This window comes from Colius striatus, chromosome Z (assembly GCF_028858725.1).
Source record: "Colius striatus isolate bColStr4 chromosome Z, bColStr4.1.hap1, whole genome shotgun sequence".
In the NCBI taxonomy this organism is placed as follows: Eukaryota; Metazoa; Chordata; class Aves; order Coliiformes; family Coliidae; genus Colius; species Colius striatus.
In genome coordinates, this window is record NC_084790.1 from 73,726,983 (window position 1) to 73,799,071 (window position 72,089).

General features: G+C 40.1%; 2 protein-coding genes across 2 annotated transcripts in view; both read left to right on the plus strand.

Moving 5' to 3' along the window:
- Positions 1-6,063: 6,063 nt before the first annotated feature.
- RANBP3L (RAN binding protein 3 like) lies at positions 6,064-36,213 on the plus strand. The gene is given in 15 exon segments (XM_062018914.1): positions 6,064-6,319; positions 14,378-14,436; positions 14,710-14,746; positions 15,330-15,407; positions 16,340-16,414; positions 17,518-17,592; positions 18,232-18,356; positions 19,218-19,321; positions 23,875-23,995; positions 25,027-25,126; positions 26,245-26,369; positions 27,280-27,400; positions 28,000-28,142; positions 31,776-31,968; positions 36,131-36,213. Coding segments are annotated over 15 exon segments (1,695 nt in total).
- A 7,785-nt stretch (positions 36,214-43,998) lies between these two features.
- NADK2 (NAD kinase 2, mitochondrial) overlaps positions 43,999-72,089 on the plus strand; it is a 36,185-nt gene continuing 8,094 nt past the window's right edge. Inside the window, exons 1-8 of the mRNA XM_062019589.1 lie at positions 43,999-44,479; positions 62,127-62,215; positions 62,555-62,643; positions 64,094-64,175; positions 65,495-65,578; positions 68,451-68,587; positions 69,544-69,622; positions 71,948-72,089. The exon at positions 71,948-72,089 is cut by the window's right edge and continues 2 nt beyond it. Of these exons, the coding sequence (XP_061875573.1) occupies positions 44,114-44,479; positions 62,127-62,215; positions 62,555-62,643; positions 64,094-64,175; positions 65,495-65,578; positions 68,451-68,587; positions 69,544-69,622; positions 71,948-72,089 (1,068 nt within the window). The 5' untranslated portion in view covers positions 43,999-44,113. The remainder of the gene's footprint in view (positions 44,480-62,126; positions 62,216-62,554; positions 62,644-64,093; positions 64,176-65,494; positions 65,579-68,450; positions 68,588-69,543; positions 69,623-71,947) is intronic.

Below are 72,089 nucleotides of genomic sequence, written 5' to 3' on the forward strand. Positions count from 1 at the left end.
GACTGGAACATCTTTCATACGAGAAAAGGCTGTGGGAACTGGGGCTGTTTAGTCTGGAGAAGTGGAGACTGAGGGGAGATCTTATTAACATTTACAAATATCTAAATGGTGGGTGTCAGGAGGTTGGGACATCCCTTTTTTCTATAGTAGATAGTAATAGGACAAGGGGTAATGGGATGAAGCTGGAACACAAAACGTTCCACTTAAACATAAGAAAAAACTATTTCACTGTTCAGGTGATGGAGCCCTGGCACAGGCTGCCCAGAGGGGTTGTGGAGTCTCTTTCCTTGGAGGTCTTCAAGACCTGCCTGGACATGTTCCTATGTGACCTGATCTAGGTCAACCTGCTTCTGCAGGGGGGTTAGATGATCACTAAAGGTCTCTTCCAACCCCTACCATTCTATGATTCTATGATTCTATGTCAGCTGTTATCAAAACCTCATGTCTATTATGTTATGTGTGAAGAACAGAAATGTCATAGCTGCAGAGTGCCTTTATAAGCTGTGTTTGTTCTTGAGGATGGGGGAGTGAGGTGACAGACACTGTAATATAAATGACATTCCCTCCGGACTTTAATAAACTGAGAGTGGTCAGAATATGGGATAGGTGCATTTTGTCTGAGTCACTAGTGTATCTGAAATGAAAATGAATGTGTTGTTTGCTTTATTCATGGTAAATAAGGAATTTTCATGGGTTATCTTTGGATAAAAAGGAGTCATGTGAGCATGCTGACATTCACTAAATCTGTGCTGTCCTCGGAGCTTCTGTTTAATGAGAAGAACAGATCTGCAGGGGAAAATTCTAGGCCTGCCAACAACAGCAGGACACATGGAGGCGTTTTCAAGACTCTAACTGAACATGATTGTAAATACTTGGTTTTGTTTTTTATAATTGAGTGTTCACAAAACTGTTAAACTCATAATTAGATTGTAATGTCTTTGGTCTGCAGTTCCTAGTTACTTTGTCTATAAAAGAATCTCACACCATTTGGAGGCTTCAAGAAATAAGGAATTTATTTTGTGAACTAACTAAGACTACAGCATAGCTAACTCTTCTGTTAGCTCTTCTCTCTCTTAATCCAAAATGAACGAGGCAGCATTCTTTATATGTTTTTTTGAAAGGTGTCCCTAGATAGTAATAATTGCATGCATAAAAATGATCATATGTTCTTTGTGACTATTTGAACACATTGATTTTGGAGGGGGCCACTTGTACAAAAATTGGCCACAGGTTCCATCTTAAAATGCCCAACAGGCAGTGCCAGGAAAGGTGTAGCAGCGACTGCAGATTGTAGAGCACGACAGCAGTGTGTGCTATGCAAGCTTTGCTCAGCTTCCTTTCTCTACACCCATCATATCATTCATCAGGAAGAAAGACTCTGGCCTGTAGTTTTTTTTTCTGAGTATTCAATTTAACTGACAAAAGTAAGACCTCTAGAAAGAAAGCATTCTTCTACTACAGTGGATTGTGACATTCAGAACCACAGTGAAACATGGAGATAGATAAATGTAGGTGTTTAGAGGCATGGTCAAATCCAGAATTACTGAGTAAAGACAAAAAGCTACAGTATGAAGAAAAAAGAATGATTCTTCACATTGTGAAGATGTGAATTATGCATCAAATTATGCATCAAAGCATAATTCACGTGGAGATACCAAGTGCTTCGTTTTGGAGGAATTTGAATATTTCTTATCACATTTGCTCACAATTTTATGGCTGCATGTTAACAATTTCTGTGATTCTAAGGAAGAAATTCAGATTTGTTTGGCTTTTTTGGTTTTAATTACTAGACATAGTGTTATTTAATACTTTGAAATACCCTGGGGTTTTTTTGTATCACTAGTCGGAGATATATAAACCAATATACTGATAATAAAATGTAACAACACACAAATTTTGCTGCCTCTGCTCTTAAACAGCATTTTCAACTTATGTTCAACTAATGCATTCTAATATTTGTAATTATTTTGAACAAGAGTGGGTCAAAATTTAAGCTACATTGGAGTAATGTATAATTTCTAAATACAGTTGGTAAAACTGAAGTAGGAAAATGTCTGTAAGTCCAGCCATTAAATTGTTTAGATTTTTCAGATTTAAATACATTTAACGTGATCCAACATAGATTATATGTGAAGAAAACATTCTTTCATGTAGGAAGGGGTCTCATCTGAGACCGCTATCTGCCCCTGGGTCCAAATTTTCTGAACATTCTGGAATACTAGGGCTTTAGATTACAAATCAAGCTCAGGTTTGATATAAACAATCACATTTCATTTCAAAAATCTACAAATTTTATTTTAATTTTACTTAGCCAGTGTTCAAATACACCTTTTTACAGCATCTTAAATGGATTTTACAATACTAAGCTGCCATGGGGAACGCTGATTACACACTGTTGACAACAGAACCCAAAATAATATCCAACAAGAACAGAATGTTCAGAACCATTAGGACAATCTCAGTACATTTTAAGACTCCTGCAGGTTGTTGCTAACCTCTATGACTTTCACAGATTTTTAAGGTATCAGTTGCCTCATCTTAAGTGTAAAACCACTTTCTTGCACTAATTTCTTTTAAAAGACAGTAATTTTGATGTCAAATTACAATGTCCTAATTTTCAGATGCACTAAGCAACTGAAACTCAAGCTGAATTGTGAAGCAGCTTGTTCAAAAAGAGCAAGAAAGGTGCTGTTACAATCACTGCACTCAAATTAGTTTACTGTTGTTTAGAATTAACCTTCTAAAACTGGCCCATAGGATTTTCAAATCAAGTTAGCAATGCAATGTATAAATCCATTCATTTTAAGCTGTCTTAGACACATTGATCAGGAACAGAAAGCATTCAGCATTTTCCAACATGCAAACTGTAATTTGATTTATGTCTTTATTAACCATGTTATTGATTGTTCATTGAAAGCATAAGGGTCTTCATGCAGTAGCAGAATACACAGTAAGATTATATGGTAGAGAATGCATACGTGTAAGCACAATTAAAACCTCTAAGTACTTAAAAAATTTGAAGATGACTAAGAATGAAAACACAGAAGAAAATGTAACACAATTTTAGTAGTAGTCAATTTCTAGGAATTCATTTGTTAGAAATCTGTATATAGCAGGTTTTAAAACCCCAATAAAACAGTTATGCCAATTATTTAGAGAGATGTAAATTTAAAGTTAGCCCATTAAATATTCTTGGGATCAGATCAAGTATTTACATGACTCAAGAGCTACTTAAGAGATAGGGAAAGAAAGTAGAAAAAAGGCTTATTTTTACTGGGAAAAAATGAAAAAAATATTTCATATTAAGGCCTCCAGTGTAAATGAACTGGAGAAGACCTAACAATCCAGCAGCAGCATCTGCAAATCAGTTAAAGTCAGTCAGTTGAGAAAAGATGTTGAAGAAGTTAAGAAATCTTCCATCCTACTAAGTGAACAGTCACTAAAATGGCAAAGACTATGACTAAGGACTAAACACTAAAAACAAAATAACTGCCTTAATGAAAAAATCCTTTATAAATACATGTTATGGAATTCTCAAAAAATGGAATTTTAGCCCACACTGTGATAACAGCTCTGTTTTGCCTGCAATGTGACAGAAAAATGATGGAAATATTAGAAAACACACGGAAGAGAATAAAATATAATTCTAGAGAAAAAAGGCATAGTTTTATGCCTTTTTCTTTTCTGCAATGCTGACTATGGGCTTCTTCAATCTAAATAAGAGTGTTCTGGAATTCGGAGCTGGAAAGCTGTAACACAAGTGGGAGCAGTTTTGGGGGGAAATAATGAAAAGGTTTTACGTTTTTTTCCACTAAGATCAACAGAATGTATCTTTAAAGTATAAAACAATAAAATGTTGTGCATAAGCCAGAACAGGACCATTGCACACATCAGTAGTAAGGCAGTGTTCAAAAACTGAGAATTTGCAAATCAGAACAGTTCTTCACACAATGCCCCGGCGGTGGAACATAATGCAGCCACGAAGTCAAGGGTTTAGTGACATTTAGACAAAAGCCGCCTATTAATTGGAGTTCACAAAAATCCTTGGTATGAACAGCGAAGACTGAAAGTACTGTATTGCAAGCACCTGTGTTCAGTTTTGGGCCCCTCACTGCAAGAGGGACATTGAGGTGCTGAAGCATGTCCAGAAACGAGCAATGGAGCTCGTGAAGAGTCTGGAGCACAAGTCCTATGAGAAGTAGTTGAGCAAACTGAGGCTGTTTAGTCTAGAGAAGAGGAGGCTGAGGGGAGACATGATAACTCTCTACAACTACTTGAAAGGAGGTTGTAATGAGGTGGGGGTTGGTCCTTCTCCCAAGTACCATGCAATAGGACAAAATTAAATGGCCTCAAAAAGCACCAAGGGAGGTTTGGATTGGATATTAGGTACAATTTCTTCACTGAAAGTGTTGTCAAGCCTTGGAACAGGCTGCACAGGGAGTCACTGTCTCTAGAAGTATTTAAAAGATGTGTAGATGTGGCACTGACGGACACGGTTTAGTGGTGGGCTTGGCAGTACTTGGCAGTACTGATGATCTTAACAGACTTGATGATCTTAAAGGTCTTTCCCAACCTTAACAACACTCCGATTCTATGATTCTGCTGCAGTAGAGTTAAACTGGCACACTTGGGATTCATGTCAACACACACTAGAGCTCTACTGTGCTGAAAAACTAGGCTAGACTAGACGTACAGTTTCGATGAGCTTCTAACAAATTCCTACCTTTTTGTCTTGAGCTATTGGGATCAGAGACAGTTTAAAACTAGCCCTGCAATTTAATGACCTGAAATAATTCCCCTTTGAACTCAAGAATTTGGTACTGTTAACATGTAAATGGACAGGAGATACAGGTTAGGTTTTACAAAATGGCTGCATGGTGCATCTGGAAGGCACCACCTAACACTTTTTTTGCTGACACCGCATTTGGGTCATGTCAGCACGAGAAACCAAAACACTTGGCTGATTTGCATGATGCTCTGTCTTCATTGGAGAACCAACAAAAAACCTGAAATCAACAGCAAGCACAGTATCAAAGGAGACAGAGCAAAATCAATTATTCCATTAGAAAGGAAAATATAGGTCTATCAACATGAAGCCATCAATTAGGGTAGCCACACCAGTATTTTTACGGATGGATCTCACTTTTACCGGGAGCATTTTTTAGGGACGGGTCTCGGCTTTACCGGATGCACTTTTCAGTTCGCGGCGTCTGGGCCGAGCGGACAGCGGCTGAGGCGGCGCGCGCCCGAGGTGAGGGCCGTACTGGCGGGCAGTGCTGCCGCCAGGGGGCGCCGGGCACCGCTCCGCAGAGCCCCCTCACGCCGCCGTTCGCACCAAGGGTTCGAGCCCGCTGGCTGCCAGCCCCGCCACTCTGTTCCCGGCTGCGAGCGATGATGGACGGTTGCCTGCAGCTCTCGCAATCTGGTGAAAGCCTCGTAGGGTTCGTTCCCGACGGCGGCAGCAGCTCTCGGAACTAAGCCGGCCCCGGCACCACTTCGCCTCGGGCGCCACGGCTGCGCCGGCAGGCAGCTCAGCCCTGCCCGCTGCTTCAGCCGCCAACAGGCACCAACAACCGCAGCAGCTGTGGCCGCCGCCGGCTTGTCCCCGGGGGCCCCGCTCAATAGCGGCGGTCGCGGGCGGCCCCGGCCGACGCCGTGTGCCTACCCGTGACCGAGCCCCACCTTTCCCTCGGTAGTCTCTCAGCCGTTGTCGGTGAACACCGCCCACAACCACTCCAGCCGCTTCCCCACCCACCCTCTTATGTTAATCTGCGGTCTTTACATATCCCCTCCCAAGGGCCAGCCCCCGTTAAGAGCTCACCCCGATCTGTCAGCGTAGCGGCGCCGCGCCCTCACTCTTCCGCGGGCCGTTGCAGCGTCTGGTGCGTGCGGTCCGGAGGAGCGGTGCCCGAGCCTGGCTGTGCTGAAGGGGGACGTGGCCTAGGAGCAGCTAATGAGATAATCCAAAGTTCTAGACCCTACTATAGATTATATATATATAAAAAAATATACATATATGATTACATATATAGATATAGAAAGGTTCTTTCTGAGGGCTTCACGATGAGACAGCAGCCAGTACCTGCTTGCAAAGGAAATGTTTTGTATGCAGGTACATGGCATTCCAGTGGAGGTTCTGATATTTCAGTCAGACCTGGGCATGGTGCGAATGCTTGGACCGACCTCCCCAAAAGAAGACACGATCCCAGTGATGCCTGGGCCTCATATCAAGCTGCTTGCCCGCAAGAACAGACTGTCCACAGGCCCTGGCCCGGCTCGTATGGCAGCAAGTTAAATCCCAAGAAGGAATGCTGTACAGGTAGGTTTTGTTGGCAAGTTTCTTTTGCATGTCTCTAGAAGTTCCTAAGGAATGGGATAAACGCAAAGAATATGCCTGGTTGGTTACAGTGTTGTGGACGATCTTGCCTGGCTGTAGTTTCCTTGATGCAAGCTTTCGGTGGTAATCTGTCAGGAATCTCTAGTTTGTGTTTTAGTTGAAGAAAAGACACTACCAGATAGTGGATTTTTTAAATTTTTTTTTTTTTTTTTTTACTTACAGAGCACTTGTAAGTGATCTATGTATTTAGGTGTGTTGACTCCCCTATCATTTGAACTTTCTGCAGCCTTCTAAACTACTGTCCCTGACAGGGAGTGGGGACAGCATTTGTTTTTCTAGCTATGCCCTCAGAACAGCACTCACCGTCCCAGCCATTCCTGCCCTGCGTGCCTGAGAGCAAAACTGGGCCATTCTAGCTCTGCACAGAGATGCCTGGGTACAAAGAAAGACAGAAACAATCCTTTCTCATCTAGCTAGTGAGGAGGGCCAAGAACTGACAGTAATTTATATGAAACTGTAATATTTTCTAAGAGGATGCATAAAGAAACAAGTACTAATATTAAGGACATTTTGCAGGTGATAGCACTAATCATTTTTTTAGCACACAGGTTGATGAATGAACCCAAACCAACTAAAGGAAGCATGCACTTTCAAGGACTAATCCTGATACTATGACATATAGTTTAGATTGCCTGAGCTAATTTGTGAGTCAGACGGCCTTTCAGTTTGTGATTAGTGTTCAGCACATATAGTCCAATTTACTTCCTTGCCAAAATTTAAGGATGTGTGAGTATTGTTGTCAGGCTTATTTCTTTTATAGTTCAATTTCTGCCCCCCCCCCCCAAAAAAAAAAAAAAAACCAAAACAATCAAGTGTTACTTCTGTGTTACTTTGTGGGATTTATGAAATTTAATATTGGTTCAATCCATGCCTTGAAAATGGTAAGGCATTATATGCCTGTGAATTTTATTGCCCTTGCATGGTGTATTTATATTGAGGTTTTTATAATAGATTTTAAATGCTGAGCACTGGGATCCTGGAAGTTTTAGTGTTTATAAAACAGTATTTGATTAACATACTTTGTCACAGTCCTGCTGGTGTAGTGACATGGTTTCTTCTGTCATTGCATCACTTCTGGAATTGCATTGTAGTGAAGAGACTCAAAAAATAGCTTCTTCACTCTAGTGTTTGAAATAAAGCCACCTGTGTTTCATTTCTCTCAGAAATTGTGTTAAAGTATTGCTGGGATAGAGTGGGTTTTTAGTTTGTCTTAATGCCTATTTATATCTTGTACACATAAAGACAAGGACTGTGCTCTACAGAAATGAGTGGTTGTGACATATGCAGTATTTATAAACATTTTTGCAGGCTGTCAAATGGATTTCCATGGCTGAAAAGAAGTATGTTAATTTTTAAAACCCATATGGCATGCTACAAACCTACATTGGAAGCTCGGAGTAGTAGATGGAATTGTTTGGGTAAAAAGAACCCTTTCCGTGCTGATCAAGAAGACTGTGTTTATAACCTGTAGGACCAAGAAGAAAAAAGTTAAGGCCTGATTCTGCATAGCTATGCCTGGAGGAAGAATACTTGCTCTCCTGACTTGTCTCACTGATGATAGTGAAATTATTTCTGTGCTACAAACTCTTTGTGTAACAAAGAATGTGTACTGCTGGAGTCTTAACAGTACAATAAAGCTATCCTAGGACAAACTATTTCTGAAGTTTTATTTTGCAGTAGTCAGTTAGATTAACTTTTATTCTGAGTGCAATGATACAGAAACATAGTTATTTGATCCAAACAGGGATGTGTGAAGTTATTTACCAGTCCCCCTGTGATTTACAGGATGCTAGTTGAACCCGAGATAAGCAATTTACACATCATATTCCATACAGCATGCAGTGCTGTGTTCAGCATTCTCTTCATGGACAACGGACAGTAAGCACAGCCAGTGGCCCATTGTCCATCGTATATGTTGAAGTTCCCTACAAATTAATTCTCAGACATGTAGTTTTTTAAAAAATTCAAGGCTTCGTCCACAATTTCATCTCAATATATTTGAAGTACTTTAATAATGCTGAAACTATTTCTTCTCATAAAAACACTTTCAGCATGGTTTTGGAGCAGTTATTTACAACAATTTCTATTGAACATCCTAATCCTAATGTTAATCCTAATGTATTAACAATCAAATGAGAGTAAGATAATGAGAAATAAAACCCAAATCTTAAACATCTTGCCCTAACCCCTTCCATCTTAACTTAGGCTTAACTCCTACTTTCTCTACCTCCTCCCTTCCAGCATGATGGGGAATGGGGGCTTGATCAGTTCATTGCACGTTGTCTATGCTGCTCCTTCCCTTTCACAGGGAGGACTCCTCACACTCTCCCACTGCTCAAGCATGGAGTCTGACCCACAGCAGACAGTCCTCTATGAATGTCTCCAACATGGAGTCTCACCCATGGGCTTCAGTTCTTCACAAACTGTTCCAGTGTGAGTCCCTTCCACAGGCTGCAGTCCTTCAGGAAAAACATTGCTCAAGCATTGGCTTCTCTCTCCGCTGGACCACAGGTCTTGCCAGGAGCTACTCCATTGTGGGCTTCCCATGGGATCACAGCCTCCTTTGGGCATCCTCCTGCTCCAGTGGCTACAGGTCCTTCGCAGGCTGCAGGTGGATCTCTGCTCGCCTGTGGCCTCCACGGTTGCCGGAGCAGGACCTCACCATGGGATGTGGGGGAAATCTGCTCCAGTGCCTGGACCACCTCCTCCCCGTCCTTCTTCACTGCCCTTGGTGTCTGCAGGGCTGTTTCTCTCACACATTGTCACTCCTCTCTCTTGAGCTGCACTTTTACAGGTGTGTTTCAGCTTTCTTAAGTGTGTTACTCCAGAAGTGCAGCCATCATCACTGACAGGCTTGGCCTTGGCTAGCGGGCAGCCCATCTTGGAGCCAGCTGGCATTGGCTCTGTTGGACATGGGGGAAGCTTCTGGAAGCTTCTGACAGAGTCCATCTTTGTAGCCTCTCTGCTATCAAAACCTTGCCATGCAAACCTAATACAACTGTGTAAATTAAAAATTGTAGTTTCTGGTTCAGAATTAAAAGTTTTCCTGTGAGGTGCAAATGGGATTACTGCAAAACCCAAAAACCCAAAGAGGTACAGGTTGTTAATTTAAGGAATTATGAGAAAAATGTTATTTTTTACAAGTCATCTTTTGTTATCCATATTACATCTTTGTTGGCAGTTATTAAATACTGCGTGGGATTCTTTCAGGTTTTCTGTGAGTTCTGTGAGTTTTGTAGCTAAACAAATCTGAAATATCTGATTGCAGGATTGGTAGTTACTGTTAAAGTATGTACACATAATATACAAAGTTGTGGGAATAGCAGAGACCGGGCAAAGTCCTGTGGATTGACAGCAGGCCTTTAAAGAAATTTTCTCTATCAAACTGTTGAATCAAATGACAGAGATGTGAGAATCCTGCCACCTACCTGATCAGTGGCACTCTTTTGACAAATGGTGTAAAAACACCTGTTGGCAGCCTGTGGTGAAATAAAGTACAGTTTTTCATATGGCTATCAGTTAAGCCTAATCTCAAAGTTAGAATACAAAACAGAAAAGCAGAATCCCAAGTAAAGTGTCTAACATATTTTATAAGGTATTAGGTTAACTTACTGGAAAAATAGTTATCACTTTATTCAACAACGACTGGCTAGTCCCCAATAAAGGTAATTTCTAGTCACTGAGCAGGAATTAGAAAATCTATTGATGTTGCATGACACCGCAGAAAGCCTAATTCCTTAAATAGTCACTCAGTTTTGTAAGTTGCAAAAGGGGATCACTGAATTGTGAAATCTATTTGAATGGAACACAAATTTGATTATGAAAATAAGTTTCTGGACTTGAATAATATGCGCTGCTAAGACTGAGGAGAAAAATAAGATTCCTACATAAGAACTGTAATTGTTGTCAAACTTTGATGCTTGCATTTTAGAACTTCAGTGCATCTATAAAATCAGTCTGATTTTTTTAGGTCTGATGGACAAAATTTCACTGGAGTCAGCCAACCTTAGTAATATAAAACCTTCTACTGTTGTTTTCTTATAGATGCAAGTTCCTAACTTTAGGTACAAAAATGTGAAAGTATTTGGTATGAATAGGAATTAAAAGGTTTTCAGACTTCTAGCAGGTTGGGTGTGGTGAAAACGCAACATTTCTTTTGAATCTGAAAATGGAAAAAAAGACTTTTAAAGTCAGAAGTAAAAAACTTCTACTGACATCACAAATTCCTATCTTACTCTCTTAAAGGTTTGAGGAGGTTTTTTTACTTTAGGAAGGAATAAAGCCTTAGCATTTTCAGCCACTTTTGACATATGACTTCAGGCATATGGCTGCCTGAAAATTGGAGGGAGATTTGGGCTCATATTCTTTCCACTGTGTCCTTAGCCCACAAAGGTTAAGGACTATTTACCTGTTCTTTGGCCATGATGGAGCAATAATAATAACTCTAAAATTTTCAAAACCATTAGTGTCTTGCCTATTTTTTAAGGTACATATTTTGTAAAGTTTCTACAGCTTTAGCAGCAAACAGTAGCAATTAAAGTGAAGAGTGTAGTGTCACAGCAAAGGATGAAGACCCACACACCTCATGGGCAGTGCTGACTTTGAGAAACAAGCAAAGTTGGTGACAATTTTACATAATTTCTTGCTTGTCATTGCATCCAATGCTTCCTAGGCTTAAGCAGCAGACAGCAACTGGTTTTCCCAAAATGCAGTTCTGTATTTTATTTCAAATGAGACTCTGTAAGTGCAGTCTCCATCTGGGCACATGATCTCAGACCATAATTTGCTGGTTGCCTGCACAGACAATGCCAGGCAGAGCACTGAGCAGAGTGGTTCAGCCCATGCTGGATGAATGAGTAGGGCAGAGCAGACACGAGGCCTGAGACCCAGGTGCCATCCATGTTGGAGAGCTCAGGTCAAAGCATGTTTGATTGCTATGTGAAGGACAGGAGACTTGAACCAGGATACCATGGAGACAAGACTTCAAACAAGGAAACTAGACCTTTCTAAATGCATCTTCTGGGCAAGAGTCTATTTTGAACTCTGAATGCAGCAAACATTAGGCCAAGACCTTTCTATTCCAACAGCTTCAATGGAACTGTAGCGAGAAAAAGCCCAATCTGTGGTGATTATTCATGGGCAGACAGACAGGTCCTGCTGCTGGACTCTTGGCTGAGGCTGGTGGATTATTTCAGTCCCTGCAGCCAGAGGCAGTCCATTTGGCAGGTTTTTCTGGTGACTTTTCCAACAGCCTTTCATCCACGAGTACCAAGCTGCTGAGGACTGGAGCAGCCCAGTCTGAACCAGATACTAGTCAACCTCTGTCTGTCTGTGTCTTGATGGTGATGAAGAGAAGAGGTGGCTACAGCCCACCCCATTCTAGTTTCCCTGTTGTCTGCATGCATCCTGCCTTGGCTGCTGTAGTCTCTTCCCAGGGACAGTCAGACACTGCCTGGCTGGGTGCCCCCTGACACTGATGGGAGAGAAGGGTGCAGAAGGGCTTCTCATCCTAGCATGCAGCCATCCAGCCTGGCACTGTGAGGTAACTGGTTGATGGCCTTGTGTCACATTCACAAGTAATTCTGCATTGCTTTTCTTGCGGGAATCAACTCCAGATGTTTTGTGCTTGAATATCTGAGAAGTTTAAATGTAACTGGAAATTGATGCATAGGATACCCATATAGTTAACACAAATGTATTTTCAACACTCCATTACTAATGGCCTGGTTGAGGAGTGAAGATCTTGCTAATGAGCTATGTGGAATACTTTCCAGGAATTACAAAAGGTTTTCTTGATTGGGGTAGAAGCAATACAGATATGCAAAAATTATAGATAACCATGGCAACATCAGCAACCTCTGGCTAAATCTACTCATGGCAAGAAAGTTTGCTCTTTGACTCACATGCAGTTGATGGGATATATCTTTATGTTTACAGCAATATCAAAACATGCATATTTATCATGGCTTCACATGTTGCTGTTGGTAATGAGCCAGTTAGAAATTTTTCTACAGGAACTTCTGGGTTTTAAACTATTACTGGAATTTTGTTTAAATTGCAGTGAACATTCCTACTTCTTTCAAACTCCCTACAGCCTTTTAGTTTCAGCAAAAGATACCTCTTGATAGAAAGTCCATTCTTTCTTCACAGAAATTCACTCTTTCTAATTCCATGCTTTAGAATAGTAAATGTATCTTTAAAAATACTACTGGATTCTGAGCTTTGAGAGGTACTGTTGAAAATAAGATTTCTGAGGTAATAATTTTTTTTTTTGTATTTTTCCTTCCTTCAACAGGAATACTAGTCATTATTATGTTGGATAAATCATATTTCAGTGAAATGCTATTGTTTATGTGTGCCACTCCCATTTAGTGAATAGAAGGGGAATTGCTCCATCTCATGCCATGCCACGGACCTCCTGCTGCAGCTGGGTTATGGAAATTTTCCTCAACTTTCATTGACAGAGAATTATCTCTTTTAGAGTTGAACAATGTGAACTATTTTTCTACATTTTGTATTAAGGACAAACCAGGCCTTCATTGCAAAGCATGCCAAGTTTGCTAAATTCAGTCCTTTGCATACATGTAATGCCCAAATAAATACAAAATTAACTTTGACAACAGCAAAACTTTATTAGTTATTACTACTGTTTCTGTATATTGCTGGATTTAAGTAATAGTCTCATGCTTCTTGCTCCAGGTTACATCACACAGCATTTATTTTAATAATCATAGAATCATAGGATGGTAGGGGTTGGAAGGGACCTTTAGAGATCATCTAGTACAACCCCCCTGCAGAAGCAGGGTCACCTAATAATGCTTACTTTTTTCTTGAATGTTGAATATATATTTATTTAGAAATTTTAAAACCTCTGTGATAGATTGATATTTACTTTATTAAAGCATTAAGTATTTGGTACCAATGCTAGAATGGTTTGGTCACAGATAGGTGTGCAAGCCAAGACAAGAATACCAATCCATATATTTTCACATGGACATTTTTGTAGAACAGATAAATATTCTAATATAAAACAGAGGAAGCCAATGCTAGAAAAATGGTGTGTGTGTGATAAATATTCTGTTAAATGTTAATTAAAAAGATACAACTGTGGGATTATTTTGGCCAAAGGCCAGTGAAAGAACTCAGTAGTCACCCTAGTCTGTCCTTATCACTCATAGAGAGAAATACGTGCATTTCTTCTCCTAATGAACACAACTAAAATGTGCACCTACTCAGATTATTATTTCTATTCGCTGCATATTACAGACATCTCAAGGTAACATGAGGTGAATCCTGTATGTGGTGGTTTGAGTTTTTGATCTTTAATTGTGTCATTTATTGGCACAATAAATGTGTCATTGATTGATGATACTGGTGAAAACAACTTACGTTTTTACACTGACAACCAACATTAGTCAATTAGAGTTTCTCAGACTGTGAAGGTGCTGTGGTTTAACCCTAGCCAGCAACCAAGCACTACACAGCCACTCACTCACCCCCACCCCTCTCAGTGGGATGTGGAAGAGAATAAGAAGAAAAAAAGAGAAAAGCTCATTGGTTGAGAACAGTTAAAAGAAAAATTAATAAAATATAATAATAATAACAGCAATATTACATAATAGTGGTAATGAAAAGAAATACGGAGTAATAAACCCCAAGGAACACAAACAAATCATCATCAACAACAAAAAACGCAAATTAAAAAAAGTGATGCACAATGCAGTTGCTCACTGACTGATGCTTGAGCACTGATTGGCCTCTCCCCTCCTCCCCCAAGTTTATAGACTGGGCAGGACTTTTTATAATATGGAATAGCGTTTTGCCTAGCTTGGATCAGCTGTTCTAGCCACAACCCTCTATATTCTCTTCCTTTTTAACAGAAGAATAAAGTCTTGTTTCCTATTGCACAGCACTTTGAGAACTCTAGTTGAGAAGGGCTGTTAGAGAATTGTAGTAAAAATGGCCTCTTCTCTTTTCCAGAGAGATCAGTGCTTTCCCAGCCAACATTTATTTTTGAAAAGAAGGATCGTCCTTTGAAGGTAAAAAGCACTTTTTTTCCTTTTCATAAATGGTAAAAAATGCTGAGAAATCAGGGTTCCATAGACAATGATCTTAGCAGTGGCAAAAGATTTTACACTACATTAAGACTTGTAATCAATGGTTTCAATATAGAACAAGGAAAAGTAGAAACTAGAAGCAAGATTGCTTTTAATGCATAAATACTGGGTCGATATACTTTGTGTCTTGATCTAGAAAATGGTTGTTTTGTTCTCCTTCACCTTTCCACACTCATTCTTTTTTTTTTGTTCCAGCGGCCTGCTGAAGAACCGGTTTGCAAAGCTGAAAATGGTAATAACTACCTCTTTGAACCAGTATAATAATACACTGGGTTATTTGTAGATCTGACTGTTTTCTGTGAATATAGTGTTTGGAGCCTTACTTTGCTGGGACAAATCCTTGTTAGTAGACTAAGACTATGTGAGTTATAGAGCCACCTACTATGTCCTAATATCTATGTCCCAGTCTTACCTCAAGAATTCTTCCATCATACCTCTCATATTTATGAGAAAACCCTCAAAAATGGCGAAGTGTATTCATCAGTTGTGTGAGCTCCTAGCTGCCCATTTCTGTTATCTGGATTGTGATGTAGCTTCTCATTCTTAATGTCTTCTGAACCTATGATCTGTGAACTAGTTCTAAGTGTTTGACTTAGGTTCACTGAACATAGTAGAAATAAAGAAGACTCCCTAGGGCTTTGTGACAGGTGTTGACTGATTCCAAAGCCCTCAGTCTCTTGGGTACTGCCTTAAAGCTGTTTCTGTAACTCATTCCTAGAATTTATTCTGTTCAGTTTTTAATTACGTATCATAACACTGTGCTGAAATCTCCTACTAGTCTGTCCCTGGAAAGCATTATATTTACTCTTCTCCAGATTTCATTAGCTGTTCCAGAAAACATGCAAGATCATAATCTTTTACTTTCCAGACCTCTGACTCTCTGTCTAACACAGGTACGATGTTTAGTTCCAGTCATGTTTTCATTACTATAGTTTTGCATTCTCATTTGATAAAGAGAGGATTTTGCTGTCTAAGAACTGTTTCTGCACTGTAGAGATGCTGCAAGACATGAGAACTTAAATGATATAAACTTGCTGGTAATTTCTTATAAGTCCCTTTTAAAGAAAAATAGATATTATTTTTCCATACTTAAATAGTGTTACAAAAAGTAGTGAAAAAAAAGTGTAATTTCCTTGAATTGGTCACACAATCCAGGAGGACCAGGGCTGGAAAGGAATGAGATTCCCTGGTTTGTGGAAGAGATCAGTGTTCCCTGCGCAATCCCTGACAACATAAAGTCACTACCAGCAGGGCCTCTTTTTCCATCCAGCCAAGAGCTGACCTACAAGGACCTGTAAGGATTGTGTATTGCTTCCATAGGATATGCACATAAGTCATTAAGTCTACTGTGCAGAAGGACCAGCAAGTTGCTTCTGAAGTTAGGCATTAATATGTATATACAAGATTTTGTTTTAATACATAAAAAATCATAGATATGGTAGAAATTTTAGGGTATGCCTATACCAAATAATAAAGCGGGGTGCAGGAGAAAGCTTGAGTGACTGACCTCTTGGTTGTCCACACTGCATAACTGATAGCTTACTCCCTGTTTCTGTTTTGATCCTCTCCAACTGGTGATCTCCAAGGCAGAACTGTTACAGAGTGAGCTAGCCATTAGCAGCATGCCAAGTGGCCAGGCTGTGCCACTCGGTCGCAGAGAACTCTCCGGTTCAGCAGTATAGACATAACCTAACAGGCTACTTCAGAAAGCACGTAGTTAGCAGATAGTAAATTATTCTACTGCCAATGAAGGCACAACATCAAATTGGCTAACCTTAAAATTAATCTCCAAACAAATGTTAATTTCAGTCTCTTATGCTTTCAGATACAACCGTCACTCAGAAAAGAGGAAGATCATCTTCCTTTACCATCCCTCCTACCTTCCCTCCCTCCCGGACAGGTAACTAAAAACTAACCAACCAACCAAACAACAAACCCAATAAATATGTATGTGGAAAAGCAGGTATTAACTGAAGAGGTTCACAGAAATGCTTTTTATGCAGGACAGAGTGGGAGTGCATTGGACTAGGCTGATACTTAGACCAGAGAGAGGAATGTTTACAAGGGGGACTGACAGTTGAAGAGAAGAAAAGGTTTTTTGCTGTTGTTAGGGAATCCTGTAGTGCTAGGGAGGAATCTTTGAATCATTTGTAAATAGGCATTTACACAGTGTGATACAAATTATACTTGGGAAAAACAGAACAAAATAAATCCATGAATTACTTTGCTTGCAATGTAATGGTAATTGTTCCTAAAAGGATATAATTTTCTATCCTAGGACTCTGTCTTCCACCTTACCTGGGAGCATTCCCCCACTTAACGCTAATGGGAACTATGGAGAGGTCTCGAGTCCTACTCTAATGCCTCTTACTGGGTCCTTGGCAGATATTGGCATAAAGGATTTCTAAACAGTCTTAAGAGAACACAACACCATTATAGCAACAAACCACACTCTTCCTGCAATGGAAAAGTAGTGATTGTGTGTAGAGTATCAGTTGTATCATTTTGCAGGATGTGGTACATGGTTGTCATCACTTTCTAGTGTCTTTGTGAAAACCATGAAAGCATCAATAGTGCACAGCCATCATTACAGTAAGTTCTAAAAGCCTTTTTACCAGAACAAAGCAGGGTACATTTATTTATTCCTGCGTTCTTAGGCCTCATTAACTCGTTTTAAAGAGAGGAACAGATAGTATTTCCAATTCAATATCTTTTGCAAACCAACAGCACCTGATTTTCAAAGCAGACAAAGGATTTCATGAGTTTAAAACAGCCATTAATATCCTAAAGTCTTGTGTCTCTGACATATCCAGAGACCCCATGATGTTCTGTGCCTAAGTCTACCAGCCTGTAAAATGGGGAAAGTAAGAGTTATCTCAGAGATCTCATTTATATTGATAGGTTGGAATATTGCTCAGCACTACCAAAATAAGGAGGGGTAACAGAAACATTAATAGAGTTTCTTATTACTCATTATTAAAGTTTAAATTCCTTATTCTCTAGTAAAGAAGAATAACATATTAATGAGTTCAGTGCTGCTTCGAAGAAACCCAGACTTGATCAAAAGTACAAATGAAGGTATCTGTTATTGTAATATTTATTCCTTGGAGTTCCACAAAGACATTCCCAACAGATATAGAAGACATAAAAACTAAAACTCTTCTTTATGCTGAGTGATAGTCTAAGGATCTTTATGAGGTTCCTAAGTTATTAGTTTGACATTGTAAATATTGTTCTGACCCTCTGATCTGACTACTTAGTTCCTGAGTAGACTGTATATAGTCTGGAATAGTGAAATTCCACACTTCTTACCGAATAACTAATCTCCTGGAGAAGGCAATAAAGACCCTTCTTGGTGCCTGCAGGTGCAGGATTAAATTTGAAATACCAGAAGACAGATCTAACGTAAAGTAGTAAATATAAGTATAAATATATATTTAAATACATAAATACAAACATATTTTAGAAATCTAGTTGTATATTTCTATATATATAACTCATTTGTGTTTTGTTCTGATAGGATAGCAGTGTTTGATGTCACTGCAGAATTGTGTATTTTAAAAGAGGTTACAATTTTTCAGAATATGTAGCAAGGAAATAAGAAAGGCTTTTTAAATATGCTTTGAGGCTTTCAGTTAAAGAGGCAAGACACATAGGTATGAACTAGATGTGAAGAAAAAATATCATCTAAGTATTTTGATTTTGTGTTTTTGCAAGGATCCTTGTCACAAAGTCAATTGCGGAATGTCATTAGACCTGCCACTTTACAACCCCCACAAGCCCTGACCTGTCCTGAAAATCCTGTAGTATCTCTAGTGACTGAGAAAGAAGCGTGTCCTCAGGTAAAAAGAAAAGTAATTTTACTGGATAATATATGTTTACCACTAAAACAAAAATACAACAGTGTTGTTTTAAGGCAATTAATGATTCTGCTGCATGATTTTTTTAAAAAAATCTATTATCAGTTTCACTGGAATTATTAGATCACTTGACATAGCTCTTCTCTGCAGGCTGTCTCAGCTTTCGGATACTGGGGTTCTATGGGCAAATGAGCTTTGGAGGTCTTTTGAATTTTATTGAGAAAGTAACATTTTACCTTTTTGATGCAGGGTGATAGCTTAGTACACAGCGGGAGAATACCTCAGTGACCCTGGAATTCTAGCAGATCTGTTTGTAGCACAAAATAAGTTTGGTGGTGTGGTTTAACTGCCAAGGATTGATCAGCAGGATTCCCTTACCATTAAACAGCCCCATATGGCCAGTGTGAAAATATAATGGAGAATGAGAACTGAAACTATGGTAACACAGATGAAGTCACACTGCATCTGAGTGATGCTGTGCCAGACATGGTGGAACTTCAGTATGAACTGGAGTAAGAAACAGCAGAGTTGTGTGCCAAAATTAACCCACTTTACTCCACGTAGCATCAATTGCATGTCAAAATTAGCCTGGCCACACTCCCTCCCAGCTTCTTGTGTGTCCCCAGCCCATTCACTGGGAGGACACAGTGAGAAGCAGAAAAGGCCTTGACACTGTGCAAGCACTGCACAGCAGTAACCAGAACATCCCTGTGTTAGCAACATTCTTTTCAGCTTAAACCCTAAACAGAACCCTGTAGCAGCTACTAGGAGCAAAATTAACTCTATCCCAGCTGAAACCAGGACACTTGGTCTAATTAATTAATCTGATTTTATTATTTCTAGCTATCTGAAAACAGCTCTTACTCCTCAGCTGAGCAGTCTGTAAGTTCCAAAACAGCAGTGACATCATCTACTGCCATGAATCTTTCTAGCTCTAAAACAACACAGTAAGTTTTTATTTATTGCATTTTCACACCATTTTGTCAGTTGGCCTACAGCATTCCTTTTTATCCCACATGTCTAACAAGGTATTAAGCCCATGCTTTCTAGACCCACACAATGCTTGCTGGAGTTTGTGTGCACTGCCAGGATTTGTGGGTTCTGACATGGGCTCCATACACCATAAGAAACACACTACTGCCAGGAATTAATCTCTGTGGGGTAGTTTGTTTCACATTAACAGATCACAAGTCAGAAATATTTTCCTTTCCTATCTCATGCAGCTTTAGCAGTTCAAAATAAGTCCTGGTTTTGAATGTTCACAGACCACATTGTGTCCCTTTGGAGAACTCTCTTCTGATTTCATAGCTGCTGCATCTCATAAACAGATGCAGAGAAACTCAAGATTTACCAAAATATGTGAACATATTGGGCACAGGAGACATGAAGAAAACCATGCAAGACTGATTTGTTAGACAAAGTGAATGCTGCAATTGCTATTCTACTTTCCTGCACACACCAGAATTTCTGGCATGAACTGCTAGCTGTAATGATTGGGATAGGCTGGCATGTTGATAAACATGAACTTCAGAATTGCTACATGAGGAACCCGACTTTCTTGAACTGGGACACTGCCCCATGACCTTATCTCTGTATATGACTGAAAGACCTCATACTGATGCAAAAAGTGGATTATTGCGTCTGACTCAATAGAATGTTAGGTCTGAGTTGGCCAGCTTAGTGTCAGTGAGTTGTCTTGTGGGTATCAATACTTTTTGCTTATGGTTGATGAGAGTTATTTATCTTTGAGGGAAGTTCTGAGCATCAGCAATACACCTGAGATCAGCTGTGATGAGAGAATGACATTTCAAAATTGTTAGGGCCACAAATAACATACTTGTGGTGTTGCCTGCTTTCCCCCTGCCACTCAAAGAAGGCAGAGAACTTGTTAATTCCAAAGGAGTCTATTCCAGTCATCTTCAGAGTTGGATGGGCCATAGATGAAGGTTTCTGCACACAACATTTGGGGTGCACAGTGCCAGGGTTCTGAGGAGGTAAGGGATTTTTAGCTGCACAGCCAACTTGTATTCTGAATCCTTATCAACAAGAAAAGCATCACTAGAGGGCAGATGCTCACCGTGATTTTTGGAAGAGCCAGCCTGTCCTTTTCTGTTACAATGAATGCTGTGGTGATGCCTTGTTGAGTCAATATGGAACCACACAGCACACTGGATTTCTAACAGATTCAGAATGCTGATAGTGCAGATATTGGAAAATCTAAAAGGAAGATGTTACTGACTTCAAAATCAGTTGATATTGATCCAAGTCTGTTTACCATCTGTCAGCAGAACAATATCTAGGAAAAAATAGGTGAGTGACTTTTTCTTGTGAAAGAGATGGACAGAGAAATTCAATGCAATGCTTCAGTATTGACAAGTTAGAAGTCTTAAGCATGCTTCTGGCATTTCTTTACCTTTTCTTTTTTAAAATAGGAATTGCTAATCTGCTTCAGGTGTTTATGCCTCATTAATTCTGTAATTCTTTTAAAATACTTCATAGCTGTTTTATTATAACTTGACAACAAGTATTCAGACTTTATGAAACTCCATGCATATGCTGAACAATAGCCAACATTGCAGCTGGACATGGTTATTGATAAGAAAATACTTTTTAGATTTGTTTTTAGTTATCAGTCAAGCTGTAACTATTGACATTTATTTACAAAATAAAATGCAGAGACACTCAGCAGCAGGGATTACTGCAGCATGAAAACACACCTCTTACTTTCTCTCCACTTCCACCTCTTCTCTATGTGGTATAGTTCTGTAGGAAGATGAGTGAAAATGATCTGTTAGCCTTCTGCAGTTGCTGCAGCTCTCTGTGTCCCAGGAAACCACCAACAGTTCCATCTCCTGAATTGGCTGTGGCAGCGAACAGAAAATGAGAAATTTGCAGTTTGTCAAGTCTGATTAAAGGCTTAGAAAGGAGACTGTGTCATGATAGAAATCTAATGCTGGGAAAATGCAGGCTTCTGGTCACATTTTCAGCTTTGCACAGGATTTGCTTGGAAACATGCAAGGGTTTAAGGCCACCACCGGAACTCAGACCCTTCTGGACATTCTGAGAAGGGCAGTACCTGGACCTACGTCCTTTCAATAGTCCATTTCAAGTATCCTATCCATATGTCTCTTGTTAGTGATTATTCTCTGAAATCGGTGCCTCTGTTTTGCATTTCTATGGCAATGTCATCCCTGACACACTTGTGTTTTTGCCTGGCAGAAACATAAGGGTATTGAGGTTTTAACAAGACTTTAAAGCTAGCAGGCACTTCCAGTTAACTACCTGGAAAAATGAAAGCCTGTACTGCAATTTTTTTCTTACACTTCTGAAAATAATCAAAATACATTTCCCACATTGTTTCTTTGAGATGAGCCTCTAGTTTCTGGCTTTTAGCTCTTCTGGAGTACTATCCTTACTAAGTTGCTATTGGAACAACCTGGAAGTAGCAGATGATACTTCAGGTTGGAAACTGATCACAATTCAGTGGGATCTTTTCCAAGGATAGGGAACTCATTAGTTTCAACACGCTTCAGAAGCTGGGAGAAGAGGAGGCTGACGGGTGACCTCATTAATGTTTACAAGTACATAAAGATAGGTGTCAGGAGGATGCAGCCAGGCTCTTCTCAGTGATGTCCAATGACAAGGGGTAATGGGTACAAGCTGCAACAGAAGAGGTTCCAAAGAAACACAAGGAAAAGCTTCTTCACTGTTCAGGTGATGGAGCACTGGAACAGGCTGCCCAGATGGGTTGTGGAGTCTCCTTCTCTGAAGATGTTAAAAACCCACCTGGGCGAGTTCCTTTGCGACCTACTTAGGTGGTCCTGCTCTGGCAGGGGGGTTGGACTAGGTGATCTTTCAAGGTCCCTTCCAACCCTTAAGATTCCGTGATTCCCTGTTTGTGGCCCTAAACACATATGTAAATCTTCAAGTCTGAAAATAAACAAATTTCCTAATTTCTCTTTGTTTCCTCTTAGTCTGATTAACACATCAAGCATGAGAATGTTAAGGAATATTTTTTTTCCCTTAAGTGTAAAATAGAGATAGCTTGTACTTGGGAATTCCTTCATCCCATGTGATGAGATTTCAAGCTCACTGTGAACACAGAAACTAGGTTTTAGAGGCCATAAGAGTTCTGGCAACAAACCCATCTTATTAACAGGAATGTCCTCTGCATGATGTTAAGCCCTCCCAAAGGTGATAAATAATCTGGGAGAGCGGGTAAGTGGTGCGAAGTATGCAGTTCTTAACAGAATGTTAAATCACCTTCCTGTCAAGGCATCCTCCTCAAACAGAAAGAGACAAGAATCTGGATAGTTTTATTTCTACTTCTACAGGAAGCATGAACAACCTATAAGCCTTTTGTAAAAAAAAAAAAAACAAAACCAAAACATAATAACAAAGCAAACAAAAAAGCAAATCCAAAGCAGCAGCAAGAATAACATCCATGCTTTTCTAGTGACTTTTATAAGAAATGGATCCTGTTAAAGTGTCAATGTACTTGGCAGATCAAATAACAACTGAATTTATTTATTAGAATAATCTTGAATGTAATCCACAAGTAAAGATATTTTTACAAGTTGTAACTATGTTGCTATTTAAAAATGCATTTACCAACTTCTCTTAAAACCTCCTGAGAGGTAAGAGGCTGACTGAGAGTAGTTAAACTCAGGGTGTCAATACAGAAAAAAAACTTAAACCACCTGATGTTTGTTGTCTGGAAGACCTATGACCTTGAGAAGGGAAAGTGGACAGAAGGACTAGTGTTTCTTTAATGTGGCTTCTGCCAAACTAGTCAGAATCCAGATTCTAAACATAAAGTGATTTATCAACTGCATGAAATTTTCTCCATAATATCCCTTGAATACAGTTGGCCAGTACCAAAGGACTCCAAGTACTTAGTTTTCTTCTGTTCTCACTTGAAATGTATCTATGGAACAAGTCATTGAAAATGGAAAGAAGATCCTGTTTTAGTTATACCTCACCGTAAGCTATCATAATGTTTTTTTCAGTATTTATGTAAATTGAAACTGTGTTCATTAGAGTACACTGCCTCTCTGCCGTTCCAAGATGTTAGGTGAATGACCAAGGAGTGCCTATGAGGCACTGGAGAGTACATTATTCTGAAGGGTTCCAGAGCTGCACCAGCATGAAGGAATAATTATTACTTGTTGGTAATATTTTGGTGGAGCAAAAGGAAACAGGAAGACAAATGTAACTCATTGAAGTCTCTGGAATAAGAGGAGGAGGAGAAGAATTTTTATTCTTTGCTTGTAAAGATCATCCTTAATAATATTCATGAAATACAGTGTGATACTCTTTATTTTTCTTGTGAAATGTTACATGGAGAATATTCTCATGTTCTTTTAAATGATTTGTCTGATTAAGTGGTCATTTCTTGTTTGTCTTTAATGTAAGATGTGGTAAACACATGAACTTTATATATATATATTCTTTACGAAGTTTTAATAGTTCTAAATCTTATGTTACTTTCTTCCCACAGAAGTGAATTGTTTGACAACAGAAGTGTACAAAACAGCAGAAATTCTGGTTTTGTATTTGGAGAAAACATGGTTGAAAGAGTTTTGGTAAGATTTGTAAATGCTAGCAGATGTTTTATCAAGGTAAATGTACTCACAGGTTTTTTTCAGAGATTGATACTTTTCAGCTCCCTCTGTTCTTTTAAAGATGTAAGTAAATATGATCCCAGTGATTGTTGAGGAGAATATATCTATCAATATTTACTGTAGGAGTGTTAGGCATCCCCATCTTCCCTATCCTAGATAAATACTGTGATTTCTAATCCACAGGAGTATGCATTTCTTTTCTTTTGCTATTTTAATGACCTGCAAAGGGATTGTTTATATAGTCCTTGTAAAGTGGGACGGTCATGGTGTGAGATAAAATAATCTGGTTCCCACCACTGTAATAGTTTCCATCATGACTGTTAAGAGATGGGAGAAATTAGTATGAGAGGAAAATTGAATACCCACCCTATATAGTGTCCACGTTAAACTATATTGTGGTCGCTGTGAGACAGCCTAATGGATCAAGTCCTGAAGGAAACTCAGACAAAAAGGTAGTTTCCAAACTGAGGGCTACATCAATTAAAATGGAATTTCATAGCTGCTACTGGAAAAACTTGGCAATCGTAGGCCTGGGTTCCGACTTCTGACCAGGATTTAGTTAGTTAGGAGCTGAGCCACTGAGCATTGTCAGAAGCATTTATTAAGGCATTATTAAGAACTTATCTGCAAAAACTGGAGGTCATGGAAATTTTTAATGCCTCTGAGGTTAAGTTTGTGAAGTCGGGGAGTTTTAAACTACTCGTGTGGGGCTTAAGTGCTTAAACTGGGAATTAACTGGTATTTAAACATCTAAGTACTTCACTGGCTTTAAATCCTAGTCCAGGATGCAGAGAGAGATCATTTTTCTTGATGGAAGAAAAGTATTGGTTTTATGGTGATAAAATTGCTTCCACTTGAGACTGAAATTGTATCATCTGGGTCAATTTTTGATCTTAAGATACTACAGTTGCTAATCATGAGTCTTACATGCATTAAATGACTCAGTGTTCTGTTTAAGGTGAAGTAACATAGCCATTTTATTTCAATAGGAATCATTATTTCCCCTGTTCTGGCTTTTTTTTTTCTAGAGACCTGAAAAGCATCTCAAGCCATGTAATGAGTCTGATTCCTACAAAGACAAACTGACACCAATAGACATAGAATCTTTTCATGTCAATGCGCAAACAAGTAAGAATACTCAGCAAGCAAGTACAGTTAGCTTTATTATTGTCTCTTGTGCTGTATTGTAGAGGATGTCAAATGAGTGGTGGTAAATAATTTCTGTCTATTCTGAAGTCACTCAGTCATTAGTACACTTGTAGTACATGCCAAAATCTGTATGCAGAAAGCAGCTATAGTGTGGTTTATGACACTTCAAATGGACTAACTTCAGAATGAGTCTAAGTTATTCAGGAAAGGATAGAGTTTTACAGATTATTGTTGCTATTTATTACTTAAAAGAAAAAGGAGTGAATGCCTTTTGGACTCCATTTTTAAACTAGAACTTTAAGCTGTGTGCTGCTTGGATTTTGTGGCTGCTCATATAAATTAATTTGTCATATTCATATCCTATTTTTTACCATATTTGTAGGACTGAAACTTCTACACGGAGGGATTTCAGGGATTGTGACTCTGGTGTGAGCTTTTCTACTAGGCAAACCATGTAAATCTAGGCTGTGAGGGAATCCCAAGTAGGTTCCTATCTTGAGCCTTCTTGCCAAATTTTGCACTCCTCTTTATTAATGGATGTATTGGATCCTCTTGCTATGTATGAACATTGTTACAAGTTAAAAACCAAAATTTAAAGCCTGTGGAAAACATACATAGATTAAGCAAATACACAAAAATTTGGAACAATGTTGTTCCTTTCAAATCTTGTCCTTTTCTGTTCCAGTCAAACATTCCTAGTGTGTGTGTGTGTGTATACATATATATGTATTACTTTCTGCATACTGTGACATATGTATTTCCTTATTTATTAACCTGCACAGTAACATGACAGACCAGTTTCATTTGGAAAATCAACTTCTAATTATTTAGGGCTTTTTTTTTTTCAAGTTGTCCTTTGGAGTAGGTCTCTGTGACTGCAGAGAGCCCTGTTTAAAATGAGCCTAAACAGGTGAGACATTTTGCAGTATTGCAGCCCTTTAAATTTTCTCTTCAATTTCCTATGTTGGCAAAAAACTTATTAATAACACTAAATAATATCAGACAACACAGGGATTACTGAGGTCACAGTGTTGTTGTCCTTAAAATATTCCCTGTACAGAAAGGATTCCCTTTTATTTTCCCCTCTGCTGAAACAGATTGGTTGAGGAATGCAACACTAATTGAACCAGCAGCTGCTTGTATTTCTGATCCAGTGGAGAAAATTCTGTTAGATAAAGTTGAAGTTATAACTGGAGAAGAAGCAGAACACAATGTATTACAGGTATGTATTTCGTAAAACCTTAATGGTGAGCAGTTTTGTTATTGAAAAGAATATCTAGATCTTTTATAGATTGCAGCAATCTGAAAATAACTTCAGTTTCTATTTTAAATTTTTACATTTTTGAGCTACACCTCTGCTAACCCATTTTTTTTCTGTAGGCTGATATTTTCTTTTTCATATTGTATTTGTTAATTTTATAGGCCCTTTCAGTGGCTGCTTCAGAACTTCATTCTACAGTTGTATTTTATAAGTGTCTACAAAGTATACATCTACAGCAGTAACTAATTGGAAAATCCTCAAAATTGGAAGTGATTTGAGTAAAGGTTTCTTAATGACAAAGCTGTTTTTTGTAAAAAAGGGGATGTGCTGTCAAAGTAATTAGTTTTATAATTCATCCAAAATATCAATTATCTTTCTGACTTGGCAGGGCATGTCTTGCTAGTCTTCATCATCAAAATGTTTTCTCAGAAAATAGCAATGATAGTATTTTTTAAATCATAATATTGAAAGTTACATTAGATTAAATCTTCTGTCTCCTGAAAAAGTGTGAAAGTTTTACTCTCCCAGAGTAGTCGTCTTGTAGTTGTAGTTCTGGTATCCGAGGCTACACAGTGTTTCTAATGAGTGAGGGAGTGAGACTGTAGAACACTTGCAACAAATTTAGCTGTGCTAGTGGATATCACAGATGGAGAGTTAACATAAGATTCAATAACTGAAAAAGTGGCTTTCATGCTGAAGGTTTTCCATGGCTCACAGACTATTGGGCACAGATCCTAATAATCTCACAGGTTTTAAGTGATATATCTATCCTTGTATACGTACATAATGGATGTACTAAAAGCTGTATCAAGTTTTAGAACCAATAAAGTTAACATTGGCTGGCAATTTCCATCATGTATTTCTCTTTCAGATCAACTGCAAGCTCTTTGTATTTAATAAGCTTTCTTTAACCTGGATTGAAAAAGGCAGAGGTTCCTTGAGGCTTAATGACACTTCGAGTAATAAATATGGAATGCTGCAGTCAAGGCTAAGTAAGAATTATATAAGGAAGTAACACATACACAAAATGCTAAATAACTTGTAGAGTTGCTGACTACAGTGAGTTTATTTCAGAAGATTTTAAACTGAGCAGCTAGTTTGATCTAAGTCTGATTGCTGAGAATCTCTTTAACATTGCCTGGTCAAGTAAACTGTGTTACAGACTGAGACACTGGCTGTTTTTCCCTGTTTGTACGCTCGCTCTTGCATATGTTACTAGATTCTGTGAGTTTCTACTGCAATGTATCTTTAGCTCAGTCACAAGTCAGACAGCTGTTTGTTGATTTGCTTTTCCAGGAGCACAGTTGCAAGTCACTTCTGGAACGTTTTTACTCTGCTGTAATTTCTTTGTACTGCATTGCACAGTATCAGCAGTTTATTTGCTTTGTATGCCAGATGCACTGAAAGAAACAAATACATTTTGTTATTTTAAAAAATAATTAAGACAAAAAATTGCACTATGGCAGGTTTTAGACTAAATTAAAAAGAGTGATTCATGGAAAGATTCATAGTATAAAAGTGCTAGAGAAAAATGCTGCAGTAAAAATGAAGATGATTCCAATGACTAATCATATAAACCTTCTTATTTTAGTTATGCGAAATCAAGGCAGCTTGAGACTCATTCTCAACACCCGTCTCTGGGATCAAATGGTTATAAAAAGAGCAAACAGAAAGAGCCTGTGCTTCACTGCAACAGACCAAGAGGACCACTCTATTCAAGTATTCCTCATTCAGGTAAACAATAGGTAAAACCCTCACCCAAGTCCCTATTTCACCTAGGATTCTGAAAATTTGCTGGGGCTTTGGTTTTAGCAAATGGCCCTTTATGTTCTGTAAGATTATGCTTAGCTTAGCTGTTATATGGCTTTTTATTATGAAATGAGTTACAAGTTCTGTCTCCTGGTAGTTTTAAAAAATGATGTGAAGATGGGATATGGCCTTAGGACAGAAATTTCCAGAATCTAGTTGACATACCACTGATGGAATGGGTATAATTCCAATCATATGCATCAATTGCTCTTTCTTACAGAAGCAACACTGTAAGAATTTCTACACAGGTAGTTACATATTCATAAGTTACTCAGGTACAAGGCAGCAGCTTTCTGCCATGGTTCTCAACACAATGCTTGCAGTAATCCATCCAGGACCTCCATTTCTCAGTTGAGAATGTAAATTATGCAATGTTGCCTGATGTAAGACAATAGTCTTGAGTAATCCTTGTTTTCTCTAGTGAGGGCTGGTAAGCTGCAGATGAAAATGTGGTAGACCTATTTGCAATAAATGGCATGTATATCTGGTGTTCGGAAGTAAGAGCATCCACGTGAGTGTAAAGATGTCTCTGGTTTCCCGAGTAGACCTGTCTGGGCAGGGTTCAGCATCCTGGGCAAGAAAAGCAAATCACCACTTCCAGGAAGTGTCATGTGTGATGCAGAAGCAAAGCACCGTGCACTGTATATGAAAGTACTGTCACTTAACTGTGACTGTGCTGCACTACAGGTCTGTATGTGAGATTGTGAAATGTCCTAGATTTCGAGATGTGCTGCATACTTTTTCTAATGTATGTAGATGTAAACATTCCTTAAATTATGTCGTGGCACTTCTGAACAGTAAAAACTCCCATGTATTAGGAAAACAAGGTAGATGCCAGCTTTTTCTGTGCGACAAATGTGTCAGGAAGCTGCATCTACAGTCATTGCTGAAGCAGATGGTATCCACCCCTATAGCTGGCGTCAAGCCAAACTAACATTGTGAGACTCTTGCACGTGGAAGGCAAATCAGTCGATGCGTGAGATGCCCAGCAGGCATCACCAAAGCCTTCGTAGGTGAATCAGGCTGATGTAGTAGTCAGTGAAGCCCACGCCTCCAAGGTACCAGCAGGCATTTTTAACTGACATTTAAATTTGTTTTTTCCCTGTCACATAAATGAGTGATACATTTGGTTCAGGGATATTATCCAAAGGGGTTCTCGTGAGTGAGGGAGAAGAGTTATATGATACTAACTGCCAAAGAGATTGTCCACAAGATACCACTAACTTGGTCTTGTGGTACTGACATGGTTTAGGCCCAGTCAGGAACAAAGAACCATTATTACCCACTTGTTCATTCCTCCTCCTCCTGACCAGAGGGGGAAGAGAAAAGTACCAAGAGCCTTTGGAACTCTGTAAGGGCAGGGAGGGCTCCTCACCACTTATGGTCCCAGGCAAAACAGACAGGACTAGTCAACCTGGGGAAGAAAATGGGGAACAAAAAACTTAACAAACAGAAATACCCAACCAAAAGCAATATAGAGTAGGGCAAATGATGAAAAGTGCAACCAGCCCCTTTAAGATTCCTTTCCCCCCAGCCCTCCCCTCTTCTGAGGCTCAGGCACTTGATCCTGGTGTCTTCACCTTCTCCTGCCCCGAGTGGTGCAGGGGTATAGGGAACGGGGGTTTCAGTCAGTCCTTTCCCAATGGGTCCTGCTGCTTGTCTTGCCTCAGGGCAGATGTGCTTCTTGCCAGCTTTCCCTGCTCCAGCATGGGGTCCCTCACACACTGGGCAACCCTGCACTGGCCACTCTGATGTGCATTCATCCTGAGGGCTGCAGCTCCTCTCTCCTTCTTCCGGGTTGGGGTCCACAACACTCACTCCTTCTGGCATGGGGTCTGCAACAATCACCCCTTCTGGTGTGGGGTCCTCCCAGAGCTGTGGGCAACTGGGAGTCATTGAGGATGAAGATCTTTGTCTTCCTCACAGTGTATTTTTCACCTTTGGCTTCCTGGTATTTGTCCAAAACACAGGACAGGATCAAACCAAACTTTCACCAGGCTTGAGTGGTTGTTTACTCATTTGTCTCATTCAGATTGGTCCAATATAAGTTCTGTTCTTGCCAGATAACACTAGGAGTTAGATGTTGTGCAGTGACTCTACAAGTTTAGCAATTTTGTAAGGCTTGTATTTCTGCAAGGTTAACAGGTTCATAAAGCGAATATTTCAAATACCTAAGAGGTACAAGTGTGTTCTTGCAGTTTTCTAGCTAAATGATGCTTCTATGCTATGATGCTTCTAGACCTTCTTCAATTCAAGGAATTCTTGATCTGCTGCTCCTTCCCAATTTGCATAGCTTTATCACGTGTACACACCAAATTGTGTCATTGCAATCCAAACAAGACATATTTCTTCCTATTGCCAAGAGATACAGAAAGAAATTACTCCACAAGATGCACAGAAGTTGAGAACTGGGCTACAGAAGACCATATGTGTTAGGTTACCTTCTGGTAGATGATGTGCTTCATCTTCTTACAGTGCCTAAATGCAGTGCTTTTAGAAAGCACAGGTAAGCATGGGCACTTTGTAAAGTCTGTTCACCTCATCAACCCCCATCACCCAAAAGAGCTGTATTAGAGATAAGAGAGCATGCACCCCTCCTTGATTACTTTGCTATCTATTTTATGAAATGATTGTCTATGAATTTTTATAATTCCTTTTTAAACTTTTATTACAATATTTTTGGCCTGCTCTTTCTAGTTTATGCTGTTTATCCCCACTCCTTCCTGAGGCAGCAAATTCTAGGTCTTACTGACTCTGAAGAAATATATTTATGCTGGTCCTCTACTACTTTCATTAAGTGTACTCTAGTGCATTTATTGTGTGGTCTGATGAATAGCTATTGCATACTCAGTTTATCACCACTTTTATCATTTTTAAAACCTTACTTATATCCCCTTCTCATCCTTCTCTTCAGACTGAAAAGTCTCAGTTCTTCGTAAGAAGCTGCACCATACCCTCAGTTGTTTTTGCTGCCCTCCTCTTCAGCTTCTTAAACTGTATTATGTCCTTGAGATGTGATGACCAAAACAGAAAACAGTACTTAGGTCATGGCTGCTCAAAAGTTTTATGTACTGGCAAAATGCCACCTTGTCTAGTTCTCAATACCCTTCTTGATGATGCTCATCTTCTGTTCAACAATAGAAGCAGAATTATTTTTTATTATTTATTCTGTAAACCAAAATGCAATATACATAATAACATTTCAGTGCTTCCTTACTCCTAGAATCATATTCAGGAAATATCTGTAATGTCAAGTATTCAGTGCAAACTGAGCCATTCTTCAGGCAAAATACTAATATTTAAGCTTATGGTTTTTGTAATTATAGAGAAAATAATAGATACCTACTGTAAAACTCAGTCCACTTTCAGAAATGTAACATTATTTGTACTTAAATTTGTTTCCTGAAATTAATTATTAAGTTTGATTCTTAAGTGGATTGTTTTGATTGAAAAGGACAAAATGTATCTCTTTTGTTACTTTTAAAAATTTCTCATCTTTGTGAAGAATAGAGATTTTTCTCAGTTTGTTTGAACTTCGTGCATTTTTTTGATCTGCAGGCAAGCTCAAAAGACACTGGATACCTGTATGCAGCAATACATCACCGGCTTGTGGCATTGCGAAGCTTTGCTGAGCGAGAGCCAGACACTAGTCAAATTGACACAGAGTCAGAAGTAGCTTTTCAGCCATTGAACTGTGATAGTGATGATGAAGATGGTGAAAAAATAACTCCAGTGAGCAACAGTGGATCTGGTAAGCAGAAATGTTCCTGGGAATGCTGTAATGCTTTCCAGGGTATTTTTTCAGGCTAAGCAATGAAAAATGTACTTTTTTCATAGAATCATAGAATGGTAGGGGTTGGAAGGGACCTTTAGAGATCGTCTAGTCCAACTCCCTGCAAAAGCAGGTTCACCTAGATCAGGTCGCATAGGAACATGTCCAGGTGGGTCTTGAAGACCTCCAAGGAAGGAGACTCCACAACCCCTCTGGGCAGCCTGTGCCAGGGCTCCCTCAAACTCATGGTGAAATAGTTTTTTCTTATGTTTAAGTGGAACTTTTTGTGTTCCAGCTTCATCCCATTACCCCTTGTCCTGTTACTGTCTACTATAGAAAACAGGGATGTCCCAACCTCCTGACACTCACCCTTTAGATATTTATAAATGTTAATAAGATCACCCCTCAATCTCCTCTTCTCCAGACTAAACAGTCCCAGTTCCTGCAGTCTTTCCTCGTATGAAACATTTTCTAGGCACTTAGGTAATTACCAGTGGCTTTAAGCATAATGTGTTTGCTAAGATATTATTATGCAGAATATATATATATACACATAAAATATATATTATTATGCAGAAGTTAATTTAAAATATCTACCTCACTAGGAAATTTGCAGGTCAAGATTTACATGCTGACTTGCCAGCTTTCTTCAACATAACAAAAGTGCAAAGGAAAAATGCAACTAAAACAAGATGTAAGAGGCATGTTTCTGACTTAATTCTGCTCTGTTAATGGAGCTGACAGCAAGGCTAGAGTCACATTTACAGAAAGGAAGGCAGAAACAGCTGTCAGACTTAAAAGCTCTTCTACTTTAGCAAAAGATAAGTCATACTTCTGGGGTGAATTCACTTGCTTGTGCCAAACTGCTACAGTGGATACAGGAGCTGCCAACTACATTAGATTTTCAAATAGGACTACAGCAGGCATGTTTTAGTTGTTGCTCATAGCATTAGCTTCACTCTGCAACTAAGATACTGTCCTTGTATTATAAACTTTTCGTTTAGTAACTGTTCAACAAGAATCAAATGTGTGAGTAACAGCTATGACTGTTTCCTTAAGGAAACAAGTCTCTTTTCCTCTCTAGGCAAATAGATTGCAGTTTTCAGTGCTTGTTCCCATTATCATTTGTTGTTTAACTACATTTCAGTAGCATTCAGTGCTCTAAACAACACATGAGGTTCTTATACTGCATTTTCAAACAAATACCTTTTTCTGTTTAGGAAATAGAAAAACTGTTAGCTCTGAGTACACCCTGGATCACTTCCAGATAATCAAACATTCCCCCTTTAATTCCTAAATAGTCTCTATTGACTTTACAAAGAGTTTCTGGTAACTTGAAAACTCTTGATTCCTTTCCAGGATTATTGGTGATAAGAACTCTTTGTTCTTTTGGGGGGGGTGGGGAAGGCGGGGAGGGGGGGGCGGGGAAAGGAGAGGAAGAATATCAAAGCAGTGTAGAAGCACAGATTTACAAGTTAAATATTTATTTTGATTTGTAGAGAGTTCTGATAAAAATATCCAGATGGCAGCCAGCAAAGGGGTTCTGAGATATGTGTCAGATGCTGGTTTTTTTCTTGACCTTTTAATTTAATCATCTGTCCTTCATTTATGTTTAGTTACTGAAGGCAGTTGTAACAATCCACTTCAAGTGCTTTTTCAATGAGTTTTAGCATTTCCTACTTATCTTAATTTCATCTAATATTCTCAGAGTCACGAGGTTTTAACTTTGCATGTATTTCAGTTAGTGGTATCCAAGCCTGACTTACCATGCAGACATTCACAGCTTACATGCTGGTCCCTGGAACTCCCATTTCCAAAACAGGAAGAAAAATATACCTCATGGGTTTTGAACAAGATGAGGTCACTTTTAAATATTAGCATAGAAATGTCCATTTGTATGCAAGAGATCAGATTCTGTATACTTAAGAGCATTTGGTTAAACTTTCCATTTTTGTTGAAGGACGTGTGTGCATAAGTAATTTTTATTGATGTAACGCAGTTTCAGAGATGACCTCTCCTTAAGACTATGTAAGTGTAAAGAAGCATAAGTTCTCAGTGAACTGTACAAGTACAATTGGAAAGTATGATTCCTGCTTCATTTCATTCCATTCTACCTGTTTATCTCAAAAGAGATCTTTCTTTTCTTAATATAGGCACTTTCCTTCCTTTTAAACTGAACTGACACAGTTCCCTAGATTATGCTGTATTTTCCATGACATCGTAAAAGACGTGAAAAACCAGATAAGAATTATTTTTAGTGCCAGAGACTGAAGAAGAAACCAAATATATATGTGAAGCATTACAAACATTAAAATGATTCTATATGTTTGCAAGACATTTTAAAAAGAATTTTTTTACACAGAAATCTCTACTATAACATCCAGAGGATGCTAATGCTGTATAAGGACACTGTAGTAGAGAACTGTGTAAGTTAGTAGAGATATTTCTACCATTTTCCAAACTCGGTATAATTCCAGAATTTTATAAATTTTAATTGAATTGCTTTATTTTCAAGTATAGATATTAATTTCATGAAGCACAAAAAGAATAAGTTGCTGTGCCTCATATTTTTATCAGATTATATTTAACCAGTTACAGCTTGGATATTTTTATCAACATATTGCTCTGTGAATGTAAATGAAGAGAAACAGAACAAATCATCTTTAAACAGATTTTAACAGTGGATTGGATCAATAAGTCTCTAGGAAGTATTCCCACTGATTACAAAGTGAGCTGAAGAGATTAATTTAGACTAGACAGCAAACTTCTAGGCTGATGGGAGTCAAGCAAATCTCCTCTTCCATTTCTTTCTTGTTAATTCACTTTGCCATATTCTCTTTGTCATATTTGGCTGAGGACAGATCAGCAGAATTCTTTATTACACATGTGAAAATTTTTATCACTGATTTAACAAATAAAACAATGAAAAATGCTGATATGACAATGTGTGCATGATTGGGCCAAGAGTGCTCCTTTTTAAGGGAAATGCCATTGGCCTCGGTTGCATGACCTCCCCTTTTCTTTTCCTCTTCTTGTACTTGTAAACCTTAACATTCTTTGACGTGTGGTAGATTTGGTCCAACAAACAGAACAGAGGAGTCCCCTTAGCTAGGCATATAGAACAGCCTAGTACTGGAGCAGGGTCTCCTGGTAGGCAACAAGTTTTATGTGACACCTGTGGAGAAATAGGACTTGGCATGGTATAGGTCAGAGTCTGGGGCATGTTCTCCAACAAGTAACAATGTCAAACTGTTGCCATTACCTCCTCCAGCTTTGCTAATAGATCTAGGCTATCAATTTAGGGTGTTGGCAGACCTGTGTCAGGCATCAGAGCAAAGTCTTCTGACTCCTTTTTTTTAATCACCTGACTAGAAGCAGTTAGAAATTCAGCCTGTGAGAGTACTGAGTTGCACTGCTGATAGCCATAAATTCCACGTGTAGTTATTGCATAGCCAGTTCCTTAACACTGACACTGCAACCCTAGCAGGATGCCCATCCCTTTACACTATCAGCACAAGCAAACAAGATACCTGTGTCAGGCTCAAAAAATCATCCTGCAAGAACATGGATGCCCAAACACCTAAATTTGCCATTGGTAGCAGGTTACCAGAAGTCACTACTTAGACCCATAGGTGACTAAAATGTCTCAAAAAAATGTTACTCTTTGCTTCTGATGCTTTTAAGATATTTTTCTGTGCTTTCTTCATAGCCATGAGAAGATTCTGTCCTTGCTTCAAAGGAATGTGTTTTGTTTATATTTAGAAACAGGTCCATCATGACCACTGAAGTCATGGTCCTTGAAGTGCTTGTAGCCCCATTAGTATTTAGAAGTAACTTATTCCTTGAGACACTAAGGCATTTGTTTCACAGGGGAATATGGAATGCCAGCTGTAGTAGCCATATAGCATGAGAACGTAGGTAGGATGGCTCCTACGATTCCCATCCTTTGCCCTTTTCTGGTTTTGCAGGAAGTTGTTTCTTTCTGTCCCTGAGGGGGATCAGAGAAGCTGGAAAAGTACACGAGTGACAAGTATGACAGTGTCACTAGGCAAAGAAATGTTAAGTTCGTTATTTCTTATACTGCATCTCACCAGTAATACTCTTAAGTCTTCTGACTGAGGGACTCACTCTTTTGATGGAGGTGTCCTCTCTTTCCTGGCATGGAATTTTCTTTGAGAGGACATTAGAGTGAATTCAAAGGTGCTGGATGCTAGGACTAGGTAAATCCCAAGAAGTCTCTCTGTACCTAGCCATAGACCTTAAGAGGAAACCATAGTGTGGGAGGACATACTATGTCCCACAGGGGTCCACCAAGACTTATATGAATTTTGCAGGCTATTGGTGTTGAAAGCTGGACAGTATCCTATCACAGAAGTATAACCTTTGTTTTATTTTGGAAACGTTTCTAATCCACTATACATGTACCTGTCATGTTGGCCTCATCAGGACTCTGTCATTTGCTAGTGGTTGTCAAGACTTAAAATGTTACTAGAGCTTTTTAAAATTTCAAGTTAAATACTTTTAAGGTTTTTAAAGGAATTACTGTTCAGGAACACCACAGGAAGTCCTGAAAAACTGCTACCTTTGACATTTCTTGTCAATTTAATAGAAATTCTTAGCACTTGTTGAAGATTCCAGGTAATAAATCTAACACACATGATAGTGATTAAAACTGAGGAAAAGCTAATGCTTAACTTCTTTGCTGGAGTCCAGGTTTCTGTATTCTTTCCAGCAGACATTGGTAACAGCTAATGCAGAGATGAAAAGACAACTCTCTGGCTTTAAATGCAAACATATCAGGAAAGAGAGTGGGAGAGAATCAGATTTAATATTCTAGCAAACCCATGACCCTTCAGTTTACCTATAAGAGGTTTAAAACTTGCAGTGGCCAGATGGTAGCACCAATTTTTAAACACATACTGACAGAGGGATATTATGTATCTGGTGTTAGCTATATCTGCTTTCTGCAGGTGAGCCCAAGTCATAGAGATTACACACCAAAACTACCCCTGGGTTCTTTATCATGACCAAGGAGTTATTTGAAGATACGTTGGATTTCTCACAGTTTACTGCACATCTATTACAAAGTGTTAAGACAGCATTCCCCTGTAGAGCGAGATGATTTGCATCCCACATTGTCCTATCTGTACATCTGAATCCTTAGTGCTTATGTGCATGTCTTTATTGACATGGGGGGGTCACAGGCTTCATTCACTATTCACATGCACAAATATTTGTGAATAATCCTGTGTTATCTTGTTAGGTATTTACCTAAAGCAGCAACTGATCACATTGAAACTTTAACCTACTGCTTTGGTATTATGAAATGCCAGATTGTTTCAAAACATGAATATGGTTAAATAAGTTAAATTTCTTTTTCAGATCATTCTAGATGGAACCGCAGGCAGCCCCTTGTCTGCTCCTGACACCTACCAGAGGTTGCAACAGCACAGCTGGGAACTCATCTTCCCAAAATGTCTAAGCTGACTCATTATTACCCAGAGGGAGAAAATCAGATGCATTTTACTTTATGACTTTAAGCAAATATTCATTTTAGGCACAGCTTAAGTTTAATACATTGAGAAAGAACTTGAGATGCACTTTTGAGATATGGGAATGACACAATGGTTTCCAATATTCTGGAAGTATTACAGAGGCTTAAGGTTTTAGAATGAAATCTATTTAGAAGCATTATTCAAGTAAGGAATTTTATAGGGAATGGGGTTTTTTCATCATATTGATGGACAAAACCACATGACCATGAACTAATAATATACATAAAGAGATATTTGGTACTTTTTATGTGTTATTTAAAATATACATTTTGAAAGCTTTAAATTGAGCTTCACTGAAAATATTTATTTAAAATTCTGTGGTAACATTCATCATTCTGTATTTAAGTACATGCAAACAAAATTGAGAATGGCAGTTTAGTATGACCAAGGCTTATAGAAACCAGCCTTCAGAACAAGTGGATTTTTTCTGTTTGTTTTGAAAATTACAATTTTGTGAACATATCTAAAGTTGTCTATTGCTTGTACAATTTTGTTGAAGGACAAAGAACCATCATCTGCCTTTACAGCCGTGAGCACAAGAATTCACCATGAAGAACTGCAAGCCAGTTAGTTCTAGGGAGCATATGACTTTTAAAATCGGAAAGTGTCTCTGCTTGCACTCACAGACACCTTTTCAGTGGCACCAAACAAGCACTTGCACAGCTAATTGTCCATTTACACAAATAAATGCATGCGCAGTATAACTAGGTATCTGAACAAAAATTAATTGGAAATGTGTGAGATTGTCTGAGATTATTTCTGCCTTAGCTGTAACTATCCCTAAACAGCATAAATCCTTATATTGTATATGAAGTTGGAATGCCAGCTTCTTCCTGAATTCTCAGTGCCTGTCAAGATTTGCATCCAGATGATGTTGAACTAGCATCTGGATTATGCTAAATCCTAAATAGCCTGTTAAATTTAGCACTTGTCTGACATTAATTTAGCATCTGGATAACACCAAGTTTAAGTGGGACTGAATTTTTGCCTTCAGGAAAAGTAGAGTGCTTCACAGGAGAGCACCTGTGTCAAATAGCAAGGCACTGGTCTTCTATTTGTCAGTCTGCCAATGACAAAAATGTTCTTTCAGTAACTAGCTCTTACTGTGTTGTTTTCTACCAGCCTCACTCCTGACCACAATATTTGCATCCCTGACCTTTTATATTTCATTGCTGCAATGCATACTTGGGAACAAAGCTCCATGTTATAAAAACTTTGGCAGTTGTAAAACCTAACAGCCCTCTCTATTTAGCAACAGGTCACAGTGATAACTATGACCTGGAGTTCAGCTGGCTATGCACTGAATGCAGAGTTTGATTTCAAAGTCTGTCCTGATAATCAGAGCCTTCCATGAAATAGGATTTAAGCACCTTAGTGTCATGATATCCCTCAAATTCTACTACAGCTGTAAAAGCCTTGGCAAATGGAGGAGTGTTCCAAAACAGGCACAACAGAACTTTTGTAGACGCAGGACTTAAACTTTGTCATTTGCTCCCACAGCATAGGGAACAAGGTTTATGATCATTCACAAATAAACTTTTTTTCTCCTTCTTCCCCAGATTCTTACACAGTAGATTGAACACACAAGAATACACACAAACACACACCCTCATGCACATGCACACACTCTAAAACGTGAAGCTAAGTCTCCTAAAAGATGAGGAGGAAAAGGGATGTTTAATTCCGTTGAAGAGTTTGGATACTGTGGTAACACAGGACATATAAATACATGTATGTGCAGACATATTTGTGGTGTGAATTTTTACTCTTGAGATCCTAAGTATTTATTCTGTTTAGTCTCATTGCACTAAAATTCACTGTTCCTTAAGACTAAAGGTATGCTAATATACAATGTATTAACTTGGCTTAAAAAATGTAAAGTCATTCTGTTACATCCAGAGCAACAACTTCTATGCTGGAACAATAAATAGTTTTCTTACAGCTTTAATTTCTGACTTATTGTTCATCTTATTTTGTGTTCTAGTTAGAGTTTCCTACAGTCGTCTCCTTCCATGCCACAGTATTTTGAGACTCTTTGAGACTCTTTTCCCAAGAGATGCAGATGTGTACTCTGTCCATGTATCTGTCAACCCACTTCAAGCCCACTCTTCAGTTTCAAAAAATTGGACAGGAGGTAGAATGCTCAAAGATGATTTAGGTTCTTCATGAAAATTGCCAGTTGTTGAGTATCAGAACTCAAAGTAAGATATCTTCTAAGCAAAAACCTTCAGGGTAAGCCTGGTATTTTCTGTGAGGCTGAGTGGCATGTTTGTGATTCTGAACAAGCTACAGCATTTGCTGGGAGGGAGGAGAAAGAAACTATAGAAAATGGATACCTGGGATTACTGTGGCCTGAAGAGGGGTGTAGGGATGTGACCCATATCCATATGAAACTAGGCATCATGCATTTGACTCTCTGTGGAGCAACCTGTTATTCTATGTAGGGTTTTTGTCCAGATTAATGGTATTCATTTCTTTATAACAAATCCCAGCGATTTATAGGCATGAGAGAGGCAGAGCTGGAAGCTCTTATTATCAGTACAGTAATTTTCAAATGGAGGGAAAACTAACAATTCCTAATATAAGGATCATACATATGCAGATATCTACTAGTGAAATTATGTATTTCTAGCAAAATCTACTTGGATGGGATAACCAAAGAGCTTATTTCACAATCTGGAGGTGTTTGTGTCTCTTCCTAAATCTTGCCACTCAGAGTTTTTATGTCTTGAACTTTAGTGACCTCTTATTTAGTTTTAGTAAAATCTATGAATGTTAGGAGTTTGATCATGTCTCTATTGCATGAATGAGTGCAGGGAAAAACTTTAGCACATTTGATGTTGGTTTCAGTTGTACTGACAGTCTGTATGACACGGACAGGGAGAGAAAGAATGTTCTCTTTTTGCAAGCTGGGCTTTAGAGGACCTACCGCTGAGGCATGCTGGCAGGCAAATGTAGAAAAAAAAACCCATACGATGCCTGTTTTACAGCAGTTTTCTATCTAAAGGTGGAGTCATCGTTCACAAATGCTAACAAAATAATGTGTCTGCAGCTGTTTTGAGCATATTCAGACTGCATCAGACGTGAAGACAGTTCTGTTAGTCCACTTCAGGGGTAGTGTAGTTTGCTTTGCATAAGCAGAGAGCGGGAAGAAAAATAGAAAAGTAAATCTCCGTTAATTAAAACATATTCTAATGAAAGTGTGGACAAGAACGCTTGCTTGTTCTCATTGGTTTCATGTGAAAAAAAATCAATAATCTGTGTAAGAATAATTGCATCTGTTTTGTTTTTTTCTGGAGCATCTTCTTCTATTTTGGAATTTATGAAGTATATGACTCAACTATGTAATCACTGATGAGGGTACATACATTGCAAGCAGAATGCAAGCAGAGATAGATAGCATCTGGGATCAGAAATTAGATCAGACTGTACCTGATAATGTGTTCTTCTACCTGCACTGTAACTTCTGATGTGTTGCATGAGTGATGGTGTTCTCTAAGCATTAATCTGGATCAACCAGAATCAACAGCTATGGCCAGCTGAGCTGAAAACCCAAGGACTCAGTTTTGTGAAATGTTGCCATGATCCCCTATGAGTGCAGCTAACACTGATAGCGTGATCATTTCCAACACAAATATAGCTAGTGTCACTTTAATGTATCAGTAGTACTTAGGGGCTTATAAAGAAAGTCTAGAGAATGTAAATGATTGGATTAATTAATTATATAAGTGATTATTAATTAAATGATCACAAGAAGCAGTTACCCATAGACTTCAAAAAGGAGTAGAAATTATTAGTTCTACATTGTAACTGCACTGAGAGCAATATGTACATTCTCTGCTATGACAAAAGGTAACATTTGGAGATCTTACATGAAACCTCTGGTACAGTCATCCATTGACAGTTTTGCAGTTAGTGTAATGACTTAGGAATAATGTAGTGTTTTGTGACACAGAATAAATTATTTTATCACATGGTAGTGGTCATGGTGGGATGTTAGAGTCCACTGTATAACTGGAAGAATGTAGAGCTAAGGATGCCTTTTTTTTCTGTGGATTTATCTTGACATTTACCTCATGCATTATAACTCCTCAGTGTCTAAAATGGGCATTACTCTGAAGCATTTTCCTTACTGCAGGCAGTACTGAGGTGTCCATTTCCATGAAGAATTTTTAAGTGCTCTGTGCCCAAAACAAAGTTGGTTGTGGTGAGCTGAGGGGTTTAAAAAGTGATAACAGTGGGAATTCATCCCTGCTCCATACTCATAACCTGACAGAATACCAGGCTAAAATGCCTGTGTTTATTAATTTAATTCCATGTGAACAAATGTGTTTCTTAATGCACTGGGTATATTGCTTTGATGTCATTGAAGATGGGGCATGAAGACACGTCGTATGTCAGAAACTATGAATATATTTCAAAATAAGTGTCATTTAACTGATATTTGTGTCTTGTTCCTGTGTATCAGACATACGGTCAAATCAAAAGGTGTAGCAATGGAGAGGTTAAGTAATGTCTATTGAACATTTCCTAAGTAGGTCCAAGTAGGTATGAATCAAACTGTAAGTAATATTACAGAAACTCTGTTTTATGTGTTGTGGAAAGTTTAAACCTTTTTCCACGTAGACAACAGAGGGTCAGATGATCTGTGTGCCCTTCAGCTAGTCTGTCAGAGACTTCCTCTGGGAGCCCTAGATGAATCACTCTGTGCTCCAGAACATTAAGATATCACCTATTGTTCTGAATTTTCATTTTAAAATATGTATTTCATATTTTATGCTTAAAATGCTTGCTGTGGGCATTAATTCAAAAGACCATACCATGGCAATTGCATGGCCTTAGAGTAAAATACTGTTCCGTATTCAAGTTTGCCTTAGTATTTGAAGCTGATATGTTTTTCAAACAAAGATCAAAACAGTTCAATATACATAGGTAATACATGAAGCACAGATCCCTAGAAGAGCAGCTCAAAGGTCAAATAACTTATAAAACAGACACTGCTCATAACAGAGCTGTAAATTTTCCAAACCTCGTGTATCTCTCTGGTTTCTAGAATGATGTATTACCTACCACTTTGTACAATCTGAAAGTTAATGGTTATACAGAATGAGGCATTTTCTGGTTAGCAAAGGAATTAGTTACATTTAATTACTCTCCTGCTAATCTGTTTTGTGGTAGTTTCTTTCAAGGCTAAGCCAATCAGTAGAAAGAAAGTCTTCCTACCCATCAGTGAAGACTGGACTGAGCTTTTGTGGTGTTATACATGAACAAGGAAGGGTAAATGGCTGTAGCTACACTCATTTCCCATTTTGCCTTAGCAAAGCAGCATAGAAGGGTGCTGCACTGACAGGTAAAAGTTGCTACTTCAATCCCTCCCCATAGCAAGAGGCCATGACTTCCCCCAGGGAAAGGACAGGCACAAGGTGAGTAATGAGAAAAACATGCTCTAACAAGCCTTTCAGTGCAGAAATTCTGTCTGAAACGTCCGAGAAGGCAGTTATTAATAACGGCGCAAAACCACCACAGTGTTCCTAGATGGCTTGCTTGCAGCAGTAATCGTTCAGGATCAATTTGTATTTATTTTCGCCTGGACTTGCAGAGCACGGACTGACGTGTGCTCTCAGCATTGCTGCACATCTTTTCTAAAGCCTGCTGCTCTCACCTTGGTCCTTTTTCAGTGCTTCCTCTGGCATCACGATAAAGAGAGGGACTTCCCAAATGACATGTTTCTCATCAGATCCTCACAAGATGCAGTGATTAGTCCTTTTGAAACACAGAACTTGTGGTGTTTTAACTTTCGAAGTCTTTCCCTTTAGGCAAGTTTAACAAGGAAGCAAAGCTAGCTTCCCAGCGAGGCACGTCTCCGAGGCTCGCCTCGGTGCTTCCAGAGCCTGCTTGGTACCAACACCTCTCTCCATCAGCTAAAACTGAAGGAAAAACTGGCTTCATTCCACAAACCGCTGGCGCGGGAGAAGGCTGAGGAGACTGCTGCGAGGGGACCGAGGGTCCCTCGGGGCGGGGAGCCGGGGCAGCCCGGCTGCTGAAAGAGCCATGACACAACGGCACCAGGTACTCCCCCCTTACGCATCAGCCTACGTGCCAACAGCCCCGTCCCGCCCGCCGGAGCCGCCGGGAGGCGGAGGCGGGGCCGCCGAGGGGCGGTGCGGGGGCAGAAGTGCGGGAAAGGCTGCGCGCGGCGCGCATGCGCAGCTCGTGCTCCCCGGGCGCGGGAGGACGAACAGTCGCCACGCTCTGTCCCCGCCTCCCCTCCTCGCGCCCGGCCCAGAGAGGCGCATGCGCGGACGGCGCCGAGGGGGGGGCTCGGGCCCGCTCGGGGCCGCTCCCGCCCCGCCCCCGCGGGGGGTGGGTGTCAGCGAGGCTCTGCCCTATTGGCGGAGCCGGCGCGTGCGCGCGGCGGGGGGCGGGGCGTCGCGGCGCGGCCGTGCCATGTGTGCCGAGCACTGCCCGAGCGCCGAGGCCGCCGCAGAGCGGGGCAGCAGCCGCCGCCGGGCAGCGCCGCGCTCTCCTGCCCGCCCGCTCCCGTCCTGGGGAAGGAGCGAGCCCGGGCCATGTCCTCCGCGCGGGGCTTCATCTCCGGCTACTTCTGTCTCGTCAGCAAGGCGGCCGCCCGCCGTTCTCCGCCGCTCTGTCAGCGGGCGACGGGGATTTCCTCCTCTTCCTCGCCGGGGCTGCCGCTGCTCGGCGGTGCCCGCCGGCGCCTCCTCGCCCTGCGCGGGACGAGCCTCGCGGCAGGGCGGGGTGCAGCAGGGGCCGGGCCGTGCGCGCCGCGGCTGCGGGGCAGCGGCGGGCCGGGCGCGGCGGGCGATGGGTTCCGTCCCTCACGGGTGGCGGTAGTGGTGAAGACGACGCGGTACGAGTTCGAGCAGCAGCGGTACCGCTACGCTGGGCTCTCCGAGGAGGACCTCAAGCAGCTGGTGAGCGGCAGGGAGGAGGCGGCGGTGGTCCCGGCTTCCCGGGGCGCTGACTCCAGAGTCGCTGTGGGGCGCGGGGGAGGCTGGAGAAGTTGCCAGGGCTGCGGAGGGGCCCGCCGGGCCGAGGGTGTCCGAAGCGGGCCCGCAGCTTCCCGTTGTCGCGCTGCGCGGGCGGCGATGTGGGCCGGTGCCGGCGGATAGGGCGCGGCCGCTGCCGGGCGGCTCTGCCCGTCCCGCCACCTCCCCGGGCCCGTCAGCTCGACCCCGCGCTGGCGCCGCTCGCGACCGTAGCCTTAAAGAGGGTGTCCGAGCGTAACTACCCTTCATTCATCTGCTGCAAGCTACCGAGGGATTTGTGCAGTAAGCGTGTTTTGGTCTTATCCTCAGTGATTCCAACAGGCTTTAGTAAGCTGCAGATTTTTTTCTCACGTGTATAATGTAAATACCATATTTAGAGAAGCGCATACTGATGAGAGCACTACCTGAAAATTCTCCCAGAGACATGGAGAGGGCTCATCCTCACTTTCTCTTGATCCTTTGCTCTGTATCCATACCTAGCTTCCATCCTTTAGGTATTCCTCCTCCACCTAAACAGCTGTATCTCTTGCTCACATCCATCTGTCTTGTGACAGTTTTTAGAAAAGCCTTTTTCGTTGGTCTTGAAGAAGCATTCCATGCAAAAGCTAGGTGACTGTTCCATTAATGAAGGTATACAAAGGAAAACATGTATCTCTGGGAGTTGATACAAGCATCCAGTGTCTTCACCAACCTCAGTGACCTCAGCCTATCCTTGGTATACCTTGTTGACCGTCTCCTTCCAGTGCTCGCATCCCACCAGTTGCCTGAAGGATCCTGCCTGCAGCCTGTGCAGACCAGGTCATGAGCTCATATTATTGTCTTTACTCTGAATAAGACCATTAATTTGGGTCTGCGTAGTCTTTGGCCTCTTATGACTGGGAATATTTTAGACCTCTGTTCATTTGCAGTGTTTGTATTAAACTTGTAAACTTGTTAAATAAGTTTAACATGTGTAGCAGGGGCAAATGTTGTGTAGCTTTGCTTTGTAAAGCACCAGGATGAAAAGTACAGTATTTAAAACAAGATAATTCTTACATTTTTCTGTGTATATTGGTTGGTCTCCCACTTTCTGTGGAATTCATGTCCAAACAGCTTTAATTTATTTTGTAAAGCTTTCTAGTCAAGTTTCACATGGCTCCAAGTTTAATGCGGGGACATCAGCCTGTGTTGTTCTTCTCACCTACAAGCAGGTCCCTGTTGCTGAGATGTTGCTATACTTTGTTTCGTATGATGGCTATAGAAGAGCAATGTCTCTCGCAGCTTACCTGTGAGACTGCTTTTCTGGCTTTGCTAAAGCTTCTCTTGAGGAAGTATTTCATGCTGTTAAGTGTAGAGAATCAGACTGACCTCATTGCTTGACTAAAACCAAGGAAAACAAAATGATGTATTAGGTCACCTTTTCCTATCTGCTTGTGTGCAGGCACGACTGGACTACAGTGAATCAGTGAATGGTATTGTCAGTGTTGCACATCCATAAAGGTGCTCTTGACTGAATGTAGTGATAGCTTCAGTTTCTTCTCTCATGAGAATGCATGTTTTGTGTGATTGGTGACCTGTATCAGTCTGAAGATGCATTGTAGAAAAAAAAGTAACTGTGAGTGCACAGCCTCTAATCATAATGGTTGCAGAAACACCTCAGAATTTGTCCTGGAGAAACTTACAGGTATAAGAATGCTCCATGTTTGAGCAAATTCTAGATTTTTTTTTTTGCTATGACTGGTGCCTTTAAGTCTAGCTTTCCCTTGAAATACCTGCATAGGAGGAATTACAGCAATAAAACTCATACTTTATCACCAAGTAGACAAGGCTAACTTGCCTGACTATGTGTGTAGCAATAGTGTGTGGAACGCTTAAGAATCTGGTTCCAAGGGTGCTGATATCTGAGAAATGAGACCAGACTCTACCCTTGGATGTGAATCAAGTCAATACTGCTGTGCTCAGGGTGATGCTCAGTTTATCCTGAAGGTTGTGAATTGAAGCTGTCATGAATCTGGTGTGGGAGCTAAATGGCTGTACAAAGGGCAGAATTGGAGCACAAAGTGAAAGCTTGCTCTTGGGGCAGCAGCAAAGAGTGAAAGCGAAAGAGCCCAGGAAAAGTTTTGCTTGTGTGATGCTGTAAGCTGTTAGCTAACCCAGATGGGGTGGTAGTGGGATTGTGTTAAGGCTGCAGATGCTTAAGCTCAGATGACCCTAGAGCTGGCTCACGGTATGGCAGTATTGGGGTGTGAGAGGCCCTGTATCAGTGAAGGAGCACAGTGCCACTGTCTGTAACAGAACTTCAGATGTCCACATGATGACTCTGAAACACAGAAATTCAATTTCAAGGCAGCGTTGGAGGCTTAGTTTTGAGAAGCTGTGCCTGGGCTTGTTTGTCTACTGATTGTGGGAAGAAGAGATGTTTGCAAGTTCCTGGAAGATAACTGACGTATCTACTTAAAGGTGTCACATTTTAGTGTAGCACAAATCATTATCACTGGATGGAGAGCAAGGACAAATACTTGAAAGACTGATTAGTAGACCTGTGAAAGACTAAATCTTTCATTGCAGCTCTACTGAGATATTATACATGCTCCAGGTAGTTGTTTTTATGTATCTTGTGACAAATACTCTTACACACTAACAAACGGCTCTTAAATCTGTTTATAACTGTGCCTAAACACATCTATTGTAATTAGTATTCTAATTCTGAAAATCATAATGAGACATTCCAAATGATGCTGTACAGCAGAGGTTTTCAGAGTCTTTAGTTCAGAAGAGAGATTAGAGACCTGTAAAAATAAGAGATTTCTCTTCTAATACAGGGAAAGAAAAATGCCCCAAAATTACACGGCACTTTTTCTTTTGTGTTACACCAGTAAAATCAAATCATCATCAAATCACACAAGGAATAATTTTGTTTGCCTTTGAGAGATTTAAAGAGACTATTGATTTCTAGCACTTGCAGTTATCAGCTTTAAGTTAAAAATACTAGCAACTGTTGTAAGTCTCAACAGTTGGCTTTCCAGAAATAACATCATGTGGAATTTCTTCTGACCTGGTTATTGGAATTGACATCTGACTGGTTACAAAAATCAATGATGCAATCAGCTGATACAGAAGGCTGCCTTTATGTCCTGACTGTTTATTTCACTCTCCATAAACTCATGCAGAGCAAGCATTGCTGTTCTTCTCTAAACTGAGAGAACTTAATATCCCAGCAGTAGATAAAGCTAATTTCCTGAGTACTGTGTGGTTTTTTTATTGTTATTTAATAGCAGAGTTGAGATGCAACTGCTTACTTCTCACTCTTGGAAGATACTTGTGGAAGATCAACAATTTAGCAGACTTCATGTGCAGTTTTAATTACTTTTGAGAATGTCTTGTCAGATGAAGAGTTATGTTTGTTTTGAGCTTAATTGGAGGATAATGATTCAGTGTTGAACCACGGCTGATACTCTGTTGTAGCTGACTTGTGTGTTTTTCTCTGAAGCGGGGAGGGAGAGCAAGAAGTTGGAGGTTTAGAACAAGTATTGGCTCTTTTGGACTACTGCATCAAATTTTCAGGGATAGTCACCCTTGAAATGTGAAGTTTATATAGCTTTCTGTAAAACTGGTATCTAGGCAGAGAAAACAAAGCCCTTTAGCTGGATATTGCCTTCCCTAAAAGAGGCACAGTGTGTACTCATCTTCAGCATAGGGCACCATCAGCATACTGAGCAGGGCTGTTCAGAAAGGAGGGAGCTTCTGCCAGCAGGTAGGAGAGCTTCAGTTGAAGCCTGAGGTATTAGCAAATTGTCTCTTGAGGGAAGTGTACTATTTAACCTGTAACGTGATAGACTATTGGTTTTTATTTTTTAAATTACAGAAAAAAGAAGTCTTTACCTTCTTTTACATTAAATGGTGAAAGATATGTTTTCAGTATCATTTCTGAATTACTTTTCCTAAATACTAGTATTTCAAGTTTGTGAATGTTATGCTACCACCTCAAGGTAGGCTTCTTGAAAATTGCTAAGCATTTCATTCTTAGACTTGTGTTTTGGAGAACAGCACTTCAGTCCAGATACCTGCAATCCACTAGGACTGCATTTAGAAAATGTGACTCAAATATTTTCAAAACACTAGGAGTTTTACAGAGGCAAGGAATGCAGTGGAAGGGAAAAGTAATACACACACTACAAAATTCAACTGAATTATAATTTTAAAAATCACGATGTTGGGTATTTTCCAAGAAAAAATAAGTTGGGCTAGTTCTAGAAAGCAGTAATTGTTATCCTCTTTACTGCTGTGTTCTCTTGTGGATCCAAATGTGCAGAGATATGTTTGAAGGTAGTATCTTAAAGATACTTATTTAATGCATGAAGTGGTACTGTGAAGCTTTTCATTGTTATATTTAATTCAGATTACCCAACTGCTTATTTTTTAATGTGAATTTTTCAGTAGATGTTCTTCTGAAGAAGACATAATGTGGTTAAAACTGATAGGGCTGTACTTGGCTGTACCTCACCCCAAAAAGAAAGGTGGATTTGATACATACAGAATTGAAGACAAATTACAGTAGATCAAAATTATGTAAGATAAAGACACTTTTTGAGAAACAAAATATTCAAGCAAGTCTACTGGAAATTGAGATGGGTGTAAATGTTTTTCAAGTTACACAACCACAGTGTGCATTAGTTTACCTTTGAAATTTGATATTTTTGCTTTAGTGTTAAGTAACTTCAACTGCATCTGTTTCATTAAGAACTTCCTTCTGTATTGCTTTGTCGTAAGAGGAGTCTGGAAAATGATGGAAACAAATTAATGGGAAGTAGTAATTCCGTTTTCCATAGCATTTATGTTTTTCCAGCATACCATTCAAGTACACTCAGTCATATATAGCAAATAGATGTGAAAGCCGGGCATTTCAGTGTACCTAAATTAAACTTCAAGGACTGTGTCACCAGACATCTGGTACTCTGAACATCTGAAAAGGCTGTTTTTTGGAAGTGGCTTTAGTGTTGTTTTGAATTACTTAGCTACTTGTTACATACAACATGGTGTTGTGCTGCTGAATTAATGAGATCTGGATGATTGAATTGCACAGAGTTTCTAGAAACCTCTTAGTATGGAGACTAGTTACTGCTCTGTTTATAGTTAACAAAACAATTTGCTCTGCATTAGCGTTTGAATTACAAACCACTATATTCTGGGGTTGTGTTTAAAAGGACAGTAACACTTTAATGTGGTAGATGGAGAATTATAAAATAGTTTATGGCATTTTTACTTTTGTTTGTGCACAGATAATACTTTTGCCCCAAAGCAGCATTTCTGCAAAGCTTCAAGAACATAATGTTAGCAGTGTCATTTACAGAGTGAAGTAATTATGCAAGTTAGCTACTAGAGAAATAATAGCATATGAAATGCTACAATATACAAAACAACATCTTTACTCTGTAGTAGATATGAAGGTAACAATTAAAAGGCAACTGCAACTATGTAATGGAATTGAGGGGTCTAAGTTGAAGGAAAAAACAGTACGGGAAGTAGAAGGAAAAGAATATTTCCTACCTAAAGCTGCCCGTTGGGCTTTACAACATGAGAGGTGATGTGGTAGCTGACAGTCAGTCATTAGTGGTGTTCCCCAGGGCTCAATGCTGTGGCCAGGTCTGTTTAATATCTACCAGTCATCCGGACAAGGGGATCGAGTGCACCCTCAGTAAGTTTGCAGATGACATCACGTTGGCTGGGAGTGTAGATCTGTCCGAGGGAAGGAAGTCTCTACAGAGGAACCTGGACAGGCTGGAATGATGGGTTGAGGCCAATGGTAAGAGGTTCAGCAAGGCCAAGTGCCAGGTCCTTGTCTTGGGTCACAACAACCCTAGGCAATGCTACAGGCTTGGGGAAGGGTGACTGCAAAGCTGCTCCAGAGGAAAAGGACCTCAGGGATGTTAATCAGTAGGCGGCTGAACATGAGCCAGCAGTGTGCCCAGGTAGCCAAGAAGGCCAATGGCGTCCTGGCCTAGATCAGGAACAGTGCTGTCAGCAGGAGGAGGGAGGTGATCATTCCTCTGTACTCGGCTTTGGTGAGGCCGCACCTCAAATAGTGTCCAGTTCTGGGCCCTTCATCACTGCACAACAGACACTGAGGTGCTGGAGTACGTCTAGAGAGAGGTAACGAAGCTGGGACAGGGTCTGGAGAACAAATCTGAGTGGCTGAGGGAACCAGCATTTTTTAGCCTGGAGAAAAGAGGCTGAGGGGGAGACCTCCACACTCTCCATAATTCCCTGAAAGCAGCTTATAGCTTTTGGTCTCTTCTCCCAAGTAACATGCAATGGGACAAGAAGAAATGGCCTTAGGTTCCACCAGGGTTGACTTAGATGGGATATTAGGAACAATTTCTTTGCCGAAGGAATTGTCAAGCCTTGGAACAGACTTGACAACAGGAGTCACCATCCCTGGAGATATTTAAAAGCTGTGTAGGTCGGGTGCTTAGGGACATGATTTAGTGGTCAACTTGGCAGTACCGGGTTAATGATTGGACTTGATAAATATTAAAGGTCTTTTGCAACCTAAAGAATTCTGTGATTCTGTAATAACCTAGACCAGGAAGGGAGGAGGCTTGCAACTCAGCAGTGATGTGTAGTTGAAGACTGGATTATAAACCTGAGCCTCGGTAATGCTGATTCACAGAATCTCAAGGGCTGGAAGGGACATTGAAGGATCATCCAGTCCAACCCCCAGCCAGAGCAGGACCACCTGATAGGACTTTGGGTGAACTCTATGGTTTCTCTGTAGATTTAGCTCAGGCAAATGCTTATTATTAAAGCCATCATGTAAACAATGCACTGAGTTTGTGAATTTGATTTTTTTTAAACCTTTGAACTATCTGAAACCAATGCATTTTAATTTCACCCAGGAACTGCTGCTGCACAGTGAAACTGGTTCTAGGTTTATTTCAGAGAAGGCTTCAGAGCACTCCTAGTCTGGGTGAGCTGGACTGCAGGTCTCTGAAAGAGCTGGATGTCACAAAATGGATTAATCCACTAGTATCACAAGTGTGATTCTACTCAAACAACCCGTTAGCAAAAGGCTGAGCCAGAGATTTGCCAAAGTACCGAATCAATGAGCTTTTATTTTTCATTAAAGACTTAAATCTGACTTTGTACCTCCTACTGTTTCTGTTTTTTTTCTGTACTAAAACCATGTAAGGTCAGACTTGATGCATTTAGTCTTTCTAGTACAAAAGCATGTAGGAGAACACACTTCTTTTAAGAAATTTGAGAAGTTTAAGTTAAATGTCTTCTGTCAAAGGAGATTCACAGAATCACAGAATGGTTTGGGTTCGAAGGGACCTTACGTATCATCCAGTTCTAGCCCTTTCTGGGATGGACAGGGACATTTTCCACTAGATCAGGCTGCTCAAAGCCACATTCAGCCTGCCACTGCACACTTCCAGGCCACAGGCTCTCCAGGCAACCTGTTCCACTATCTCACCACCCTCCCAGTTATGAACTTTCTTTAATCTAACTCTATCTTCTTTAACTTTAAAGTCATTGTCATAGTGTAATGACAGGATGAGTGGTAAAGATACCCTCCACGTCTTTCCTGTAGGCTCTCTTTAAGTACTGGAGGACTCTGTAGGTCATGCTGCCCTGTGCTTACCATGAGAGTTGTTGTCAAATCTGTTGTACAAATCTGGATATCCGTTGTAGACGGCTCCTAAATTCAATTGCCCTGGGTTCAGGATTGTGGTTGATGGTTGCTGTGGCTGTCCTAGCAGACCCTGTTTTGCGACGCACTTGGAATGTGTCTCCGGGGTGCAGATTTCTGTTGGGCAGGTTTTGCCGTGGGTAACTGCTTAGTTTATTTTTCTCTTTTGCCTTCTGTGCCTTATTGTCTAAGATTCAGAAACTGAACTAAGCTTTCATTCCACTTACTAGTATCTGAATTGTTTTTACTTTCTGAGATACGAAAGCTTGATATGTAAGTAGAGCTTTTAAGAAACCAGAAAGTTCAGTATCTACTTCAACACTGAAAACGGGAAAAACAGGAAAACCAGGATTTGTTTTTAGCATGACAGATGAAGATTTAACTTAACTGGTAATAGTCGATAGAACGTAGGAAAATTACTTGGCTGTGTATTGTCAGTGTTTGACTTTGGTGCTTAAGCAAATTTTGAGTCAGTGTTTTGTCAGTGAGGGTAAGAGGAGTGTATTATTTGAAGCATGTTGCTGTATCCAATGTTGTTTGCACTTGAAAACTTAACACTTTTACAATTTTTTCCCCCACCTGTCAAGTAAGTGTTTGTTTCCTTTTAAAAGTGAGAGCAAAATGGAGAGCACTAACTTTGCATGTGCTTGGGAAATGTGATTATCTAGTGAGGCAGCTTCTGAAAATAACATGACTTTTAATAGTTCTGTACTCTGCTTAGAAATAGTTAGGTGATTATACTTATAATGGTCATAGTATTCTCCTCTTCAGGTTAAAACTGAAATTGCTGTGTTTTACTGTCATTCCCTAGTTAAATTTTTTTAGTGTTTCTTTCTGTAGAAATTAGGTAGATTGAAAAGCAGCCATCTGCTCTTGTTTTTGTGATGAGGTGCATGTGTGGGCAAGTTCAATGTGTAAATTTGAGATTTTCTAGATTGATGCCATTTAGTTTTAACTCCTGAATGAGCAACAGTCATAAAACAACTGACTGATACAGCGAGGAAGTGACCCCACCTTGGTGCCGCAGCAGTTTAAGGCAAGGTAAAGATTAGCGCTCTAAATTCAGGATAAGCCTAGTAATGAGAATGAGTATTGTGGGGTTTTTTTTAATACACATATTCTTAGCCAAAACATATCTGAAAATTTTACGTTAATCCTAATGGACTAGAATGAGATGTTGGATTCACAATTTCACTCAGGACAACATTGACATTAGGATTTTGAGAGAGCATACTGTTTTATCCCAACAGTTACAGCAGCGATATCAGTAAGACTTGGTTATGACCTTACTTTTCCCCAATCTCTAAAGCAAGGATCATAATCCACATATGGAGACAACACTGAGTATTCATATGTTGCTTGGCTTTGTGTTGCATCCATATTTATGGCTGCAGGCTACGTCCTTGTTGTGTAGCGTTGTTCCTGGGAGGCCAGCATTACTTGGAGACAGCAAACCCACTGTTCAAAATGTGTTGGGTGAGACTTGTCAGTGGTGAAAGCTAAGATTCCAGAGGGGAGGCAGCCAAGCAAATATCTCAAGCCTTAATGACTGTGAAAAGAGACCTGAAAAGTTATCCCTTCATTTTAAAAGAATCGGGCCGGAAGGTATGAGAAGAACTTTTTTAGGCATTTGGTTTAGACCTTTTCTTCATGTTCTTAAGGAAAAATAACTCCATTGTAGAGCATATTCTGCTAATCTGAGGGTTTTTTCCAATGCAAACTCATCCGGAAGCCTACTTTGCATTGTATCTCTGTTGTTCAAGAACACTACTGAAGCTACACCTGAATGTATTTTCAGCCAGTTTGTCTCTTTTTTTCATGTGCTAATGCACTTCTAGCTGGAATAGCTCTCATATATGTATTTATGCATTTTATTTTACAATCTTGCGTGCTGTTGAGGTCAGATTAATAGGCCTGCATTGTATATGCTGTTTCTTCCCACTCTGTGAATAATTCTTTTGAGTACATCTGCTAATGCCACCCATAGCTGACTTAGCTTAGTGCCATGACGTGACATTTCATGTGCATCTTACCCTTATTTATTACTGTTCCAGGAGCCTCAGCAAGCAGGACTCAGCAAACTCCATTTTTCCTGTGTGCTTATAGACATATACTCATTAACTTCTATTTGTCAATACTTTTCAGCTTCCTTTGCTGTTACTGATCTTTCTAGATAGCTGCTGGAAGAAATTAGTTAACCTACAGTTCCAGGCTCCAGATCCGTGTGTGGATCCTCAAGTAGACTTTTACAGCTTCCACACCAAGAAATGCAATGTGTTTGAAGATCCTGAGCAAAACTTAGTGTATTGGGTTTTGCAGTATATTCCTTAATGTACTGGCAGGCTTCTTAAGGTGATTTGTTTTGTGTATTTTTTTAAAGTTTTCTGTGTTAGTATGACTAAGTTTTGCAGGAGTAATTACTATCCTGTGACCCTTACTTGAGGGGCTTTTTCAACTTTATGAGGTTTTCTTCAGGGTCAAATATAGCTGCTTATGCCATGGAAGGAAGTGACATTTCCTTAAAAAGGTTAGTGGTAAAATGAAGTAGAAGGATTACTTTGAGTGAGAACTTTTTCCTGTGAAGCATCAGAGCTCAGTTGCTTTACTTCATTAAAGTCTTAATGCCGATTTTAAAAAAGAAAACCTGAAGAAACTACCTTATACCAGGTTACTTATATAAATGATACTGGGTGTTTGGTATAACTCAATTTATGTTCAGGTAGATGTGATAGGTCAAGTTGCTACTCAGTACAGCTTGAAATACCAAATAAACTCAATGGGTGTTTGTCATAATACTAATTTTTTTTCACATTTTAGCCAAGAGTATCAGTATAAAGATATCTGTGCTGTAAGACTGTCAGACTTATTCTTGAATGTTGCAAATGGAGAGTGACCTGTCAAACTTTCCTTTTGGAAGGATGACCACAGCAATTGTAAATAAGAGCTTCCTCCAAAGGAAGAAGAATTTACAAGTTGTCTTCATGCAGAAGCTAAAATCTATGAGCCTTTTTGAGAGATTGCTTGGCCGGGCTGCATGGGTTCATGGACCTGACTGATAAGCAGAATCAGGAGTCAGGCTGTCTTGCAGCTTGGAGTTTCTATATGGCAGAAACTCCTCCCAGGCTCCTTGGGGAGGTGATCATGTACACAGCGACTGGACTGACCTTTCCTTTTCATAGAATCATAGAATGGTAGGGGTTGGAAGGGACCTTTTAGAGATCATCTAGTACAACCCCCCTGCAGAAGCAGGGTCATCTAGATCAGGTCGCATAGGAACATGTCCAGGAGGGTCTTGAAGACCTGCAAGGAAGGAGACTCCACATCCTCCCTGGACAGCCTGTGCCAGGGCTCCCTTGCTCTCATGGTGAAATAGTTTTTTTTCTTATGTTTAAGTGGAACTTTTTGTGTTCCAGCTTCATCCCATTACCCCTTGTCCTGTTACTATCTACTATAGAAAACAGGGATGTCCCAACCTCCTGACACCCATGAGGTTCCTCTCTGCCCAACTCTCAAGCCGGTTGAGATCCTGCTGAATGGCAGCACAGCCTTCTGGGGAATCAGCCAGTCCTCCCAGTTTGGTGTCATCAGCAAACTTGCTGAGGGTACACTCTGTCCCCTCATCCAGGTCCTTGATGAAGATGTTGAACAAGACTGGCCCCAGAACTGATCCCCGTGGAACTCCATTGGCCACAGGACTCCAACTTGACTCTGGACCATTGATCACCACCCTCTGGGCTCTGTCATTCACCCAGCTCTCCATCCACCTCACTGTCCACTCATCCAAGCCACACTGCCTGAGCTTTCTGATGAGGATGTCCTGGGAGACGGTGTCAAAAGCCTTGCTGAAGTCAAGGTAGATGACACCTGCTGCTCTCCCCTTATCTAGCCAGCCAGTTATGCCCTCATAGAAGGCATCAGGTTAGTCAAACAGGATTTCCCCTTGGTGAAGCCATGCTGACTCCCCCTGATAACCATCTTAGCCTTCATATGTTCAGTGATAACATTCAAGATTAGTTGTTCCATCACTTTTCCAGGGATGGAGGTGAAGCTGACCAGCCGTTTCCTCTTTTTAGGCAAAAAGCAAGTGGTAGTCTCAGTTTGTCTTATTCTTTATTGTTAGAGCAGAGCTCTTTCAAGAAGCCTCATTGTCATAGTTTTATGTCCTGGATTTGAGATAAGGCAACAAGCAGTGTGCGCAAACTGAACTACTGAAAGATCTATCTGAAGATTGAGACACCTTTTTTCACTGTGAGGATGACTGAGCACAGGGACAGGTTACCCAGGGAGGTGGTGAAGGCTCCATGTGTGAAGAATTTCTAAAGCCATCTGGACATATATAGTGGTTTAGCCAGGTGTCCACCAAGTCATATTATCCCTTTCCCTCCTAAACTGGACAGGAGAGAGATATAACAAATGCCTTGTGAGCTAAGATAAGGATGGAGAGATTGCTCAGCAGTTAGCGTCACGGGCAAAACAGTCTCAACTTGGGGAGAAAAAGGTTTAATTTATTAAGGGAACAATAAGAGTAGGGAAATGAGAAACAAAACTGAATCTTAAAACACCTCCTTCCACCCCTCCCTCTTCCTAGGACTCCCCTTCCTTCTCCTACAGCTGCACAAGGGATGGGGGTTATGGTCAGTTCATCACAGATGGACTTTGCCGCTGCTACTTCTGAGAGGGAGGCCTCCTCACACTTCCCACTGCTACAGTGTGGGCTCCTTCCCACAGGTGACAGTCCCTCATGGCCTTCTCCAGCGTGGATGCTTCTCATGGGATTCAGTTCCTCACGAACTGGTCCAGCGTGAGGCCTGTCACGGGGGCAGCTCTTTACACGCTGCCCCAATGTGAGTCACCCACCGGGAGAACGGTCCTTCATGTACTGACTGCTCCAGTCTGAGTCCCTCACAGGATCATAAGTCCTGACAGCAAACCTGCTCTGGCTTGGGCTCCTCTCTTCCCACAGACTCACAGGTCCTGCCAGGAACTTGCTCCAACGTGGGCTTCCCACAGAGTCACAGCCTCCTTCAGGCATCCACCCGGTCCGACATGGGTTCCTCCACAGGCTGTGAGTGGATCTCTGCTCCCTCATGGTCCTCCATGGACTGCAGGGGGACAGCTTGCCTCATCGTGGGCTGCACTGCGGGTCCCAGGGGAGTCTTTCTTCCAGGGTCTAAACACCCTCCTCCCCCTCCTTCACTGATCTTGGTATCTGTAGAGATGCTTTCACATTCTCACTCCCTGTTGCTGCTGCAGTTTAGCAACTGCACAGCAACTTCTTCCCCTTCTCCAATATGTTATTCACAAAGGTGTTACCTTCATTACTAATTGGTCAGGGCCTTGGTCAGTGTGGTAGTTTGACCCTGGCCAGGAAGTTTGGACCAGGTGAAATCCAGAGGCTCTCTTGACACGCCAGCCACTCTGTGATTCCATGGTCACTGACCATGAGGGATGTAGGCACTTCTGTGATTATTGGAGTTACATAAAAATCAGTGATTAGCATAACTGTTTATTGTACTTGACTGAGGTTAGGCTTAGGTAGGCTGTCTCTCCGTGAGTTCTTAGATAAATGAACACGTGAGTTATTTATCTGTGGGGTAGAGGGACGAGGCTGTAGGTGAGCAGACTATTTTAATATCTGGAGCCTTCTAAAAATTAGGATGATTCATTAACTTTGTAGATGCACCTTAGCCATTTAAGCGCAAAGCCCCAACTTTTAATTTATCTTGTTGGTTAGTGATACCTGCTTAATTGCTCTAGAACGAAATTGAGAGGAGACTTCTATGTATTAGACGTTCAGAGACGTCTTTTAGCAAGAGAAGTAGTATCCATGGAAGTTGTTCAGCCAGTCATCAGGATACTGACAGTTTATTTGCTGAGCATCCTCTTCTGCATTCTGAAGCCATTGATGAAATACTACACCTAAGGCAAATGTAGGTTACAGAACAAGCTCTGTTCCACAGCGGTGACAGTACTCATACTTGTTCTTGCTAGTAATGCCAGTGTAATGTTAGCTGTAGGGTCACAGCTGATGCTAGTGGCTCAGAAGTCTGCAAATGGTCATACAGAGGTTCATTAGACCGACTTTGTTCTGAGAATAAATCTTTTTTTGACCAAGCTGAAGAATTGCATGCTGACAAATTAGCCAAATAAATGAGGTACATAAAATTGCAAGGTGGAATTTGCAGTTTCTGTTGTGAGTGGAAGTAATGGCGTGTGGAAACAGCATCCAAAAAACCAAATGCTGCAGCAGTAGTCTGCTTGTCAGGTGCTTGTGTTTCATTCACAGCAGACATTTCTAGAGAACACATGAATGGGAACCCTGATTTTAGTAACACATTTGATTTGTTTGAGGTTATTTGCTACACATTGCTTGCTCTTTCTGGTGGTAAAGCAAGGTCAATTTGTGCTTCAACTGTGCAACTGAAAATCTCTCTTCTAGCAAATTAGACCTGTGATGCTCAGCAGCAGATGTTGTCTGTGGGAGAGGGAATACCTTCTTTTCTCCTCTCCACTTTCTCCTTTCTGCTCCAAATAGATCATGAGAGGCTGACAGCAGACCCTGCAATAAGCAGTGCTGTATTTGGCCATGGCCTTGTGTACTTTTCCCCTCCCCACAGGAGCACAGAAGCACTGTTCAAGTTTCTCGTGCAATACCATGGGCTCTGGAGGAGCAAGTTGTGTATGAGTTGAAAGCATTTTAGCTGAGGAGTAGAATCATAGAATCGGTTGGAAAAGATGTTCAAGATCATTGGGTCCAGCTACTAACTTAAGACTGCCAAGCCCATCACTAAGTTGCCCTTAGCACCTTATCTCTATGGCTTTTAAGTATATTCAGGGATGGTGACTTCACCACCTACTTGGGCAGCCCGTGCCAATATCTATCAGCCCTTGCAGTGAAGAAATTTTTCCAAATACCCAATCTAAACCTCCGTTCGTGCAATTTGAGGCTATTTCCTCATGTCCTGTCACTTATTACTTGGGAGAAGAGGCTGACCCTCACCTCACTACAGCCTTCTTATAGGTAGTTGCAGAGTGTTAAGGCCTCCCATCAGCTTCCTTTTCTCCAGGCTAAAAAATGCTGATTCCCTTAGCCACACTTCAGTGGACTTGTTCTCCAGACCCTTTCCCAGCTTCATTACCTCTCTCTGGACACACTCCAGCCAGCACCTCAGTGTCTGTTGTGCAGTGTTGAAGGGCCCAGAACTGGACACAATATTTGAGATGCAGCCTCACCAAAGCCGAGTACAGGGGAATGATCACCTCCCTCCTCCTGCTGACAGCACTGTTCCTCATCTAGGCCAGGATGCCATTGGCCTTCTTGGCTACCTGGGCACACTGCTGGCTCATGTTCAGCCAGCTGTTGACCAATACCTCCAGGTCCTTTTTCCTCTGAGCAGCTTTCCAGCCACTGTGCCCCAAGCCTGTAGCATTGCCTAGGGTTGTTGTGACCCAAGGCAAGGACCTGGCACTTGGCCTTGTTGAACCTCATACCACTGGCCTCAGCCCCTTGATCCATCCTGTCCACGTCCCTTTGAAGAGCCTTCCTACCCTCAAGCAGATCTATATTCCCACTCAATTTGGTGTCATCTGCAATCTCCCTGTGGGTGTACTCGATCTCCTCATGCAGATCATTGATAAAGATGTTCAAACAGAACCAGCTCCAACACTGAGCCCTGGGGAATACCACTGGCGACCAGCTGCCAACTGGATTTAACTCCGTTCGCTACCATTCTCTTGGCCCTGCCACCCAGACAGTTTCTTCAGGAGGATGCTGTGGGAAATGGTGTCAAAGATTTTAGTAAAGTCCAGGTATACAACATCCCCAGCCTTTCCCTCGTTGACTCTGTGGGTCACCTTGTCACAGAAACAGATTTAGTCAGACAGGACCTGCCTTTCCAAAACCCATGCTTACTGGGCCTGTTGTCCTGTATGTGCTTCATGATGTTACTCAGGATGATCTGCTTCATAACCTTCCCTCACCTTCCAGGTTAGGCTGACAGGTCTGTAGTTACCCAGATCCTCCTTCGAGCTGTTTTTGTAAATGGATGTTACATTTGCCAACCTCTAGTCCACTGGACCCTCCCCAGTGAATGAGAACTGCTGGTAGATGATTAGTGTCTTAGTGAGCACTTCTGCCAGTTCCCTCAGCACCCTTGGTGGATCCCATCTAGTCTCACAGAGTAGAAACAAAGGGTTCAAGTGTGTGGGACCTATGGGACATTGCAGCACATACCCCAGCAAACCATTACTAACAATCTTTGTAAAGATGACCTGAACACTTTCTCTGAATGTTTTCTGATCACTCAATGTGCTTATCTGTGTTTGTGGCCAAATGCAGCTGACAGTTACTGCCACTATCTGCCTGTAGTGCTGTTGGTGACATCCAGGTAGAGTTTTAGGAAACCCTCTGTTGGAGGTCACTTCCTGATCCCAGCTGTAAGACCACCTGAAGATTTTGTTCCTGCAAGTTAATTGCAGATTGTAAATATACTGAGCAGGACAGCAGTGTGGTTCCATAGTGGCCGATTCCATTCTTTGATGCTGGGTCTTTGTACAGGGCTTATAGTTGGATTTCTTGACATCAACAGGTGTCAGATGAAGAAAGATTAAGTTTGTTGAGTATTGAATTGCAGCTAACTATAATTGTCATAGCCTGACTGTCCTCTCTCATTCTCTGTGGAGTTCTGTGGAGTCTTTATGGAAATGGGATTAGATGTGGCTGTCTGGCACCTCTTTCTCTTGGAAGAGTGTACAATTTTGAGTAAAGGCAGTTGAATAAATTGGTGGAAGTGCCTGTTCAAAGCTTCTGGCACAGATTAATTTCTCTACACTAACTCTAGGAGAAGTCCTGTTTCTGTGCTGGTAAATTGGTTTTAAGTGATTGGGGAAAATGAAGGGTAACTGTAGATTACTTCAGGCTAGAAGGAGCCTGGGGAGATCATCTGGTCTAGCCTGATGCTCAAAGCAAGATCACTTCCATTATGAATGTATTTATAAATTCCTTTTGCTTGACATCATTTTCACTTGCTTTCTTCTACTTGCCACATATCCATGCAAACTCATACTTGGCAATACCAGCCCCAGATGAGCACACTGAATTGAGATGAGGAATGAATGCACAAAGATAGTGACCAAATTATTTGCACAGAAACCTGTTGGGAAAAAAAAAAAAAAAATCTCTTTTTCAGCCAGTAGTCTCACCTGCTTACTTATAAGAGTGTCATCTATAGGAGCTAAAAAATGTGTCAACCAAGAGGAATAAGGTTAGAATGCAACAATTAAATAGTTTGTCCTTGTCATTGACAAGAAAAATCTGGCCTATAATCAATCCATGGAACAGTATGAAAGGTAGTAGGTAGGTTATCCTTAAGCTTTTTTTGATACAGGGGTAATATCACCTTCATCAGCACTTGGCAGTCTTTAGCTCCAATACAGTTTGAAGGTCAATGCTCTAGCTATTTCAAAGATTCCTGTTTTCTTTATAATTCTTGTTGCTGCTTCTGCTGTCCTATTTCTGTACAGCACAATGTAATTCTTAAGGTTATTAGCCAACTGTTTATCTGCCAACTGTTTTAGCATGTGACCACAATATAGATAGTGTTAACTATTCTATGTAGATTTATCTACAGGTTAAATCACTTACCAGATTCAGGGAAAGCAAAGTGTCTGAAGTGGCACAGAATTCAGTGTAACATACTTCTGGCTGCTGTGGCCATGTAATGTCATTTAATGAGCTAGTCAATGTTAAGTTCACTGGTGTGGATGTGGAAGTGTAACTAGTGGAATGCTTATAAAAACCTGTGTCTCGAGCTAAAATACATGTTTTTAATAGCTTCTATCGGTATTACTCAAGAGCTCTTTTTGTAGTGATAAACTTCTACGCAATCAATTTATGTCTTACAGCTTGCCTTGAAGGGATCTAACTACGCTGGTCTGCTGGAGCGGCATCGCATTCATACAAAAAACGTGGAACATGTTGTAGACAGTTTACGGTAAGAATATATGGATATTGAGAATCTCAGATACCCATGGATTGTGTAAAACAAAAAAAGGAAGCTTTGTGTTACAAGCTGTAATAAAACAGAAATACTGAAAATAGCGTGATTCAGATGGTCATTCCTGAAGCAGTCATAATGTGAGCTAGCTTGGTTCGGATGACTAGCACAATGTGTGTATCTTGAAAACAAAGTAAAAAGATGTAAAGGGTTTGTGTGAGTGTCAAATACTTATAAGCCAAATACCACTGTAATTAGTCCTTAATTACCTGCCAGTTTTTCAGATGTGGCAAGGAACAACATAATACATATTCAAGTTTTTTCTGCATTTCACAGGAACGAGAAAATAGAAGTTCGCCTGGTTAAACGTCGAGAATATAATGAAGAGACTGTTCGGTGGGCAGATGCTATTATATCAGCAGGAGGTATGACTTTATGGAAGAGAAGTATTTGTTTTCGTGTATTTTTATAACTACATTGTAAAAATAGTTTGCAATGTCTGCAGCATGTGGAGATATGAACATTTTAAAAGCAAATTGCTTATTGGTATATCAGAAAATATAATGCAATGGTTGTAACCATCCTCTTTGCCTGTAGTATCTAAAATTGTAGCACTAGCAGTCCCAGTGCACTTTGGAAGTGTTCAATTGCCTTATGTTAAACAGAAAAAAATGTGGAATTTACTGTTGTTTTCAACTGAAGAAGATAAAATCGTTGCTGTCGTGTGATTATGCATAGCCCTAATCCATGTTCTTTGATTTTTGGTATGTGTGATGAGGACTAAAATACCACCCTTTCCTCGCCTTGGTCAAACTATCTTTCTTGCTTTCACACTAATTCCAGTGACTGGAGTATCTGGTTGGATGGTACAGGTAAAAGTATGCAACTTCTGAGCAGCCTGTGCCACTGAGCTTCTAGAATGAACCAGCATAGCAACTTACCTGTTTGTTTCTATTTAATGTTGACTTGCAGCACTTCATTCAGTGTTATTTTTGTGATTTACTGCAAATAGTGCAGTGTGTTGCTGGGCTCTGATGTAGTGTTTAGTCATCTATGGCAATTAGACTTGACCGCTGCTCTGCCTTTCTCTTTTCCCCACTGGTCCACTTTGGCCTTAGACTACTGGTTCCCACACCAAATGGGCAGTAAAGGGATCTGTGACTGTTCCTGAAGCATCTGTAGATTTCTTTCTGTAGATTTCAAAAAACTCCTGTAAGAGGGAGATTAAGGTGCTGGTTTGGCTGTTGCAACATTTGCCATACTTATATTGGGCAAGCAGCTGGGAAGTGATACACCATCCAGGGTTTTCAGAGCTTATGTCTGAATATGAGTATCTGAAGAAACCAGTGACACTTTGTAAGATTTCTGCTTCCAACAATTTTAGCTAAGACTTCCTTTCCAAACATGCCTATTTAGGGCCAAATAAAACCTGTAAATGATGCCTTCTAGGAGAAAACTGAGATGGAGCTAAAGCCATTGTTTTCATGTGGCTCATATTGGTATTGCATCCTGTCTCCTATGGCTTTGATTAGCAGTACTTTCTAAATTGTGAAAGAATTTCTCTTACTACCTGATAACTTACAGAAATTTCCGTAAACCTCTTTTCAGACTTGCTTCTTCCAAATTCAATTGCTCATGCATGTATAGCTGTCAGTTAACCATACCTTTTCTGATCACATTTGCCATCTTGAATTCAGTTGTCACTACTCAGCTTTGAAAGGTGTCAGTAGTTTTGTGGTTCCATGTTATTTTTGTGCAGCTTATCTGGTTGTTGACATAAAAGCATAGTGGTAATGCTAAAGTATGTGTGAGACTATTGTGTTCAGGATACTAGAATGTAAGATGAACCTCACTTTTGTTTGGCTTTTTCTGTAGGTGATGGTACGATGTTGTTGGCAGCCAGTAAGGTCTTTGATAAATTTAAACCAGTTATTGGAGTAAATACTGATCCTGAAAGGTAAAAACACATTTGGGAAAGCAATGCTTTGTTTAACATCAGGCACAATATGCATCTGTTTTCAAGGTGCATGAGGCATGCCTGTAGTATTTGGCAGCATAAATAGGTGCTTTAGTGGGTTGTAGATACCAAGTGAACCTGTTGTTGTGTTAGAAAAGCTTACACAATGAGCTAGCCTGTTGCATCTGAGAGGACATGAAGTAGCTCTTTAAACATGACTGTATTAAACTGCCATAGCTGTTCTCACACACCAGTGTAACATCACTTGCAGCTAGTTAACTTGTATTACTAGCCTGAAGGTTGAGGCTAGAGATGGCAGTATAGAACAGAGACAAGAAAAGGGACTTAAAAAAGCAACTGAATGTGGAACTTGAATACACGGAAACTTGGTTTCTTTATGAAGACGATGAATCTTGTTGGAAATCTGATGGGGCCTAAGGTGAAGAATGTTTTTCTGGTTTCTCCATGTAAACCATGTAATACCTCAGAGGACACAGTTGCCTCAGCCAGTTAATGGCATTTACTTGTCTTATTATAAACTCCACACAAGTTGCCTCCACCTAGCCATAAGATTGATTTGGGCAGGTGGATGCAGTCTGTGTATTAGTAATGTCTGATTGGTGTGACTTTCAAATGGATGGCAAGTAGAACTCAGAATTCACCAAGGCTCTTTCTGCTGAGATTTCCTGATATTTAGATTTCTTCTTTTGATATAAACAGATAATTTAGTCTTAGTAGATAAGAAAGAGGTGGTCAAAGTTTTATTTCCTTCTGTACTTTACTCCTCTTCCAAAAATTTTCAAATGCCTGAATAGCTTGAATAGCAGGGTTCAAATAACAAATGCCTTCAAGTTATCAAATGTCATTCATGAAAGGGGAGCAGTATTTAGTTTTCTGGCTTTGACATGACATTCTTTTGATCTTAGTCATGTTGCTTACCTGCCTTAAATCACTGGTTTGTGTGCAAATGAAGGAAACCTTTCTAGGTTGCAAGATTTATTAAGCCTGAATTGCTTCCCTAGAACTATGGTGACAGAAACTGTGTTAGTACCTACATATTCCTGCAGTATTGCAATCTGAACTGCCAGTTTTTAGGGGAAATGCAAGAGTAATATCCTGTGTCTCACGTACATACACCCTAGGAGCTGAAAGAATTGTATTATTGCTAATATGCTGTTATGCAGGAATAGTATAGTTTCATAAAGATCAGACTGTAGCTTTGCTTTATCTAACAGGTGTTTGTTTTGTTTTGGGGTTTTTTTGAGATAACAAATCTTAATACTTGCACTGTCATTTTCATTGTCCTTATTTGATACCAGATCGGAGGGTCACTTATGCTTGCCTGTGAGATATACACGCTCATTTCCTGAAGCACTACAGAAGCTTTACCGTGGTGAGTTCAGGTAGGATTCAATATCTGTGGTTTTCCAAAACATGCGGTTGGAAAATACTTGATAATGTGCAATTTCTAAGGAGCAGGTAAAAATGCATAGTAAAAACTCAATATCTCAAATCATGACTGCATTCTTGTAAAGGGTGCATTGGTTTATGTATGCATTATGAAAGCATATGTAGTACAATGATGGGCCATACTAATGGAATCTAATGAAGTCTATACAGTTAGGAAATGGTCAGTGTGTTGCATTTAAGGTTTTGATGATTAAGGTAGAGTGGCTTACATTTTGTTAACAGACTAGTGAGAACAAAGCTTTTCTTTATGCTGAAGATAGCTTGATGTTTTCAATAATAAATATTCTTAAAATGGAAGAATCTCACTGGAATTAAGAAGTAAGCAAATGAATTTTAGAGGACACACGAGGGAAGAGATTTTAAAAAACATTTAAAGAGAAACATTGTTCTGTGATAAATCAATATTCCAGAATATTTTTATGATGGCAAACCATCAAACAGAAATAAGTAATTCACCTCAAAATATATTGTAGTTGGTGTTGGGTTATACTTCTGGCGTATTTAATTTGTAGCTTGAAGTATAACTGTATTTGTGCCGCAGAAAAATTCTAAAATGAGTTTGAATACAGTCATGAGTATTGATCATAAATAACTGAAGAGGTTTCGATAAATGTTGCTAAATGAAAAGCTGCTTTCACATTATCTGACTTATAAAACAGAAGCTTTTAACTCTCCATCATACTAAGTTGCTTAGGTTAAGCTGACAGTGCTAATGCAGGTAAGCAATGTACCCTCGTGGCCAAGAAGGCCAATGGCATCCTGGAGTGTATTAGAAGGACTGTAGGCAGTCCTTCCCCTCTAGGTTCTCCTCCCCCTCTACTCTTCCCTGGTGAGACCACCTCTGGGCCCCTCAGTTCAAGAAGGACAGGGAACTGCTAGAGAGAGTTCAGTGCAGGGTCACTAAGATGATGGAGTGAAGCATCTCCCTTATGATGAAAGGCTGAGGGAGTTGGGGCTCTTTAGTTTGGAGAGGAGACTGAGGGGTGATCTCATTAATGTTCACAAATATGTGAAGGGTGGATGTTTACAAATATGACAAGAAGCAATAAGTACAAGCTGGAACATAAGAGGTTCCAAAGAAATACGAGGAAAAACTTCTTCACTGTGAGGGTGACAGAACACTGGACCAGCCTCCCCAGGTGGGTTGTTGAGTCTCCTCTAGAAACATTCAAGACCCATTTGGAAGAATTCTTGTGTGACCTACTCTAGGTGGTCCTGCTCTGGCAGGTTAGTTGGACTAGATGATCTTTGGAGATCCCTCCAGCCCTTGATATTGTGTGATTCTGTGATAGTATAAGCACTTCTGATGTGTTATTGGATGACATGTAATATTTTTGTTGCTGACACTCCTTCTGTTGCACTTTATGGGACTGAAACCTCACCAGAGTGAAACAGAAATGATCTCACTGTTTTTTTTTTTTTTTTTGCAAAAGAGTAAGAACTGATATTCCTAAGGAGGGACTTGAGCGGGTGTTTCACTTAGCAGTAGTCAGATGTATTTGCCCCTAAGAATCTTTAAAATAGGTAGATAACTGGATCAGTCTGTCTGGAAGAGCTTTTCATGGCTCAGAGTTTGGTAAGCATGTTGAAGTGCCAGAGACTGGCAAAGAAGCATTGTCTTTTCTCCTTGTCCTTGAAGCATCGACAGTTTAGTACAACAGTGTGTAAGCGCTTAACCTTGTAGTGCCATGAAACAACCAACATGATTGATTTATGAAGGACAAAATGGTATCAGACTTCCCGTATTTCTTTCTTCTGACGGTGAGCAGTGTAACAGGACCTCAGAATGGGGGTATAATAGGGGCACATTTTCTCATTTTGTAGAGGTTTTGACAGCTAGAATATTGCAATTGAATATTGTAAGGAGGCTAGTATAATGATACTCATTGCATGCTGTCTGCCTGGCTGCCTAAAACCATACTTGGAATTTAAGGGCAGATAAGTAATTATACTAAAGATGTGTCGACTGAGTCTCTACAAGGGTGACAGTGAGGCAAAACTAGTAATGTAGTCACATAAAGCATGAGTCTTACATGCTGTAATTTCAGAAATATATGAGCTGGTTACTGGCACTCAGAGATCAACAGCATGAACTGTGAGAAAATGTAACATTCCCTTGCAGTTTGCTTTCTTAATCAAAACTGCTATTACTGTTTTGGTTTATATAATCTCTAAATTCTATGAAGAAAAAGGAATTGATACGTCCTCTAGGAAAAAAAAACCCAAAACAATGGAATGTTGTTACAGCTTAAATACCTTTTATATCCCTCTCTTTCTTCATTTGAATTCCTCTTAAGCATCCTGAAGTTCCTAGGCTAGGAGGGATTCTTAAAATGAGAGGATACTTGTGGCACTTTTGCATAAAGGGGTGGATACAGCTGGTTTTCTGGACATCTACAAATACAAACAAAAGATGGCAAAAATACAGCACATACTGCTATACAAATTCCTGAGAGCGTGTTGTTCTCAAAGTCAAAGCATCAGTCATGAACTCCTAAGTGAAGATCACATGCCTAAAAAGCTGAGTTGTTGTCTATAATGATTGTAGCCTACTTTTGGCAGCTGTCCTCTTATTTTACATATACACAAACCATTCGGTAGCAAATTGGTAAGTGTAATGTATTTCTCTTTTACTAAGATTAGTTTCTAAATGTAAAAATGACAGTGGAAGCTATAAAACTTGAATTGTGATTTTGAGTATGTTTAACTTTTCATCTTAAGATGCTCTGCTTTGAGCATGAATGCTGTCTGATTCTGTGATGAGTTTTTTAGCAACTGATACCGACTTCTTTTTTTCTCTCCAAGGTGGCAGTGGCGGCAAAGAATCCGACTGTATCTTGAAGGAACTGGTATCAACCCAGCCCCTGTGGATTTACATGAACAGCAGCTAAGCCAAGAGCAGCACAGCAGGGCTCACATAAATGAAAGATTGCAGGATCAAAGTAGGTTGAAATCTGACAAGAATATAATCACTTTAGTATGATAACTTGGAATAGGAGGTAAAGATTTGTAAGGAAGTGTTTGAAACCTGGTTGATGAATTTGAGAGGCAAGGAGCTCTCATTAACTGAAGACTCAGATCAAGGTTTTGTTGAAAGGGAGTATTTTTTGTTTCTGTGTGTTTGTTCTGTACTGTACATTTAGAGCCAGTTTTCTCTATTAACACTTAATTTAGAGATGTTTTTAAATAGTATTATTTGCTGTGCTTTTTTAAAATGCTGTCTCTAAGGGTTACTGTGGAGGCTTGGGGTTGCCACATGAATGCTTCACCATATGTATAGCTGCTCCACACTACCTAAAAGTGTATGTGTGTCTGTGTATACTTTAAAATTGGAAAAAATGGTCACAGACTGCCAGTAAGCAAATGAGAATCTCTTTCTGGATAATTCTTCAGTCATCAGACACCTTTGACCGTTTCCTTTATGGTGGATTGAAGATGTATGATTCTATCCTTAACCTGTGTCTAGCACTGCATTTCCTCACTGAGAAGTCTTTAGTCAACATGAACAATTTATTAATCCTCTTCAAATACCCTGTGGTATAAAGTCTGATTCTTTGAACTTAATCAGAAGTGTCTGCTAAGTCACTTCCAGTGAATTTAACTAGGCGTGAAAGAGTGACTGACAGAAGAGAAGATGTCAATCTGTCTGGTTGATAAGTTTTCAGTGAAAGTAGCATCTCGATGTGTTATTGCCTTACTGACCTTCACTGAAATATTTGTAGTCTCCAGTAAAGGACAGTGACTGGCTAGATTAAATCAGTAAAAATATGAGTCCTTGAAGAAAATGGAACACTGATTCCAGGCAGCAGAGTGTGTCCTCCAAAGAGCTGTGAACTGTTTTTTTTAAAATTTGGGGCTTAAAGCCATGATTCAAAACTGCTATATTCAATATCTGCAGGATCTGACATTTCTGGCCCACATCTTTTACCAGTGAGAGCACTCAATGAAGTCTTCATTGGGGAATCTCTTTCATCCAGGTATGTGTAGTTGTTTGTTGTTGCAGCAAGGCACAATTGACTTCATTTCTTTTATGATACTGCAATGGACAACCAGCTGTGGGATGTCTTTGCTGTCAAATTTCATTCTAGTCCATGAATATTTAAAACTGTATAGTTGCTGATTACAAAGTGTATTTTCAGAGATGTAAGTGAGGTAATGCTAATTTCTCATTTTCCACCCTCCTGCCCCGCCTTCATTCCTGGTTGCTTTCTTTCCTCTTTGTTGTTTTACTCCTTCCCTTGTTAATTCATATGTAGTCAAATGCCTTCAGTTACTATCTTTACTGTGGATTGAAGATGTAAATATCTGTCCTTAAACGGCTTCCTCTCCTGCATCTCATCTTTTCATAAGCTGTTAGCATGACCAAGCAGTAGTAGCTTTAGCTAACCAGTTGCTCCTTTCTCTTCCTCTGTGTCATTAAAAGCAAAGGTATCAGCTTGCTTTCAGCAGAAGCTTTGTTGTTGTGGGAAAATTATTCCCTTGTTTTAAGAAAGTCTGAATCAAATCCTGGGACTACATCATCCAAGATAGCTTTGACAGGCTCTTCTGCCCTGAAGATTAGTACATTTCTGCTAGCCAAATGATGACCAGAAGGATGTGCTGAATATGACTGGGACTCTGTGAAAGGAGTTAAAATATGATCCTTGGTCAGAATTTGGCCAAACATTTAGTGTATTGTGTATACTTTTTCCCTTTATTCTGTATATTTTTCTTTTCTTTCTTTTTATTTTTTAATTTAAAAAAAAAAAAAAAAACCAAAAAACAACCCAACTTTAGAGTGTAACATCATCTTGTGTTTGTACAGTGCCTGGGACACTGTGGTTGCTGCTGGAAACAGTATAATGTTCCATCAATGCTTTGTCTTCCATCTGGACTGCAGCCTCAGACTGGCAGAAGGAATTAGTCTCAGAGATACAAATTTTGCTCTCTGATAATGCAAACAATTTTATCAGGATTCTAAAAAGCTTCTTTAACATACAGTCATAGAGAAATACAAAGCTGTTTTCCCACACTTTATAATAGCCCTCTACTTCTGAGTGTCACAAGTACATTGTGCTCTTTGTTTCCAGTATATTTGAGAAGCATCGAGGAAGACAATGTCTGTAGAAACAAATCTCTGCACATAGTGTGTTAATAGGACCTTACACTTGAAGACTGATGAATAATGTCACACAGGTGAACTTCTCGTCAAGTCTGCTGTCTAAAGACAAAATTACTCTAGATACTTCTTCCAAGGTTTTATTCTGCATATCAGTTAATAAAACAAGGAAATTGAAGGAGAAAAAAACACAACTTTTCGCAGCCAGTTTGCAAAAATTATCTTAAACTGAATAAATTTCTGCACTTCTGTTCTTAATTTATTTCCAGTTCTTTCATCTCCCTGGCTTCTCAAGAGTGGGTACGTTAAATGCCCTTAGTTACCGAAAGTCTAAAGTGTTTGTCACCAAATATTCAAGTGGTGTATTCCTAGTTGGTCCAGACTGAAATATTAATCACCTCAATAAGATCCTTTAACTAATAAAAGTGAAACCCTGTTAAGCTGAACACAGTGAATGTAGTGTTTTTCTAAGAGGGTGTTGATTAATCTGAAGACTGTATGAACTGGTCACTGTAAGCATCAACAACTTTAGTTCATAAATATACTGGATGTTCTGGAGCTTCCGGAGAGGGACTGTGTGATCTATCTAGGCTTAACGTTAGGAATCCCTTGAAATAAGAATGGTATCATACAGAATGATGATTGTGTCCCAAGACTGACTAGATTTGAATTTTGGGAAGAATTTGCCCTGGAGAGAAAGGTAAGCCTGATGACTTTTGTAAAAGCTAAAACTGTTTGTGAAGAATAACAGTGGATTTCTAATTACTGAAGTGATGATGAATTTAGCTTGAAGCCATGCAATTAATTAGAAATATTGGAGTGCCTTACTTCTTAGTGTTCCCTGATCTAAATTTATGAGACCTAATCACAGCATAAGCACAGTTTTTCAGTAGTTCAACAATTATGCAAGGAAAGTAATGTATTTGTACTTAGATTTGTAAATCCAGAAAACTCTGTTTGTATAGAAACCACAAAGTGCTTTGTGCATGAATTAAATACAGAAAGTAGCTGCAGAAAAACTGCCTAAAAGTTCATGCTGCAAATCACTTTTATCCACTATAAAAACCACTGTAAAACAGTGAATCATAAGTGACTACCAAATTGGAAACACTGTGCAAAGCCTGTGAAATTGTCATCCAGATTTGAAACTAGCCCCTCTAAATGTTTATGTGCCTGATAAGGGTGTGTGTTCTGTCTTATTCAGGGAGAACTTTAAGTCCTGCAAACCCAGTTTTAAATTCTCGCTTCATAGGGCCTCCTATTATGAGATATCAGTTGATGATGGTCCTTGGGAAAAGCAGAAGAGTTCAGGGCTTAATGTGTGCACTGGAACAGGATCAAAAGCG